The sequence below is a fragment of the Spinacia oleracea genome, chromosome 3, assembly GCF_020520425.1.
Source record: "Spinacia oleracea cultivar Varoflay chromosome 3, BTI_SOV_V1, whole genome shotgun sequence".
Classification (NCBI taxonomy): Eukaryota; Viridiplantae; Streptophyta; class Magnoliopsida; order Caryophyllales; family Amaranthaceae; genus Spinacia; species Spinacia oleracea.
In genome coordinates this window covers 28,125,229-28,197,317 of record NC_079489.1, presented here as the reverse complement: position 1 = coordinate 28,197,317, position 72,089 = coordinate 28,125,229, and the positions used below count along the sequence as shown (strand labels likewise).

General features: G+C 38.6%; 2 protein-coding genes across 2 annotated transcripts; one reads left to right on the top strand and one right to left on the bottom strand.

Annotated features, from left to right (window-relative positions):
* The first annotated feature begins 33,682 nt into the window (after window positions 1-33,682).
* On the top strand, window positions 33,683-35,965 carry LOC130469592 (uncharacterized). Its single transcript, XM_056838969.1, has one exon. The coding sequence runs from the start codon at window positions 33,683-33,685 to the stop codon at window positions 35,963-35,965; it is 2,283 nt and encodes a 760-aa protein (XP_056694947.1).
* A 7,638-nt stretch (window positions 35,966-43,603) lies between these two features.
* Window positions 43,604-48,451, bottom strand: LOC110798344 (protein tesmin/TSO1-like CXC 2). The gene is made up of 10 exons (XM_022003523.2): window positions 48,190-48,451; window positions 47,309-47,469; window positions 46,481-47,213; window positions 45,623-46,041; window positions 45,461-45,535; window positions 45,031-45,211; window positions 44,845-44,940; window positions 44,687-44,753; window positions 44,423-44,576; window positions 43,604-44,339 (listed from the first exon to the last, which is right to left on the bottom strand). The coding sequence occupies exons 1-10, from the start codon at window positions 48,238-48,240 to the stop codon at window positions 43,985-43,987; spliced, it is 2,292 nt and encodes a 763-aa protein (XP_021859215.1). The 5' UTR covers window positions 48,241-48,451; the 3' UTR covers window positions 43,604-43,984.
* Between the last annotated feature and the right edge of the window lie 23,638 nt (window positions 48,452-72,089).

The window sequence follows — 72,089 nt, the reverse complement described above, 5'->3', positions numbered from 1 at the left end:
CTGCATTAGCTGTAGGAACTTACTATTTGTCGTTGCCCTCCGGGCTAGTTTTGGAACTGGAAGAATGTTTCCATGTTCCAAGTCTTACTAAAAACATCATTTTAGTTTCTTGCTTAGATGCTAAGGGATTTTCCTTTATAATAAAAGACAATAGTTGTTCGTTTTATTTTAAAGAGATGTTTTATGGATCTGCTAGATTAGTCAATGGACTTTATTTATTAGATCACGACAAACAAGTATATAACATAAATACCAAAAAGGCCAAAAAGGATGATTCAGATCTCACCTATCTGTGGCATTGTCGATTAGGCCATATAAACTTGAAACGCTTAGAAAGACTTCAAAGGGAAGGAATTCTAGAACCATTTGACTTAGAGGATTATGGTAAATGCGAATCATGTTTACTTGGCAAAATGACAAAGCAACCTTTCTCTAAAGTCGGAGAAAGAGCAAATGAACTATTGGGTTTAATCCATACAGATGTATGTGGACCAATGAGTACAAATGCTAGAGGTGGTTTCAGCTACTTTATCACTTTCACTGATGACTTCAGTAGGTATGGTTATGTCTACCTAATGAAGCATAAGTCTGAATCCTTTGACAAATTCAAGGAATTTCAGAGTGAAGTAGAGAATCAATTAGGCAAGAAGATTAAGGCACTGCGGTCTGATAGAGGCGGTGAATATCTGAGCTATGAATTTGATGACCATCTGAAAGAATGTGGAATTCTATCAGAATTGACTCCTCCTGGAACACCACAATGGAACGGTGTGTCAGAACGGAGGAACAGAACCTTGCTAGACATGGTCAGGTCAATGATGGGTCAGGCCGAACTTCCATTAGAATTTTGGGGACATGCACTAAATACAGCTGCACTCACTATAAATAGAGCTCCGTCTAAAGCTGTCGAAAAGACTCCATACGAATTATGGTTTGGAAAGCCTCCAAATGTGTCTTTTCTTAAGATTTGGGGATGTGAAGTATACGTCAAACGATTAATTTCAGACAAACTTCATCCAAAATCTGACAAATGTATCCTTGTGGGCTATCCAAAGGAAACAAAGGGGTATTACTTCTACAATACATCTGAGAACAAAGTGTTTGTTGCTCGAGATGGTGTCTTTTTGGAGAAGGATCACATTTCCAAAATGACAAGTGGGAGAAAAGTAGACCTCGAAGAAATTCGAGTCGAACAACAAACTCTAGAGAATGCTCAAGATGACATTCAGGATGAAACTCAGAGATCTTTAGAAGAATCTGGTGAGAATCATGGTCAATCTAGAAATGTTACCCCGCGTAGATCGCAAAGATATAGATCTCAACCGGAAAGGTACTTAGGTATTTTGACGAACGAGAGCTATGACGTTCTATTACTTGAAAGTGATGAACCTGCGACTTACAAGCAAGCTATGACGAGCCCTAGCTCCAAGCAGTGGCAAGAAGCCATGCAATCTGAATTAGACTCCATGTCTGAAAACCAAGTATGGGATTTGGTCGATTTGCCAGATGGCTACCAAGCCATTGGAAGCAAATGGGTTTTCAAACTGAAAAAGGACAAGGATGGGAAACTTGAAGTTTTCAAAGCTAGATTGGTTGCAAAAGGTTACAGGCAAGTCCACGGTGTGGATTACGATGAAACCTTTTCACCAGTTGCAATGCTAAAGTCTATTCGAATAATGTTAGCAATCGCTGCATATTACGATTACGAAATATGGCAGATGGATGTCAAAACTGCTTTCTTAAACGGCGTTTTAACAGAAACTGTGTTTATGACACAGCCTGAAGGTTTTGAGGATCCAAAGAATGCTAAAAAGGTATGCAAGCTAAAGAAGTCAATCTACGGATTGAAGCAGGCATCCAGGAGCTGGAATATACGTTTTGATGAAGCAGTCAGTGACTTTGGTTTCATCAAGAACGCGGACGAATCTTGTGTATACAAGAAGGTCAGTGGGAGCAAAATTGCTTTCCTAGTATTATATGTCGACGACATATTGCTTATCGGAAATGACATTCCTATGTTGAACTCTGTCAAGATTTGGCTTGGGAAATGTTTTTCGATGAAGGATCTAGGAGAAGCACAGTACATATTGGGCATCAAGATTTACAGAGATAGATCTAAAAAGATGATTGGACTTAGTCAAAGCACTTATATCAATAAGGTGCTTGATAGGTTCAAGATGGCGGACTCCAAGCGAGGCTACCTACCCATGTCTCATGGAATGACTCTAAGCAAGACTCAGTGCCCAAAAACACTTGATGAGCGTAGACGAATGAATGGGATTCCATATGCATCATTGATTGGTTCAATAATGTATGCTATGATATGTACACGCCCGGATATTGCGTACGCACTCAGTGCTACGAGCAGATACCAGTCAGACCCAGGAGAGGCGCATTGGACTGCTGCCAAGAACATTCTGAAGTACCTGAAAAGGCACAAAGATGACTTCCTGGTCTATGGTGGAGATGATGAATTAATTGTTAAAGGCTATACGGACGCAAGTTTCCAAACCGACAAAGATGATTTCAGATCACAGTCTGGGTTTGTCTTCTGCCTCAACGGAGGAGCAGTAAGCTGGAAAAGTGCTAAGCAAAGCACCATTGCGGATTCTACAACTGAAGCGGAGTACATTGCTGCACATGAAGCAGCAAAGGAAGCTATATGGCTAAGGAAGTTCATAGGAGAACTTGGTGTAGTCCCCTCCATTAAAGGACCAATAGCCCTGTATTGTGATAATAACGGAGCTATTGCACAGGCAAAAGAGCCTAGACACCACCAGAGAGTCAAGCATGTACTTCGTAGATTTCACCTTCTACGAGAGTTCGTTGAAAGAAAAGAAGTCGAGATAAGCAAAATTGGAACTGATGACAACATATCAGATCCATTAACTAAACCTCTGCCGCAAGCGAAGCACAACTCGCACACTGCAGCTATGGGAATCAAGCATATTGGAGAGTGGCTTTGATGTCTCTGTTTAATGTTTTAAAGTTTTAGAGTTTAAATATTTGTAAAACATTATTGGTTAATCATTCACAATAAATGAAAGAAATTCATTTTTCCATTTAATTTGTGGTTTATTAAATGATGAGTCCCTTCAATTTGACGATATATTCAAGATAGACTGTCAGGACCAGTCCTGTGACTAAGAAATGTCTATCAAGTGAACTTGAATGTCAAAGGTTGAAAATGGTCCCTAATCGGAGTTTTCTATAAAATTGGACGCATAGAAAACGTTAGACGATTAGAATGCAAGATGACTAGTAGTTCTGTTTCTTGAACTATGTGGACATGGCAATGTCATAATCATTTGCATAGATACTTACTTTGGGAAGACTAGTATCGGACAAGACCTATGAAACTTTACTGTAAGAGATGAAAGTCTGTCATAAGTAAATTTCATTAAATTATTAGACACTAAATCCTCAATACCTGAGTGATTTGAGATTACTTGTTTGAGAACTGGTTGCTTTGACGTTGACCAACCGTCGCACCGTAAAAGGAGGCTATAAAGGCAACGCTCAGGTAATCACCTATCAAACGAAGTCTAATCTCAAGATCGCAAGATTGGGATTGTCCTCCCATAAATCGGGATGAGATGCTTAAAAGTTATACAAGGCCACTCGGAGAGCTAGAAACTGTGAAATGCATGGCCGTGCTCGGATGAATCATAGGCTATGATTATCTGTTTATTTGATCAGTTGAACTCTGAAACCGAGGAACACCTCTGGACATAATAAGGATGACAACTCTTACCTTATGTTCAAGAGCAAGCATCGAGCGACAAAGGAATTAGGAAATGCACACTTGTCCCTAAGGACAAGTGGGAGACTGAAGGAAATAATGCCCTTGGTCCAAGTATGCATTCTATGTTAAGTCTAATAAATGCGGTTCAGTATTAATTAACAAGTTAATAATTCAGTGAGATCAAGTGAGCTGAATGCCTAGCTAGAGGCCGCTTCAGTTCAAGTGGAATTAATGATATTAATCCACAGCTTACTCTTGACTGAACCCGTAGGGTCACACAAATAGTACGTAAACGGATCAAGTATTTAATGGCATTAAATACTCCATCTATGAATATTCGGAACCGACGGATCTTGGTTTCAGTGGGAGCTAAGATCGTCACAGGCAAGAAATGAATACTCCGGAAACGATGATATTGCCGGAAACGGAAATATGGATCGTATCGGAAATATGAATATTATCCAAGTCGTAGATGTTGCCGGAAACGGAAACATGGTACGTATCGGAAAATATTATTGGAAATGGAAATATTACCAGAATCGGAAATATTACCGGAAACGGAAATATTGTCAGAATCGGAAATATTGCCGGAATCGGAAAATAATTCCGGAAACGGAAATATTAAATATTTGTTCGAAACGGAAATTAATTCCGGAATCGGAAATGTTAAATATTGTTCGTATCGGAAATAGATTCCGGAAATGGAAATTTAATCGGAAGCGTATCGTACGAATTAGCATCGGACGAGGCTTGCCGGACGAAGGCCCAGCACGAAGCCGGGGCCATCGCCCAGCAAGCATGCGCGCCACAAGCCCAGCCAAGGCAGCGGCCAGGCCTACCGCAAGGCAGGCCCAGCGCGCGCCAAGGGCCACGGCTGCGTGGGCCGTGCTGCGCGGGCTGCTGCTCGCACGCGCATGGGCAGCCCTTGTGGCTGCCGTGTGTGTGTGAGTTTGTGCTCATGCGTGATTCCTGAATCTACAAGAGTCAGTGTATGATTAAATTTCTATTCCTAATTGGATAAATTAATTAAATAGAATTCATGTAGGATTCTAATTCCAATTAATTCGCATCCTACTAGGATTACGATTCCTTTTCCATAACTCTATAAATAAAGGCCTAGGGGTCATAATTTATACACAAGTTTCAAAGTATTCAAAAGTGAGTTTTTTGAGAGAAAATTAAAACACACATCTTGCTCATAAAGTGCCGAAATTTTCTAGTACCTTAAGGGCGATTCTAGTTGGTCAATCTTAAGGCGGATCCGGACGTGCTGTGGACTATCTACGGAGGGACGACACTTGGAGTCCTAAAAGACTTGTTCTTGTTCGGTTCGGGCGCAGCTAGGGAGGGCACGCAACAAAGAGTATGCATCTAAATTATGCTATATGATTATGTGTAAATAATATGTTGTCCTGGGTTAATGGTTGTTTCCGCATGATCTATGTAGTGTCATATGTATCATAACCTAACAGTCGTGGGGTGCGTTCAGCTATATATAGGGGCTAGATACGTGACAGGCTAAATCGTACTCCTATCAAAGATAAACCTAACGTTCACCAACTAAAAATATAGCAAGGGGAGCAGGGATCGTATCCACAGGGAAACAGGCGTTCTTTCTACTATTAAATTATTAATCTAGACTACTGGTAACAAGAGTTTGGATTGGGTTGTGTATTAAACTAAAGCAAATAATCAAATCGAAAAATAACAATATTAAAGGAATCTAGGGCAGCAGTTCACCATAAATGCAGACCGGGATTGGACAACGAACAATGACAATCAAATAACAATCATAACTAGGAAAACATGCATCTCTCGAATCTTATGAATTCCTTAGGATAGAACAACTAGCGGGCTCTCGCTACGTACTAGAAATAATTCCTATCTAATAGCCACAGACCAAAAACATCAGATTTATACCTCTCGGCGCATAATCCAAGGTTAATCAAACTCAAATCAAAATAGTCCGGCCGAACAGAATTGACGAGCAATAATAATAAGCTATAGAAATTATAATCAATCAATAAATAATCAAGCCCACATATAATCCCAATCATGCATTCATGGATCCCCTAAACCCTAGAAATTAAACTACTCACTCATGATAATAAATAACAAAGCAATTAGCATAATGGAAAACATGATTAAAGCAACAAAATAAATTAAGGTAGGAAATAATACCGAATTGAAGAACAAATAAAATAATAAAGTTTGGATCTTTACTTGAAATTAAAAACTAAGTATTTGAATAATTGGAGAGAAAACTAGAAATAAACTAAGTATTGAAAACTAGAATAAAAGATGTCACTAAAAATATAAGGGGCTAGTATTTATAGTTTGCCCAAAATAGAGCCCAAAATCGGAAATAAAAACTCGTGAAATACGCTGGAGGTTGGCGTCGCCCGATCGGGCGACGCTTCGCCCGATCGGGCGATGTGCTCGATAGTCGGCCCGATCGGGCGAAATTCCGCCCGATCGGGCGGTTGCAAAATGCCCAGAACAGCGCCCAGAATGACTGCCCGATCCGGATCGGGCGAAGCCCGCCCGATCGGGCGCGTGTTGAAACTGCACGATCCTCTATCTTCAAAATGGCATATCTCCTTCGTTATTCGTCGGAATTAGGCGAGTGACCATTTTTGGAAAGCTATTGAAGTCTAGAATCCAACCCAATTGGAATTACATCTTTTGAAGTTGTAGAACTTGAGTTATGCTTAAAATAGTGGACTATAGTCATTTTTATACTTCCTTCGTTATTCGCTTTGCTTCAAAACTCTTCAAACTTAATGTTCGTGCTCTCGAAAGTACATAATCTCTTGTATTGATTCAAATGAGTAGGAAATGCACAAAAATATGCTAATTCCTACAATGATGAACCTGAAACTACAAACACAGTACAAGGAGCACATTAGTACTAAAAATCGCTCCGAAGAGCTCACTTGAGATCAAAAAGTACTAAAGGACGGGGGTAAAAACTCTATATAAAACACACATATCAATACGTCCTTATTTTCCACCACTCTCAAACTCTTTCTCTCTTCTTACTGTGCTCTAATTATTTACTGCTTTTGCCATGTCGATCCCTACTTTCTCACTCCAACGGACTGTTAGGCGTTGGCTACGGGCCCTCACTCCCACAGAAAAGGCTTTGTTAAAAGAATACCACTTAGAGGCACTTTTAGGCTTACAACAAATTAATATTGTTTATAATTTTCTGCATGCTGCCCTAAGCTTTTGGGACTCCGATCATCATGTTTTTTCCTTTCGGGGCAATGAAATATGTCATTTGCCTGATGAATTTGCTGCGATCCTTGGTTATCCTACTAATGCTACTCCTGTTACCCCTGGCACTATTGAAGAGGGTAAAACAACCATAAGGGCTTTCCTAGGGCTAGATGATAACATGTTTGCTGAAATTGTTGTAGACGATAAGGTTAACTTGGCAATACTTGTAAAACATCACTTTAGGCCTAGTAAAAATATGACCGAACAAAAATTGAACATTCGAGCCCTTGTATTTTGCTTGTTGAATCATTATTTGCTGTCGAATAATAATGGTGAGTTCGGTGACATAAGGTTGATCCCCTTGATTAGCCAGATGGAAAGTTGCTATTCTATTATGCCGTTGGTTGTTGCTGAGACTTTGCTGAGTGCGGATGAACTGAAGAAGGATGCCAAATCCGAACATTTTAAGGGAAGCCCCCTATTACTGCAGGTAAGCGATCTTTTCCTTGCGCGCATGTATGTTTTTTTTTTTACATATATTCCTTTTTGCCTAGGGCTGAGTTTCAGCGCCCAAGGCTGGGCGCTGGAATATTCGGCGCCTGGTCCTGGGCGTTGAAACTGCGCCTCAGGAACCCTTTTTTCTTTCTTTTCATTCTTTTGATTCGATCGTACCTGTTTTTGCAGATTTGGCTTGCGGAACGGCTTAGACTTTTGGAAGCTCCTGCCGATCCTAAACATTATCGCGCTATAGCTTTGGGTAACCGAAAATACTTGCACCAAGGCCAGGACGAGGCCGAATGGACCTCCTTTTTTACTTATGGCATTTGTTCTATTAAGTGGGTGGTACCATGGTGGGGTTTGACTACTATGACAGGGGGTTCTGATGTATCGGTTTATGTTTCTTTGTTGGGGCTATCTCGTCCCATTTATATTTTCCCTTACCGAGTCATGCGTCAATATGGTTTAAGGCAGACTACCCCCTTCTCTGATACGGTACCATCTAAGGTAGCGGCCTTTTCACAAACACGGGTCTTAGCGTGGGCTAGGTATTATGATGGTCTCCCGCGTTGGGCCGTAGCTACAAATGGCTTTGTGGGTCTTTCTGAAAACTATAAGTTGTGGATGAGTTCCGATGACAAAGATGTGAGGACCGAGGCTCGAAATGGGGAGCCGGCTGAGCTTTTGATACCTCGTATTCGTGTTAAGTATGAGGGTCCTGATTCTGCCAGACCTCGTACTTATAGTTTTAAGACTGTGAAAGCTCGTCCTGATCGAAAGCGAAAGGAAGTTCCTCCTCGTTCCAGTGTCAGGCCTAAAAAGATGCCTAACATGAAGGGGCCTGCTGTTGTTAAAAGAAATGCAAGCTCTCGCGGAGATCGTCGCCGGAACAATGTATGGGTTAGGAAGGCTCAGCCGCCTGTAGAAACAGTGGCTAGTCCAGTTGATGATAGTAATCCTTCTCCCACCATTGCCTGTGCCTTCGAGGCTGAGCGGGCTATAATCGAGAATATTTCTGAAGCCTTGACATCTTTGGAAGTTAGTGTCCAGGAGCCGGTTCTTATGGAGATTGATATTGGGGCAGCGCAGAAGACTGTGGGGGTGGATCCTGCGAACATTGCTCTCTACAAGACTTTATTTGATGATCCGGAAGAACTAGAGTAGTTTAGTTCTTGCTAGGGTGTAGGTGCCCTTTTATTTATTTCAGTTGTGTTTGTTTTTATTCCTAGCACTTTGTTTTCCTTCTTATTATATTTTAATAAAGGCGTATTTTTAGTTTCCATTCAATTTTGTTTCTCCTCTTTTATATGTCTAACACTTTTTTACACAAAGAATATAATTTTTTATTATTATTTGGACTGAATCCTTGGTAAGGATTGCCTACGTATCTTGTCAGAATCAGGTCGCGCGTAGTTCTAGCTTTAGAATAATTTCTAGTATGCCGGATTTCGGTAAATATGTCCAGAAGTGGAAACATATTACTTAATCGGTCAAATGAGTGAAGTATTTATCATTATTTTCATCTGCCGATTTTTTGCCATAGGTTGCGTAAAATTCGACTAATTTGTTGGTAAACCTATTTGGATACGTACTGTACCCCCCAAGTGTTCGTTGTTTTTCCGTTGTGTGCGGATAAAATGACGAGCACTTCCGAAAAAGAAAACTTTTGGCGGGCAGAGAGTTTCAACGCCCAGGCTGGGGCGTCAGAAATTTCGGCGCCCAGCCCTGGGCGCTGAAAAATGACTATGTTCTTGCGTTTATTTCTATTTCTCTTTTTTTTTTTTGTGCCTTGATATTTTGCTTCGTATTTAAAGTTAATTTTGAGGCTATTTTGGAGGCTTTTTTTACTGTTAGCGTGAAACGCATTTTTCTCCAGATTAATTTTTTCTATTGGTGACTCAAGACAGTTTTGAAAATGGGGTTAGGGTGCGGAATTTATGAAGATCTTTGTGTAGGCTTTGGAGGTGGGTTTCTAGTGAAGGGTATGATGGAATCTATGTTTTATGAATCTGTTTTTTTGGTAACATTTGCATTGTTTTAAATTTTTGATTTCCTTTGATTTTGGGTTGCATGGATTGGCTCTTATGATGACACTGGTTGGCTTTTTAGGTTTTGGGGATATGAATGGGATAGTGTGGTTTATTTTGTGGGTTTCGGGAATTGGTTTCCATGGCACTATTTCAAAACCGAGTGGGCTTTGTTTGTTGGGCCTAGAGTGGGCCGCCTCTTTATTTTTGTATTTTGCAAGTACATTTGGTGTTTATTTAGTGTTAGAACGAAATTTTTAGGAGAAATATTACGCCTTTATTGATTCGGAAAGTAAGGAAAACACACTGAAACAAAACTGACCCATATTCTAAAGGGCTTTAGGACCATCTAAAGTCTCTATTATTTTTTCTATCAATCTAAAGAACTACTAGGCGCTTTTTACTAATGGTGCTCTATGTGGCTCAAGCCTGGGGTTTAGTCTCATAAAACTTTGGTCCTTTACCGGTACTCATCTTGAATTCCATTCCTTTTGCGTTGTCCCACTGATATGTCTTCACCCATCCGTTCTCGACCTCTTCTAGTGTTGATGCAGGAGAGATTAACCGGGTTGGATCGAAACCTTCATCTTGTAAAGCTAGGGTAGTCATCACAGTCTCGTTCTCCATAGGCCTCGATTCGTTAAACAATGTCCATAGAGCCTGGTTGTCCAATATTTCAGCTGTTTTAGCCTTGGCGAGGTGGGGTGCCTCATCCAAGGTGTGGCAGTCATGGAAAATTTCAAATCCGGGTTTTAGCAAGCCATCCTGAACGAAGGGTTCAGGGAAATCATAGCATGGGTGTTCTTCTCCTTCCCGAACGAACATCCCGTTAAGGGTCCTTTGATATGGGGGGAGGAGGGTGGTTTGTTTGGTTTTGTTAAGGGACCACCGCGAGTGGTGCACCTTGAGGTGTAATATAGACCGTGGGGTCGAAATTCTCTGGTTGGTCGAGAGAGATGTGACAAGAGCCGAGTGGGCTCTTGTTGTTGTTGGGTTCGCCAACGTTAGGGAGAGGTATTACTTCATCCTCTATCATGTCCTGGATCGTATGTTTTAGAGTCCAGCAGTTTTCAGTGTCATGCCCATTTCCTTGATGGAATTTGCAGTAAGTACCTTCGACCCAATATTTGTTTTTGACAGGAGGGTCACAGGTGGGGCCTATAGGTCTCAACTTTCCTTGATTGGTTAGTCTTTCAAACGCTTGTACCAAAGTTGACCCGAGTGGGGCAAACTTTCGGTCTCGGACCCATCTTACAGGGTTTCTTCGGGCGGGAGCCTCTTCTACAGCATGGACTTCTTGGGCTTGGGATGTGTTACCCCGATTATAGGTGTTGGTCTTATATGTGGGTTTGCTCTGTATGGTTTTGGCGAGGTCGTCCTCGATCTTTATTCCCACATTATAAACTCTTTTGAAAGTGTCGAGTCCCAGGTACCTAAGGTGTTGTCTGTAAGCCGGGTCCAGGTTGTCAATGAATTTTTGGACTAATTCTGTTTCGGGAGGCCTATTGATTAGCTGGGCTGCCTGGTCCCTCCATCTAGCAAAGTAGGTTGTGAAACCCTCATTTTTCTTTTGGAAGAGAACTTCCAGCTCGCGCATGGTGACTTGGAAATCCATGTTCGACGAGTATTGCTTGATGAAGACATTGACAAAGTCTTCCCAAGTGGGGAAGAGCTTATGGTCCTGGTGATAGTACCATTTGAGCGGCACAGGTTCCAAGGACAAAGGAAAGGCAGGTAAGTACATGGACTTGTCCACGCCTTTCAAGTTCATGGTATTCACAAAGCTCAGTATATGATCACGGGGGTTGTCCGTGGCCTTGAACTTTGGTAAGTCAGATGAACTGAACTTTTCTGGTAATTTGCCAGGAAAAGGTTCAGGCTCGAGGGAGAAGTATTTGCTCCCCATGGTTTGCTGTAGGACCATTTTTTCAATCCTCTTCTCGTTTTCGAGGTCATTTTTGGCTTGCGCAGCCGCTAAAGCTTCATTTTCCATTTTCAGTTGGCCCATAAGTTGGGTCATTTGGACCATTTGGTCTCGCAAATCTTCGATGGACATGTTTGAAGGTGCGAATCGAGGTTGGGGAAGCGGAGATCCTTGAAATGAGGGACGACGGACGGAGCTTGGAGTTACTAAACCTGGTGTTGGTGATGTATCTTCGAGACGCACTAACCGTTGATTCCTTGATCGGCACCAAGTGGCAGGACCAGTCCTAGGCATAAGATAAGCTAAAGTTTATGTTCCCAAAGTTTCAAGCATTACTTAGTCTAGACTTCGACTCTCTAAATTGGTTTTTCACTCTTTCTTTTGTCGGTACACTTTTTGGTTTTTTTTTTATTTTGGTCATTCTTTGGATTTTCGAAACACTTGCCCGTGTGACATTCATAGTTGTTAGCATGTTCGGTTTTGGTGCCGAGCATTGCCGTCGTAGGAGGCCCAACAACGACACAAAGAGTTATTAATTTTTCACGAGTCGCTTTTTTGAAATCGAGTGCTTTCCTTACGCCCTCGTAGCAATTCTTTTGATGAACATTTTTTTTATGCTACGTATTTTCCTTTCGTGCGGGCACCGAAGCTGCTGCGCCTGACCAGAAGGCCAAGCAGCAACTTCAGCGCCCAGCGAGGGGCGTTAGAATTTCTAGCGCCCAGCCAGGGGCGTTGAAAATGCGTCCCTGGCTGGTTCTCGTTTTCTGTCTTCTTTTTATGCGACTTCGATTTGCGTGCTTGCCTAATAACGTCCTTTACGCGTAGTAGCGTTTGTGGGATTCGTTACAGGCCATCCCGAGCGTCGCTTATTTTGTGGCGATCATTCGGGTTTGCGAAACACGTGTTCCGATATAACTCTTTGGCAAATTGGTCTATGAACGTTTGGGCAGTTTTTAAGGTCGTTGGTTTTCTAGGATAGTTTGTCACACACAATCACATATTTCGCTACACATAACTACATTACAAACATGGATTTGAAAATTAAATATGCCACGTAGTTTATGATAGGCTTCTATGGGTAGTTTATTTGCGCCTGGCTTGGTACCGCTTCTATCGTAGATCCAACACATGCCCCGGTCGAGGTAGTGTCTTCAACAGACGAATTTCGCTCAAGAGGCCAACCCGCAAGTGCAAGCCAAGGGGGCATGCAGGCGAGAGGGACCTAATGAGCGAGCGATTGGGTTCGGGATAGGTGTACTACCTGCATAAGTACCGAGTGGGAAACATGCGCGGCGTATGCACCCCCCTATTGGCGAAAAAAGGTATCCTTAGTCCCAACTCCCGAGGGAGCCGAGATTCGTTATGATGTTCTGCCCGTTCACACTAATATGCTGATTTTCAGGTCGTCCCAACTTGATGGGGAAATAAACGCGGGGTAGGATCGTTTCACCCTTCGGCTATTTTGATTACCTACAAGCACGAGTATTTCCTTCACTATCCCCAGTGGAGTCGCCACTGTGAGGGGGTCGAAAAAGCGCGAGGCTAATGCGTGACCTTGTCCCTCGTGGGTGTGACGATTCTTTTTATTCAATCAAGTGTAATTGGATTTCCTGTGAGTATACACCCAATTGACTAGTAATATAGGAGTCGCCATTCAGTTTTTAACGACAATGAGAAAAACTGACAAAACCCGGTTATCGTGACATAAAGGGAGTGCAATTATGTTTGACCATGACGGCCGTAGGTTCCCTTGTGATCCCTGGTGTGGGGATCTCTCAATATACACCCGCAAGGTAGAGATTGAGGGTTCGGGGGACTGTAACTACCGAGAGGAGTACTTCGCTCGTCGATAACTCCAGAGGCAGGATATCCTTACTAGCTCAGCATAAATAATTGAAGGGACATGCGTTAACTATTAAACTAAACTGAGTTGATTTTAGCAATATGCAACATATAATACTAATTCGATCGTGATTATCTGATTTAAATAGCATTAACGGACCTAACATGATAATCCGATTTCCCAAAAATATTATATTTGTTAGGCGTGATAGAACAATCAGATTAGGTTAGTTTTACAGTTCATAAAAAGGGCGAGGAAAGCAGTTAAATCATCGAAAATGGACACATTACGACGCACCCTTGAGAGGTGCGTCACGGTTCTCAGAAAACTAACCACTTTGACTTTGCTATTTCTCCTTTTTATTTAACGAATCTCAATTATGGGACAGGATACGTTCTGTTCGATTTATGGATCGATTGCAACAGAACGCGTGAACAGTTTTCCAGTGAGAGGCTTAGGCTAAGGGTTGGAGTCAATACTCAGAATATAATTGTGTGTTGTTCTTTCACGTCGAAATTAGGGGCCTATTTATAGGGAAGAGTTCGTGGAAAGATAGAATTGCAGAGTTCTAATCCACAAAGAATTAGGAAAAAACACGTACCCAGGTATTTTCAGCGCCCAGGCCTGGGCGCCGAAGATATCGGCGCCCAGAGCCAGGCGTTGAAAATAGGGTCTGGGCTGTTTTCTTTAGTCAGATTCGGATTCCTGAAATCCGTAGAGTTTGAGATTAATTCGAGTCTTTTAGCGCGTATCAATTTTATGACGGAATGCGTCTGGGCCCGTTACGAACTCTAGGCTCGTTAAGATTTTAATTAATACGTAACTCTTATTTCCGAATCCTATTAGGAATAGGATTCTCGCGGTTTTCTATCTCATTTAGGATTTATGTTGGAATACAACACCTAATTCTGACAGGTTTCTATCTTTTATGATTTGCCACTTTTAGAAGCTACCTTTTACGGCAGTTACTATTTTTAGCAGGTTTCCATAAATAGCAGGTTTCGGGTGAAATGAAATGGGGAATCGAGATTCTTTTATTTTATAGGAGATGCGTTGTCAAGTGGAGATTTACGCTTTCATCATCGAACCTTTCCCTTGCGGGAACGGGGACAAAAGTAGGTGTCTACACTGGGCGCTGGAATTTTCGGCGCCTGGTCCTGGGCGTTGAAACTGCGCCCCAGGAACCGTTTTCTTTTATTATTATTTTTTGATCGTACTCGTTTCTTGCAGATTTGGTTCGTGGAACGGCTTAGACTCTTGGAAGCTCCTACCGATCCTAAACATTATCGCCCTATAGCCTTGGGTAACCGAAAATACTTGCACCAAGGCCAGGACGAGGCCGAATGGGCCTCCTTTTTTACTTATGGCATTTGTTCTATTAAGTGGGTGGTACCATGGTGGGGTTTGACTACTATGACGGGGGGTTCTGATGTATCGGTTTATGTTTCTTTGTTGGGGCTATCTCGGCCCATTTATATTTTCCCTTACCGAGTCATGCGTCAATACGGTTTAAGGCAGACTATCCCCTTTTCTGATACGGTACCCCCTAAGGTAGCGGCCTTTTCACAAACACGGGTTCTAGCGTGGGCTAAGTATTATGATGGTCTCCCGCGTTGGGCCGTAGCTACAAATGGCTTTGTGGGTCTTTCTGAAAACTACAAGTTGTGGATGAGCTCCGATGATAAAGCTGTGTGGACCGAGGCTAGAAATGGGGAGCCGGCTGAGCTTTTGATACCTCGTATTCGTGTTAAATATGAGGGTCCTGATTCTGCCAAACCTCGTACCTATGGTATTAAGACTGTGAAAGCTCGTCCTGATCGAAAGCGAAAGGAAGTTCCTCCCCGTTCCAGTTTCAGGCCTAAAAAGATGCCTAACATGAAGGGGCCTGCTGTTGTTAAAAGAAATGCAAGCTCTCGCCGAGATCGTCGCCGGAACAATGTATGGGTTAGGAAGGCTCAGCCGCCTGTAGAAACAGTGGCTAGTCTAGTTGATGATAATAATCCTTCTCCCACCATTGTCTGTGCCCTTGAGGCTGAGCGGGCTATAAATGAGAATGTTTCTGAAGCCTTGGCATCTTTGGAAGTTAGTGTCCAGGAGCCGGTTCTTATCGAGATTGATATTGGGGCAGTGCAGAAGACTGTGGGGGTGGATCCTGCGAACATTGCCCTCTACAAGACTTTATTTAATGATCCGGAAGAACTAGAGTAGTGTAGTTCTTGCTAGGGTGTAGGTGCCCTTTATTTATTTCAGTTGTGTTTATTTTTTCATTCCTTAGCACTTTGTTTTCCTTCTTATTATTTTTCAATAAAGGCGTATTTTATTTTTTCATTTTCATTTTTTTTGTTTCTCCTACTTTTTATATTTTTACATGTCTAACACTTTTTGCACAATTTATGTATGTTTGTTTTTTGATTGGACCGAATCCTTGGTAAAGATTGCCTACGCATCTTGTCAGAATCAGGTCGCGCGTAGTTCTGGCTAGAATAAGTTCTAGGATGCCAGATTTTAATAGATATGCCCTGAGGTGGTAGCATATTACTTAATCGGTCAAATGAGTGAAGTATTATCATTAATTTCGTCTGCCGTTTTTTTGTTTGCCGTAAGTCGCGTAAAAAAAGAAAATTCGACTACTTTTTGTATGGCTGTGGATACGTGCTGTACCCCCCAAGTGTTCATTATTTTTCCGTTATGTGCGGATAAAATGACGAGCACTTCTAAAAAAAATTTAGGCAGGCAGAGAGTTTCAACGCCCAGGCTGGGGCGTCAAAGATTTCGGCGCCCAGCCCTGGGCGCTGAAAATGACTTGGGCGGTCGTTTTTTACGCTTTGCTTCACGTTTTCTTGCGTTTCTTTTTACTCTCTTTTTTTTGTTTTAGTGCTTTGATTTTTGCTCGTATTTAAAATCAATTTTGAGGCTATTTCGGAGGCTTCTTTGACTGCTAGCGTGAGATGTATTTTTGTCCGGATTATTTTTTTCTATCCGTGACTCGAAACGGTTTTAAAAATGGATCGAGTTAGGGTGTGGAAGATATGGAAATCTTTGTGTAGGATTTTTGGGTGGATTGAGGTGCGCGTTGTTAGTGAAGGGTATGATGGAATTATGTTTTATGAATCTGTTTTTTGGTAACATTTGCATTGTTTTGGATTTTGATTTCCTTTGATTTCTTTGGGTTGCATGGATTGACTCTTGTGATAACACTGGTTGACTTTTTAGGTTTTTGGGGATATGAACGGGATGGTGCGGTTTATTTTGTGGGTTTCGGGAACTGGTTCCCATGGCACTATTTCAAGACCGAATGGGCCTCGTTTGTTGGGCCTTAGAGTGGGCCGCCTCTTTATTTTTGTATTTTGCAAGTACATTTGGTGTTTACTTAGTGTTAGAATAAAATTTTAGGGGAAATATTACGCCTTTATTAATTTGGAAAGTAAGGAAAACACACTGAAACAAACTTGACCTATATTCTAAGGGGTCTTAGGACCATCTAAAGTCTTTATTATTTTTCTACCAATCTAAAGAACTACTAGGCGCTTTTTACTACGGTGCTCTATGTGGCTAAAGCCTTGGGTTTAGTCTCATAAAACTTTGGTCCTTCACCGATACTCATCTTGAATTCTATTTCTTTTGCATTGACCCACTGATATGTCTTCACCCATCCTTTCTCGATCTCTTCTAGTGTTGATGCAGGAGCGATTAACCGGGTTGGATCGAAACCTTCATCTTGTAAAGCTAGGGTAGTCGTCACAGTCTCGTCCTCCATAGGCCTAGATTCGTTAAACAATGTCCATAGAGCCTGGTCGTCCAATATTTCAGTTGTTTTAGTCTTGGTGAGGTGGGGTGCCTCATCCAAGGTGTGGCAGTCATGGAAGATTTCAAATCCTGGTTTTAGCAAGCCATCCTGAACGAAGGGTTCAGGGAAATCACAGCATGGGTGTCCTTCTCCTTCCCGAACGAACATCCCGTTAAGGGTTCTTTGATATGGGGGAAGGAGGGTGCTTTGTTTGGCCTTGTTAAGGCGTAGCCTAGACAGGCGGTCAGCAATATCTTCCTCCGTTGGTTCATAGCCTAAGCCAAAGGGAGTATATTTGTTTGGTAAAGGATGGAATGTGCATTCCTTCTTCCTTATGCCCAATGGGGTTCCAGGGAAATAACCTTGAGCTGATGACTCGGGATGCATGCGGGTCTAGGAATGCTGGATCATAATCTTCGATGAACTGGATTGTTTCTTCCATTTGAAACCCGTAAAGGTCGTTTGCAGTTTCAGCCGTTCCAACCATAGTACAACTGACGTCGAGAGGAGGGGCGCGGATTTCTAGTATTACCCCGTTATGGTTAAGTTTAACCATTTGGTGCAAGGTAGAAGCCACACCTCCTAAGTCATGGAGCCAAGGTCGCCCCAAGAGGAGGTTGAAGGTGGGCTTGATGTCAATTATTTGAAACTCCGTGGTGCGTGCCACAGGCCCGGTTTGTATGGTGAGGTCGATTTTTCCCAACACAGGCCTTCGGGAGTTATCATAAGCTTGTACCCCTTGCGTGGAGGTTTGGAAGTCATCATTTCCTAGCCCCAAGCAATGGGCGGTTCGCAATGGGCAAACATTAACCGCCGAACCGTTATCTACGAGCGCTAGGGGGATGTTTTGTCCTTTGCATCCAACCACTAGATAAAGGGCTTTGTTGTGAGCACCCCCCTCTTTGGGCAAGTCTTTGTCAGTGAAAACTATGGCCTTTTCTCCTGCATCTCTCGTGACATGGCTAACCAGTGAGTCAGGTGTGATATCTATAGGTACTGAGATGAGGTCGAGTGAGCGAATAAGCTTTTCGCGATGTTCCTTTGAAGTACACATGAGATCCCAGATGGTAATTTCGGCTTTGGTTCTTTTTAGTTGTTTCAAGAGAGGATTTTCAATGACTTCCGCGACGGTGGTGTGCCGTCCATTCTCAGGAGTTTGCCTAACTGGGATATCGTCCATAGGAGGTGGGTGAATATCCGGTTGGTATATCCTTCCGGATCGGGTGAGGTTGTCGACCTCGGGCTCCTGAGGGGTGGTGTCAATGAGAGCATACCCGGGCCAAGTTTCAGTAAAGAGGTCCTGGCCCGACACTTGAGATAGGTAAATATCTTCAGCATCATCATCCCACACACCGCACACTTCTCTCTCGATTCGATCCATAGGGACCACAGCGGGTGGTGCACCTTGGGGCGTAATGTACACCGTAGGGTCGAAGTTCTCATTTTCTGGTTGGTCGAGAGAGATGTGACAAGAGCCGAGTGGGCTCTTGTTGTTGTTGGGTTTGCCAACGTTAGGGAGAGGTATCACTTCATCCTCTATCATGTCCTGGATCGTATGTTTTAGATTCCAGCAGTTTTCGGTGTCATGCCCATTTCCTTGATGGAATTTGCAGTAAGTACCTTCGACCCAATATTTGTTCTTGACAGGAGGGTGACGGGTGGGGCCTATAGGTCTCAACTTTCCTTGATTGGTTAGTCTTTCAAAGGCTTGTACCAAAGTCGACCCGAGTGGGGCAAACTTTCGGTCTCGGACCCATCTTCCAGGGCTTCTTCGGGCGGGAGTCTCCTCTACGGCATGGACTTCTTGGGCTTGGGATGTGTTGCCCCTGTTGTAGGTATTGCTTTTGTATGCGGGTTTACTTTGTATTGTTTTTGCGAGATCATCCTCGATCTTTATCCCACATCATAAACTCTTTTGAAAGTGTCAAGTCCCAGGTACCTAAGGTGCTGTCTGTAGGCCGGGCCCAGGTTGTCAATGAATTTTTGGACCAATTCTGTTTCGGGAGGCCTATTGATTAGCTGGGCCGCCTGATCCCTCCATCTAGCAAAGTAGGTTGTGAAACCCTCATTTTTCTTTTGGAAGAGAACTTCCAGCTCGCGCATGGTGACTTGAAAATCCATGTTCGACGAGTATTGCTTGATGAAGACATTGACAAAGTCTTCCCAAGTGGGGAAGAGCTTAGGGTCCTGGTGATAGTACCATTTGAGCGGCACAGGTTCCAAGGACAAAGGAAAGGCAGGTAAATACATGGACTTGTCCACGCCTTTCAAGTTCATGGCATTCACAAAGCTCAATAGATGATCACGGGGATTATCCGTGGCTTTAAACTTTGGTAAGTCAGATGAACTAAACTTTTCAGGTAGTTTGCCAGGAAAAGGTTCAGGATCGAGGGAGAAGTACTTGCTCCCCATGGTTTGCTGTAGGACCATTTTTTCAATCCTCTTCTCGTTATCGAGGTCGTTTTTGGCTTGTGCAGCCGCTAAGGCTTCGTTTTCCATTTTCAGTTGGCCCATGAGTCGGGTCATTTGAGCCATCTGCTCTTGCAATTCTTCGATGGACATGTTTGAGGGTGCGAATCGAGGTTGGGGAAGCGGAGATCCTTGAAATGAGGGATGACGGACGGAGCTTGGAGTCACTAAACCTGGTGTTGGCGATGTATCTTCGAGGCGTTGATTTCCTGATCGGCACCAAGTGGCAGGACCAGTCCTATGCATAAGATAAGCTAAAGTTTAGGTCCCGAAGTTTCAAGTATTACTTAGTCTAGACTTCGACTCTCTCTATTTGTTTTTCACTCTTTCTTTTGTTGGTACACTTTTTAGTTCTTTCTTTTGGTCATTCTTTGGATTTTCGAAACACTTGCCCGTGTGACATTCATAATTATTAGCATGTTCGGTTTTTGAGCATTGTCGTCGTAGGAGACCTAACAACGACGCAAAGAGTTATTAATTTTTTACGAGTCGCTTTTCAAATCGAGTGCTTTTCTTACGCCCTCGTAGCAATTCTTTTTACGAACGTTTTTTTGTGCTACGTATTTTCCTTTTGCGTGGGCACCGAGGCTGCTGCGCCTGACCAGAAGGCCAAGCAGCAACTTCAGCGCCCAGCGTAGGGCGTGAGAAATTCTGGTGCACAGCCAGGGGCGTTGAAAATGCGTCCCTGGTTGGTTCTCGTTTTTTGTTTGCGTCTACTTTTGTTTACGCGACTTCGATTTTGTGTGCTTGCCTAATAACTTCCTTTACGCGTTGTGCAGCGTTTGTGGGATTCGTTACAGGCCATCCCGAGCGTCGCTTATTTTTGTGGCGATCGTTCGGGTTTGCGGAACACGTGTTTCGGTATAACTCTTTGGCAAATCGGTTTATGAATGTTTGGGCAATTTTTAAGGTCGTTGGTTTTCTCTAGGATAGTTTGTCACACACAATCATATATTTCGCTACACATAACTAACATTCCATCATGAGGCAATAATAACATGTCATGTAGTTTATGATAGGCTTCTATGGGTAGTTATTTGCGCCTGGCTTGGTACCGCTTCTATCGTAGATCCAACACATGCCCCGGTCGAGGTAGTGTCTTCAGAAGACGAATTTCGCTCAAGAGGCCAACCCGCAAGTGCAAGCCAAGGGGGCATGCAGGCGAGAGGGACCTAATGGGCGAGCGATTGGGTTTGGGACGGGTGTACTACTAGCGAAAGTGTCGAGTGGACAACATTAGAAGCGTATGCACCCCCCGGTTGGCGATGGGTATCCTTAGTCTCAACTCCCGAGATGAAACACCAAGGGAGCCAAGATTCGTTATGCGGTTCTGCCCGTTCACATTAATATGCTGATTTTCAGGTCGTCCCAACTTGATTGGGAAATAAACGCGGGGTAGGATCGTTTCACGCTTCGGCTATTTTGATTACCTACAAGCACGAGTATTTCCTTCACTATCCCCAGCAGAGTCTCCACTGTGAGGGGGTCGAAAAAGCACGAGGCTAATGCGTGACCTCGTCCCTCGTGGGTGTGACGCTTCTTTTTGTCAAATCAAGTGTAATTGGATTTCCTGTGAGTTTACACCCAATTGACTAGTAATATAGGAGTCGCCATTCAGTTTTTAACGACAATGAGAAAAACTGACAAAACCCGGTTATCGTGACATAAAGGGAGTGCAATTATGTTTGACCACGACGGCCGTAGGTTCCCTTGTGATCCCTGGTGGTCGGGATCGCTCAACGTACACCCGCAGGGTAGAGATTGAGGGTTCGGGGGACTGTAACTATCGAGAGGAGTACTCGCTCTTCGATAACTCCAGAGGCAGGATATCCTTACTAGCTCAGCATAAATAATTGAAGGGACATGCGTTAACTATTAAACTAATCTGAGTTGATTTTATCAATATGCAACATATAGTACTAGATCGAACGCGATTATCTGATTTAGATTGTTTTAAGGGGCCTAGCATGATAATCCAATTTCCCAAAAATATCATATTTATTAAGCGTGATCGAACAATCAGATTTTAGTTAGTTTAACAGTTCATAAAAGGGGGAGGAAAGCAATTAAACCATGGAAAAGGGACACATTACGACGCACCCTTGAGAGGTGCGTCACGATTCTCAGAAAACTAACCACTTTGACTTTGCTATTTCTCCTTTTATTTAACGAATCTCAAATTATGGGACGGGATACGTTCTGTTCGATTTATGGATCGATTGCGACAGAACGCGTGATCAGTTTTGCAGCGTGAGGGTTATGCTTAGGGGTTTAGAGTCAATACTCAGAATAATAATTGTGTGTTGTGTGTTTTTTCACGTCGAACTTAAGGCCCTATTTATAGAAAAGAGTTCGTGGAAAGATAGAATTGCAGAACCCTAATGCACGAGGAATTAGGAAAAAACACGTACCAGGTATTTTCAGCGCCCAGGCCTGGGCGCCGAAGATTTCGGCGCCCAGAGCCAGGCGTTGAAAATAGGATCTGGGCTGTTTTTCTTAGTCAGATTCGGATTCCTAAAATCCGGAGTATTTGAGATTTAATTGAGTCCTTAGTGCGTATTAACCTTGTGACGGGATGCGTCTGGGCCCGTTACGAACTCTAGGCTCGTTAGGATTTTAATTAATACGTGACTCTTACTTTCGAATCATATTAGGAATAGGATTCTCTCGCAATTTCTATCTCATTTAGGATTTATGTTGGAGTGCAACACCTAATTCTGACAGGTTTCTATCTTTTATGACTTGCCACTTTTAACAACTACCCATTACGGCAGTTACTATTTTTAGCAGGTTTCCATAAATAGTAGGTTTCCATAAATAGCAGGTTTCGGGTGAAATGAAAAGGGGAATTGAGATTCGTTATTTTATAGGAGATGCGTTGTCAAGTGGAGATTTACGTTTTCATCATCGAACCTTCCTTTTCGGGAATGGGGACAAAAGTAGGTGTCTACACCGGGCAATATTTCCGATTCCGGTAATATTTCTATTTCCTTTAATATTTTCCGAAACGAACCATATTTCCGTTTCCAGTAATATCTTCAACTTTGATAATATTTATATTTCCATCATGAACCATATTTCCGTTTCTGACAATATCTTCATTTCCGGCAAATATTCTTTCTTTGCCTTTTGATGGTTTTAGCTACCACTGGAACCAACATCCATCATTTCCTGAATATCCATAATTAGAGTATTTACTGAATATTATATTCACCTAAATACTTGATCCGTTCACGTACTATATGTGTGACTCTACGGGTTCAGTCAAAAGTAAATTGTGGTATTAATATTATTAATTACACTTGAAGTGAAGTCGTCTCTAGGTAGGCATTCAGATCACTTGATCTCACTGAATAATTAACTTGTTTAATTAATACTGAACCGCATTTATTAGACTTAGCATTAAATGCATCAAATGCAAACTTGGACCAAGGGCAGTATTTCCTTCAGTTTTTGGGCCACTTCTTGAGAGTTCCATGTTATCTTCGTCCATTCGGTTCTTAGTCGAGTTCCTGACATTGGTGGAGGAGATGGGTGAGACCTGGAACCTTCCGCCAGGATGGCGGTCACTTCCTGCAGTTTTGTCTTTGTTTTGTGCAAAGAAGTTCTGCATTATTGCCATGACTGCGACTAACTGTTCCCTTGACGGAGCTGGAGGTCGGGAGACAATTGTGTGAGTATGCGTTGTTCTACCTGGGTTTGAGAGGACATGAACTTCAGATTCAGATCCGGCGTCTGAATGGTTGAGGTTCTCTTCCGCCTCGATGAGGTTTTCCATTTTGCAAAGAAAATTAAATGGTAGATTTTTCAAGTCTTTTGTAGTATCTTCCACACAAACGGCGCCAAGTTGTTCCGAGTATGAAACAATGGGCTTCAGATTGAAGGCCCTTTCATAATGTGGAAGATTTGACTTGTTCTTAAGTATTGTTTGTCCAAGAATACTTGCACACAAGTAGAATTAACTAGACTCGTGGGTGTTCCGAGGAAAGCCCCTCGGATGCCTAAGTAAGAAACTAGGCTCGGGAGTAGAGAAAGCTCTCTAGGTTAATTATGTGTGAAGGCAATAAATGAACGTACATTGATATATGCACTAAGGCGATATATTTATAGTATTTGTGTAGTAAATACAGCTGGGATTTATTACACAATGGGTCATGGGCCACTTTAAGAGGCGTAGAGCCTTGATTGAGGGAGATGAGATATGATGTTAGCCAAGTGGGCTATGGGTGCAGGCCCAATTTAGAGTCAATTGAACACCCAAACACTATCTTATCCTAACACATATAAAGGCTTGAACATCAATTACTATTCTTGTAACAGTTAGATTACGATTATGCCCTTATTTCTTCTTTGTTATACATTATGCCCTTGCCCCAATCTGTTGCCGCGTTCCCTTGCCATCAGCTCTCCCTCAGCTCTTCTCTCACAATCGGGTGCCCTAATTCTTTGTTTTGTTCTTCAACTCTCCCTCTCCTCTGCTATGACTACCTTTCTCTTCTTCGAACTTTACTCTCTCTCACCTTTGAGCGTCAAGATCTCCCATCAGCTTTATAACCGGTCCCATTTCTCCGATCAAAATATTTCACCAGCCTTAACTTCGGCCTCTGTCTTGAATTCAGCATCAAGACCCCCATCAAGTCTCCCTCTATCCCTAACTCTTCTATCTCATAATTTCCAGCCTTAACAAGGTGGTTGAATTTCTTGCAATATGTATTGTATTGTGTAACAAAAGGCTTTCAACTAGCGTTTAAAGATTTATATTAGACTGTTGAATTGTCCTATTTGTAAAAACTATGCAAATCTTATCTGAACTTTGTATGAAATTTAAGATGCTATTTTGGGGATCTGATGTGTATTATTGAAGTCTGTTGAATGCATTTTACAGATGATTGTGAGAGTTCAAGAAATTTGAGATATTTAAGAATTGTTAGAGTTTTAGAAAACGTTTAAATTGATGGCCATATATACTTTAATGGTTGCTGCTCATCCCATCTGTGACAGGAAATTTACCATTATCTCTATGCTTTTGATGCTTTTATCATCTTAAAGTATCTTATTGCAAGATGTCTACTCCTTTTGTAGCTTGTACAATCCTTTTTTTTCTCATGCCGTCACAAGCAGATGAAAAAGATCATCAATTATCCTACTTGCAGAAACACTTGGAAAATATCCTTGCCCTTCTGGCAGAAGGTGAAGTATCTCTGGTTAGTTGCAACACTATCCATTATATAGAGTAGAGTTGTTCATTGCTGGAAGCAATTATTCTCTCTTTTCTCTTTATTAAGTCTCTTTTGTTTGCCTATAGTATGTACCCATTTTTTGCAATTTGGTGTAAGTAACATTTGGTATTTACTTGCTTTCTATGTGCCAATTGTTTGAGAATTTGAAATCAAGGTTTGACTAAGTTAGAGTGCTACCAGAACAATTAGGCTGGAGAAGGTGACATTAGAGATTGAACCACTTCCAGAGAGAACACATATAACACAGGATTTTTGGTGAGAAAATGATAGAACCTTCATTGCAATATCCTGATGGCAGGAGAAGGGGAAAAAGTCAGTAAATAATCAGAGATAATCGCTTGTTCAAGCAGGGCTAGATATGCACATAGCATAGAAAAAGATACAAATCCACCAACATATTAAAAGCAATAAATGATAAATGATAAGAGTTCAACGTAAAACACTTGTTCTAAAAAACTTACTAGGGTAAAAAACAAGTTGTAAAATTCAGAGGTCTTAGGAACTTTGGGGTCTTATAGTCACATTTTCTTCCCAGAAATAACACTCTTTTGGTCACTTAAACTTCTATCTGAATATTGCAGTTAGTTCAAGATTTAAATCACTCCATTGCATTTGCAGTTATCCAATGAAGAATGGGTGTAAAAGTACAAGTGTAGACCAACCACTCCAGAGACCGCAAAAAAGAAAAAAGAAAACCATTGAACTACTTTATTTCTCTTGCTATTCTATGATGACTGATGATGCTTTGGTTCCTCAATGCCTACTTTCACTGTAAATGTTATCCTAAGATTGTCAGATGTCTATGTATGCTGCTGATATATTTTTTACAGAAATTCTTAGCCTAAGTGATATTGAAATTGAAGTTATCTGTAAATGCTTGTTCTGTCGGCTATCCCTGCTTTTAAAATACTTAAACTCCTCATAAATCCCCATTTTGTATCTAATTAGTGTATGCCCTGTCGGTTACCGTAATAACTGTTTCATCATCCATCTGCAGGAAATTCCTACATATGCCGAGCATGGTTATTCGAACATTATATTCGTAGATGAGCTGAGGCGGACCGCAAAGAAAAGAGAGCTGCTCAAAAATCTGCGGTGGAGGGTTTCAAGCAATTGTTAGAAGAAGCAATGGGTATGATATAATGTTGGTTTGGCTTGACTTGTGCTGCAACTACTGTCAAGAAGCGGTGTAAAGAACCCCTCCCCCTTTTTATTTACAAAGGAGGGAATCGAGGGATCCTTTGGTTGTTGATTTGATCTTCATGCATGAAGTTTTCTTACTTGGAGTTTTTTATTTTTTTATTTTTTATTTTATTTTTGTTTCTATGCAGGATATTAGAAGATATGGGTTCATGATCAGCGATTTCGAGGCCTTAGACCGCAAGGATTTAGTAGGTTTTTCTCAATGAGAGGTACGAGCTCGTAATTATGTAGATTTTATGCGATCACTTTATGCAATTCGTAATTGTATTTATGTGTTTGGAGATTAGTATATAACTGAACCGGGGGGGAGTACACCAGAAACCTAAATACCTAATAGTTGGAACTAATGGAGTTCAAGTGTATAACTGATTAAGTTACTCAAGATTTTCATATGGACATCTACAGAGTTCCTAGAAAACTTACATATATAATTGTATGTAAAAACAAATTTACGGCCAGTTTTAACCCTTAGTTTCCTCTTAGATCATTTGAATTTTTCATCATGGCAAAGGGGGTTTCTAAGAAGTGAAACAGTTTGAGATGAGATGAAGAAATTAATAAAACTTTTTACGTATTATTGGTTTACAAAATCGATTGGAGGAAGCTGTTTGCTATACTAGCAATTGGTTTACAAAATCAAAATCTATTGAAGCACTTTTGTATGCTAAAAAGGACTTGAAGAGTGCTCCATTTTTTTGTCAATGTTTCTGATCTGTTTAAGAATGTCTCTATCTTCAAAACTCAAAAGGTATGCTCATGTCCGCGTATTGTAATGAAGCACTTGTGACTTTTCAGCTTTGTATCCATAGAAATGTGAAATCATTGAACGATTAGGTATTTAGGTTTGTCGTGGCATCATCGTTCATTTCGTCAAATGCATCATGAAGTTTATGTGTTCTCTGAATTTTTTCCCTAACACTAGATTGAGCTTTGTTTCTTGCTTGACTCAACTAATGTGATGTATATGATGCCCCTGAGTACTTGTTAGGAAGTTAAATATTTGCGTAGTTCTCCTAGCCGTTCCTCTTTTCTCTTGCTTGGAGGTGACGGAAACCATGATTTTAGTATTGCGCATTCTGATGGTAGAACTACATCCATCTAGCAATCTTGGATATCTTATGTCATGTTCGGGATAAAGGAATGAGAGAAGTAGATTAGTTAAGCCTATATAACATCTTGCATCCTAACTTGTCAATAAAAAGTCGTCTACTCTCTAATGTTTTCACAATCAATTTTAGCAGTTATGAACTGACAGAGCTCATACTAATTAAAGTATATGTTTATCTGGATGGAAGTTCACCAATATTTCATGAACCACATGTTAGCGGAATTTATGCGTCTGAACTCTCTGAAGGATGGTTTACGAAGCTGTTAGAAGGGAACAAGCAGTTTGTTACCAGAGATCTAGAAAAGGCTCATTTGTTCTATCTGCCATAATTATATAGTGCTTGTCAACTACAGCAAGCAATCACTTACCCAAAAAAAAAAACAGCAAGCAATTTATGTACAAGGATCACATAATCTTACCTCTCTTTCTCCTTTCATTAAAAAACTATGTAAACTTGCTTCCACAGAGTATCCTTTCCAGAACCACACTCATGGATCTGATTTTCTTGTTGCTGACATTTTAATAAGCTTATCAAAAGAGTCATGTTGTAGTTTTGCTTCCCTCTTTAATAGCTTGACGTATTGATGTACGCGTTTAAATTGATGCGATTACAATCCACATTCTCGAATATATTCAGTGAATGTTCAGATTTCCGCCATTAAAGGTGTGATATCAATTTCACTTTCATGATTATATGATAATTCTTGTGATTTTTGGACCGATTGAATTTAACTGTATTTTGGAGCAATTATTTGTATTTTGATTCAATTTCGTTCTTAATTTGTGTTTACAATCGAATTCTATCATGTTTTCTGAAATTCTATTGTTCAAAATTCATATTTGTGAATTCAATTGTCTGGCGCTCGATCATTTTGTTCTTTGATTCGACTCCGTATATTGAATGTTTTTGTCTTTTTCTTTTTTATTAATTTCAGATTGATCATATTATATCTATTTGAGCTATGGAATTGGAAGTTCATCATTTTGGGTATCATCATTCACCAAAGCCGACTAGTTTTTCTATTAATATGTCGGATGTTTAATGTTGAATAATTGTTCCTTGTGTTTTGAATAATTATATTTTAAATGTTTCGAACATTTGTTCTTTTTGTTCTACATAATTGCTTCTGTTGTTCTGAACAATTATTTCTGATGTTCTGAATAATCTTTTCTGTTGTTCTAGCTGAATAATGTTTCTGATGTTCTGAATAATTGTTTTTGTTGTTTTGAATAATTGTTTATGTTGTTCTGAATAATTATTTCTGATATTCTGAATAATCCTTAAATCGCACGCATGATACTAAATGGAAAGAACAAAAAGGGGCAGAGAGAGTAGGAGTTAGAGCATTACCACTCTGCCCAATTTCTCTCTCCCTAACAATATTTCTCATGGGAAAAGTTTTTTTTCCAAAATTGTATCCCACTCATGAGGAAAAGAATACTTCCCCATCCATCTCTCTTATTTATTTCAATCCATCTTTTATTTATGTATTTATTCATGAAATTACTCACTTGAGAATTAAGAAAGAAGAAATTAGAAAAATAAAGTTTGTAAAATTATTACAAAATAGATGTCTATTTATAGATCACGAATATTAAGAACATTGTTATTTTTATTTTATTTTTAAAAAGTATATTTTTCAAAAATATCTGTTGAAAATTAGAGGAAAACATAACTTAAATGGTATCATTGTAGATGCCATGTGGCATGATGTTTCTGGCTGATTTCCTTCTCCAAACGTTGCTTCATTCAGTGCACAAGTGACGTGTCTTAGAAGATGCTAGGGAAAAAACGAAGTATAAAACATACCCCGTTGTGGGACTCGCGTCACATGCATTTGTGTTGCATGAGGAGATTTTAATTCTCCTCATCTTGTGAAGAGATTTTAATTCTCCTCATCTTGTGAGGAGAATCCAGTTTCCTCACACGTTGAGGAGATTTTCCTCATGAGTGTAGCTTGTGAGGAATGTAATTTGAGAAAATAATTCCCATTGAGAAAAAGTTTTCCATGAATGGCAATGCTCTTACAATGTAGTTAGGACTTGTATTGAGTCAATGTTTGGTTGGGTTTTAGGTACTTATACCCTCAAAGGGTTCTAAGTCCACGATCTTTGACTTAATAAATGCAAAATATAAAATATTTATGAAATTTATTATACTTCACTAAATTACCCTTAGGCTAAACTACCCTAGGGCCATTACATACATATTTAAATTCTATAACAGTCTAAATAGTAAATACTCTAAAACATTCACATCCTATTACGAAGTTAAGCATTATGAAAGGGGTGAAAAGGTTTAGAAGGGTTGTGTTTATAGTGTAAGCTGGTAATGCAATTGCACGTGAAATAGAGTTAGAAATCGAGCAGAACTGTCATTCCACGAGCACTAGAAATTTCCTAGTGCACGGAAATTTGCGCGCGTACACCAAGCTTCGTTTTGCGTTACAAATATTAGAATTTTTTTGTTTCAGATGTTTCCTAGAAAAGTGTGTATCTTGTGCTGTAGCGCAAAGATCCCGTGCAAGAAAATTCTAGCGTGGGGGGATTTGTTTTTGCAGCCTCTGTTAACTTGGTTTTAATTTGGATTTCTATCTTATTTCACAATTTCACTTCATATAGAGGATGTGTTAGAATGAAATTGTGTCTTTATACAAACTCCGGTTAACCCTAAATGATATTTATATTTACAAGCTACTATGCTTAGCAGTTACTATTTTTGGCAATCACTATAATTAGCATTTTTAGCTCCGGATGACATGTTCAGTGAGTCAAGGGTCGTTTGTCTCTTAGTCGGAGTGTGTTTGTACGGGATCATATCCAGAGAGGACAGAACATCAACAACAGAGCAAACCCTGACACCCAGGGCACACCCAAGTCAAAGAAAGACTCTAAACCCCAAGCCAAGTATATACAGCCCAGACAGATCAAACCTCCCCAGATCACGTGTAAAGACACAGAGCAGAGCTAGGCAAGGCTGCATCAGTCCAAGAAGGGACCTGCAGGCTAAACGACAACGACAAGGAATAAAGTACATCGCCGTCATACACGTGGCGGCATCTAAGTAGGCCAAAGTACAGAATAGTACGCCTATAAATAGCACCCACATCATTCATGATGGGACACATTCTTACACACGGTACTTGCTCCACCTTCTCTCTATATTCCCTCTCTAAAGACTTCTTATCTATTTGCTGACTTAGGCATCGGAGGGGGTTTCCTCGGTTAAACCCCCGAGGTTAGCTCACGTTTGCTCTGCTTGACAGGGCCAAGGCACTCCGGAACGTCCTCCCAGTTCCACACTCGGAACAAGTGGCGCTAGAAGGAGGGGACTTCCCAGACCTTGCCTCTAAAAGACCTACCCTCCCACAAAATGACTGAGTCAAGCGAACCGATAATCCAGCAGATAGAACCACCCACCTCTAGAAACAACCAGAGAATCACAAACGTACCTTTGTTCGGCATGCCTCAGAGTCTTGGTCCGCCAAGAGAGACACCACAACCCAGAGCTATGGCAACCCCCAGCCAGGGCCAGGGCATCCCAGTTCCAACCAGTGCCTCACTAGCACGGTTGGGGGCACAGTTCTCACCCGACCAGATGCGCACAGCCATAGAAGTCCTGACCTTCCTTACCCAGACAACACCGCAAGCCCAGGTCATGAGGACAGCCCCAGAGGTTGAGGTTGAGCAGAGGAGGAAACGTCCCAGACCCCAAAACAGTCCGAACGTCTGGAGGAGGAATCTGCAGCAGGAGATGGAAGGGGCTGACAGCCAAGAATATGAGGCAGAAAGTATCACGCCTAGCAGAGCTCAACCCAGAGCGAGAACCGAACAAGCACCCAGCCAGAGGCACCACTCCGGGTCAGGTATGCCAAATCCCACCCGAGCAATAGTTAAACCTGATAATTCCCCTTTCTGTGATGAGATACTCTCGGAAAAAATGGAAAAGATAAAAATGCCCACCTGCAAATATTCCGGAAAGTCAGACCCAACGAATCACCTCTCTGCCTTTGGAGGACACATGATGCTATATACCAACACAGACTCTATGTGGTGTAAGGTTTTCCCTTCCACTCTGGAGGGGATAGCACAGAGCTGGTTCGGTAAAATACCCAAGGGCACCATAACCTCTTTCCGGCAGTTAGCCATCTTGTTTCGCACCCAATATGTGGCAAACATTGCCAGAGAAAGGATGACAGGGGAGCTGATGTCAGTCATCCAAGGACCTCAGGAATCTCTGAGGGAGTACATATCCAGATTCAATATGGAGGCATCGAATATACCCAAGTTACAGCAAGAGGTAGCAGTCCTGGCTATGATGACTGGTCTGCGGGATGGAGAATTCAAGAGTTATCTGGGCAGAAAGTCATTCACAACCCTGGCAGAGGTACTGGGGAAGGCAAATGAATTCATAAAAAGTGAAGAGATTGGCAGAGCAACCTCACGACGATATGTAGCAAGTGAGAACAATTACGGTAGTCAGAGCAGAAAAGAGCCGTACAAAAAAGAATACCCGGACAAAAGGGAAAATCAGCAGCCCAGAAAAGATTGGCACGGGCAGGTCAGAGGAAGGGGTAGTGAGTTCAAAACTGAAAAGCGAGGCAAATTCAACGAATACACTCCTCTGGTTGCATCCAGAACCCAGATTTTTGCTATCAGCAAGGAGGATGAGAAATGGCAGAGACCACCGAAAATGTACAACAAATACAGGGACACGAAGAAGTACTGTGATTTTCACAAGGATCATGGTCATCTCACAGAGGAATGCACTCACCTGAAAGATAACATTGAGGACCTGATCCGAAGGGGGTACCTAACACAATTTAAGGCAAAGAGCTCATACAGCAGGACCTACGAAAACAGGGATGATGAGGGTCGATTTGATAACAGGAAGACAGAGCAAAAACAGAACCACCCAGCAGAGCAGAAGAGGTCGAATGATATACTGGTCATAACAGGAGGACCAGTCTACGCTGGTACTACAGCCAGCGGTGCTAAGGCCAGTGTGAACGAATTTAAACACCAGGTTAATTACCACAACTCAGGAAAATGGCCTGCCCCTCCAAAAATCCCACAGTGCACTTTTACAGAAGATGATTGTAAGGGCATAATTTATCCCCATGATGACCCAATGGTGTTAGCTCTGGATGTGGCTAACAGAAAAATCCATCGAATCCTGATAGACGGAGGAAGCTCTGCAAACATTCTATTCTGGCCAGCTTTCCAAGAGCTGCAGATTGAAGAGAAGCACGTAAAGCCAGTTAGCTACCCAGTAATTGGTTTCACAGGAGCAACGGTGATACCAGAAGGAATAGTTAGCTTACCTGTCCAAATTGGGCAGGGGAAAGATATCAAGGATGTCATGGTTGATTTCATGATAGTCAAGGTACCCGCAGCATACAATGCCATTCTGGGCAGACCATTTATTCATGATGCAGGAGCAGTGGTGTCTACTTATCACCTCACCATGATGTACACAACGAATGATAACAGATCAGCTAAGGTCAGGGGAAACCAAGAGCAGGCTAAGAGATGCTACCACACAGCCCTGAAACAGCCACCCAGACCCCCGCCCCTGGCAGAGGCAGACATTCCCTTGTCCAGAAAGAGAAAGAGAGCAGAGCGTAAAAAAGACGCACTACTGGACATGGAGAATTTTGAGCATCGTGAAGAAGGACTGTTAAAACCAGCCCCAGCAGAAGAAACAGAAGAGATAGAGCTGGAGGAAGGAGTAGAGGACAGAACAGTCCGAATTGGCACAGATATAGACCTTTCCCTGAGGGTAAATATCATCGATCTGTTGCGAGAGCACGCGGACATATTTGCCTTCTCTGCCGACGAAATGCCAGGGATTGATCCCAACGTCATGGTCCACAGGTTGAATGTTAACAGAGAAGTCAGACCGGTGAAACAGAAGAAGAGAGCTTTTTCGACAGAGAAGAATGTAGCCATCCAGGAAGAGATCAGCAAACTATTAGCAGCCAAATTCATAGAAGAGTGTGACTACCCGGAATGGTTGGCTAATGTTGTGATGGTAAAGAAAGCAAATGGTCAATGGAGGATGTGCGTAGACTTTACAGACCTAAACAGGGCTTGTCCGAAGGATTGCTACCCGCTACCCAGAATAGATCAACTGGTGGATTCCACCAGCGGGCATGCCCTGCTGAGTTTCATGGATGCCTTTTCGGGCTATCACCAGATCAGTTTGTTAGAATCAGACCGGAAAAAAGCCGCCTTCATCACAGACGCTGGAGTTTACAACTACAGGGCTATGCCATTTGGTCTAAAGAACGCAGGGGCCACATACCAGAAACTGGTAGACAAAATATTCGCAGGACAAAAAGGCCGAAACGTGGAGGTGTATGTAGATGATTCCATAGTCAAGAGCAAAAAGGAGGGTGATCACATTAAGGATCTGAAGGAAACTTTTGCAACATTGAGGCAATTTGGTATGAAATTAAACCCAAAAAAATGCGTGTTCGGTGTTAAGTCTGGAAAATTTTTGGGATTCCTGGTCAGTGAAAGAGGAATTGATGCCAACCCAGAAAAAGTAGAGGCCATACTCAACCTACCAGAACCAAGAAACATACGAGACATCTAGAGGTTGACTGGGAAAATGGCAGCACTCACCAGGTTCATCAGCAAGTCCGCAGACAAGTCTCTCCCCTTTTTCCAGGTGCTAAAGGGAAACAAAACATTTAAGTGGGGAGAGGAGCAAGAGAAAGCATTCAAGGAGGTGAAGAACCATTTGAAAAGCCTCCCAACCATAGCCAGACCAGAAGTGGGGGACATATTACAGCTATACATCTCTGCCTCCAAGAAAACTGTAGCAGCAGCTCTGGTAGTCGAGAAGGATAAAATCCAGCAGCCAGTCTACTTTGTCAGCCACATCCTCAACCCAGCAGAACAGAGGTACCCCCTGATTGAAAAAATGGCCTTCGCCATCATGATAGCTGCCAGGAAATTGAAACCATACTTTGACGCGCATAAAGTGCAAGTGTTGACTAATCAGCCTTTAGAGAAGTCATTGCAGAGGCTAGATACCTCTGGTAGACTCCTGAAATGGGCAGTGGAACTCTCAGAATATGACATCGAGTACAAACCCAGAACCGCCATAAAAGCACAGGCACTGGCAGATTTCATTGCAGAGGCATCATACGAGGAGGAGGAAGAACCATTGGGGACTTGGCAGATCTCAGTAGACGGCTCCGCCGCAGTCACAGGGTCGGGCGCAGGTATCATAATGGTGTCACCAGAAGGCAACATTTTCGAATATGCTATAAAATTTAAATTCAAAGCTTCAAATAACGAAGCAGAGTATGAGGCGGCAATCGCAGGAATCCAGATGTGCAAAGCAGCAGATGCTAAGAAAATAGTGCTCAAAACCGATTCACAGCTGGTGGCCAGCCAATATAGAGGCGAATATGAAGCCAGAGAACCGTCTATGCAGAGGTACTTGGCCTTGATGAAAGAAGCAGTAGCCCAGCTAGAAAGCTTTGAGATTCAACTGGTTCCCAGGGCAGAGAACAGTCAAGCAGACGCCCTATCCAAGTTAGCAAGTTCGACGCTACAGGACTTGGAAAGAACAGTGATGGTAGAGGTCCAGGAAGAAAAGAGCATTGACAAAAAGCCTGTAGTCAACTTCATTGACACTGAGCCACAGTGGTATGACAGTATAGTCTCATACAAGCTGGGAAGGGGCCTTCCCACAGCAGAGCAAGAGCAGAAAAAAGTAAAACGAAACGAGCATTGGTTCGTCATTTACCAGGGTAAACTGTACAAGAAATCATTTTCGTTGCCTCTGCTGAGATGCATATCAGCAGAGGAGTCACAACGAGTCATTGAAGAAATACACGAGGGAATATGTGGAAACCACATAGGCGGCAGGACATTAGCCTTGAAAGCTCTCAGAGCAGGATATTATTGGCCAACCATGGTAAGTGATTCTCAAGCATATGTTAAAAAGTGCGACAAGTGCCAGAAATTCGCCCCAGTGATCAACCAACCCTCTAATGACTTACAGCCAATCATCAACCCCATACCATTCGCCCAGTGGGGAATGGATATTCTGGGACCATTCACAGCAGCAAGCGGGGGAAGAAAATTTCTGATCGTGGCAGTTGACTATTTTACTAAGTGGATCGAGGCAGAGCCCACTAAAAGCATAACAGCCAAACGGATGAAGGATTTCATCTGGAAGAACATTGTGACAAGGTTCGGCATCCCAGAAAGTTTGGTCTTCGATCATGGAACACAGTTCGACTGCACTCCTATAAAGGATTATTGCGCTGAACTAAGAATAAAATTCGCATACGCATCTGTGTGCCATCCCCAGAGCAATGGTCAGGCAGAGGCAGCAAATAAACAAATCCTGGGAGCACTGCGAAAGAAGGTAGAAGATTTTAAGGGTGCATGGGCCGACCTTATTCCAGAGATCTTATGGTCCAACAGGACCACTGAAAAAGAAGCAACAGGAGAAAGTCCTTACAAACTAGCTTTTGGGGCTGAGGCGGTCCTGCCTGTCGAAGTGGGTCTACCTAGCTTTAGAGTGCAGTACTATGAGGAAGGCACTAATGAGCAGCGTATGAGGGAAGCATTAGATCTCTTACCAGAAGTCAGGCTGCAAGCAGAACTCAAGTTGGCAGCAAACAAAGAAAAAATGAGCAGGGCATACAACAAGAGGGTAAAGCACAGACCTATGCAAGTGGGGGATCTGGTCCTCAGAAGAACAGCTGCCACTGGAAAGGGAAAGGCAGAAGGAAAATTCTCTGCCAATTGGGAAGGACCTTACCAGATCACAAAAGAGGTAGCCCCAGGCTCATACCATCTAATGACGATGGAAGGAAGAGAATTGAAGAATAGCTGGAATGCCAACATGCTAAAGAAATACTATGTATAGACACAAGAAGTTAATACTATAACAAGGCAATAGAAGCCAGAGTAGTTCTTCACTTTTGTAATTTTCCACGCTTACAAGCATAATGAAAATTGGCCCAGCTACCTTCGATAAGAAGAAAGTGCGTCAGGTCTCTTGGAAAAGTAAAAGGTGAACGGCTAAAACTCGTAAAAAAAAAAAGGGGGGGAAACGCTACCCACGAATAACTTGGTCTGATCAACCAAGTTATTGGGTAAGTTTTTTCTCAACGAGATTTAAGCAAAAACTTTTCTCGAGCTTTGTCCTGGCCAAAGCCAGGACAATTCAATAATACGCAGCCAAAGTAGGCTGGAATAAATATGAAGATACTTTTTGAGCTTTGTCCTGGCCAAAGCCAGGACAATTCAATAATACGCAGCCAAAGTAGGCTGGAATAAATATGAAAATACCTTTTGAGCTTTGTCCTGGCCAAAGCCAGGACAATTCAATCATACTCAGCCCAAAGTAGGCTGAAGTAAACACAAAAACACTTCTCGAGTTTTGTCCTGGCCAAAGCCAGGACAATTCAATAAGGCACAGCCAAAATAGGCTGAAGCAAATGCGAAAACACTTCTCGGTTTTTGTCCCGGCCAAAGCCAGGACAACTCAACAATACACAGTCCAAAACAGGTCGAGGCGAATATAGAAATACTTTTTGAATTTTGCCCTGGCCAAAGCCAGGACAATCAAGCATGCAAAGTGGGTCAAATGGAAATATGGGGGAAACAAAACAATAAAAAAAATAGCAAGCAAAAAGCAACAAGGTAAAAGGCAGCATAAGCACGACGAGTTAACAAACAACGGGACCGGCGGCTATACCTCAAAAACTTATGCAATGTACAGCCCTACAAAAATGGCCACTGTTGATCAAAACTAAAAACGATAAATATTATCCCCAGAAACAAATTCTTACTCTCCACGCAGGGAGGACAAAAACAACCAGAAAAAATAAACTACGCATTGGCTGAGGTAGTGCAAGATGAACATGGGGACAGCCGCCTGTGCCATTATTGCCCAACATCATCTTCAGCATCAGACAGAGGCAATTCCCCAGGGTGAACATTTTCAACACAATGATCACGCACCCCATCATCTTCTGGCACCGCACCGCCCGCAGCTAGAGACGCTTGCTCGGCCTCCCTCTTCTTTCTCAAAAGCTCAACATGGAGCCCAGCCAACCAAGCAGCTTCGATTGGAGACCAGTCAAGATCAGGATGCTTTTCTTGCACTATTAGCGAAGCAGCCTTCCACCCGCCATCATAGCTCTGAGTGCGCAGAGCATACTGCTCATCTGACCGACGGAAGTCGCGAACGGCAGCCGCAAGCTGATCTTCGATGGAGTTCTGCAGTTGGGTCATCTCATTGTCATGAGACTGCTCAACAGAGAGAAAGTCTTGCTGGAGAGCCTCAATTTTCTGATGTCCGGTGACCAGATCAATTTGGGCCTGAGAAAAGCTAGCCTGCAGCTGATCACGCTCTTCAGTAACAAGCTTCAATTGATCATTAGCCGAAGTAAGACAGGTCGAAGATAACTCCAGATCAGCAGTGAGCTCCTCAATTCTCTTCTTTTGGGCCTCTATGTGAGCAACGTTGGCAGCAAGTCGTTTCTGGTAAACTATGAAGACTTCTGTCAACTCACGAACAGCGTTGCCACACTAAGAACACAGAAAAAGAGACAAGCATTATAAGTTGGTGCATAACAAAAGAAACGAACCAATGTACCAAAGGAGAAGAGAAGTAAACCAAGTATACCTCCATGACCTTCTGGCAGGCATTCGCCCCAGGAGTATACAAACGCTCTTTGGGCAGGTCGCTGGGCAACTGCAGACCTCTTAACATCCTCAGGGCAAGCGTCCCGCCTTTCTCAGGGTAGTTCCCATATAAGCTTTCTGATTCGGACACATCCCAGCGCGGGACAAAAGTACGATCCGAAGCAGAAGGACCAGAGAAGATAGCAGCCAGCTCAGGGTCGGCCTGGGGACGAATGTCGAGAAATTCTTTCTCAACAAACTCCTTATGCCGACCCGTGATATGCAGGTCAAGATCATCAGCAGCCAGATCACTTCCTTGAAGCTCTTGCTCCAGAAACTGTCGAAGAGAGCTACCAGAAGTGTTGCTACGATGGGGATCAGCCGCAGAAGGGGAGGCTCGAAGTTGCTCAGCTCCACTATCAAACCTAGGTTGTTTCCCAGGACGCTGAACAAAAGGCGGCTCCTCAGCTTCGATATCCACAGGTTCCGACGCAGAGCCCGAACAACCTGGCTGGTCACATACCTCACCAGCCACTTCCCCAAAATCATGGCCTGCATCCTCTGTCGGAGCTTCGAGCCCAGCCTCGAAATCGGCTCGGTCACGACGAGAGCCTGACAGAGCACCACGATGGGAAGCTCCGCGAGAGGTCTGCCCTCGACGAATAGGAGTGCTCGCAGAACCAGTGTTTGTAGAGGAGACCACTCGAGACACTCTGGGAACGATCCCAGAACCGCCACCCCGACCAGAACGGCGTGTAGAACTTCTCCTGCTGCCCTCTATTTGGTCAGCCAAAATTTGATACCCATTCGCAGCAGGATCGGGGGGAGCAGCGCAGATGAAAGAACCATCAGCCCGAACACCCAATTCCTCAAGATTCAAGAATCGACGACCTAAAAAAAAAAAAAAAACAAAAAAAAAAAAAAAAAAAAAAAAGTAAAAAAAAAAAAAACAAAAAAAAAAAAAAAAAAAAACAACTCGCACAAAGAGAAAAGAAAACGTGAAGTGAGAAAGTAACACAGAACTAACCTTGAGGGTGAGTAGAACAAAGAAACATAGCGGACAGCACGTCATTCCGCAGAACATAACTTGAATGCGGAAGCCAAACACGAGGCAACCGCCCAACCTCTTTACCAGCAGCATTAAACTTGGGCTCAGATGAAAAATGCTCAAAAGCCCTCTCCTCCAAGACAGCACCATCCAAAATCTCGACTCCCTCTAGCCGAGTCCGAGGTCTAACAAAGCCCCGAGCAACAGGAAAGTCAGCAGGGACAGCGAGCCAGTAAAACCTATCCTTCCACTCCTTTTGGCCGGTAGGCATCCCATGGCAGGTCAATCTTCCACGATTGCAATAGATGGAAAACCAGCCAATCTTGTTCCCAGTACCGCTGTTGCGCAGATGATGGACTCGCTTACAGAGAGAAAGGGTCTCAGGAAACTCCAAAAACCGACAGACCCAAATATAGCTGATCAAAGTACGAACAGCGAAGGGATGGAGCTGAGCTAAGCAAACGTTGAAGGCACGAAGAATCTTCACCAGGGTAGGATCCAGAGGAAAGCGCAGACCAAAATCCAGACTATAGGCATAAACGCCTATGCACCCCTCTGGTGGATGAGTAATCCGAGCATCATCGTCTGGCACGATGAGTCGATAACCATCAGGCAGACCATAAAACTCCTTACCAACAACAGCGTGATTCTCTTTTCGCGCATCATCAGTCCACTTAGTGTTCAGCTTCGCGTGTAAGGGACCAAAAGCAGAGGCCTCAGAAAGGAAGGGCGTCGAATCCCCAGGAACGACATTCTCTTCCACGTAGTTCGGAAAAGGCCTCATCTCATTCACCTGGGCCAAAATATCCTCCCCACCAGCTTGCCCACCCACGGAAATAGTGACATGGTTGGCCATCATAGAACGAAAAATAGATTCCCGGCGTCTGTAAACACGCAAAGACAGTTCAGACTCATTAGCTCCAGCAAGCTGCTCAAAATCATCTAACCAGGCCTGTTCAGACAGAGGCTGAACATCAAGCCCTGGGGGGACATTGGACGGCGGATTTATCCTAACTATCCGCGACAGATAATCATGGCGCATCTCCCTAAGAGTTTGACGTAAAGATGGGGACAGGTCGGCCGTAGAGTCAGGACACCCAGAATCACCCGCATCTGGGGGGGGCGGCTCCTCCCCAGAGGATTCATCGTCAGAGGACAAAGGAATCACAGCAGGCACAGAGCGAGACAAAACATCATGCATTGATTTGGTTCTGTGCTCAGCAGAAGCCCGAGTCTCCTCATCAGAAGATAAAGAGACAGAGGAGGGAGAAGAGGTAACATAGGAAGCAGAGGAAACGCTTTTAGCGCCCGAGCTACTAAGGTTTTGGCTATCAGATGCATCAGACATTATGAACTGAAAGTCACAGGACAAGGGAAAAGGGCACAAAAGTAAATAACAAAAAAAAAAAAAAAAAAAAAAAAAAAAAAAGGGGAAAAGCTACTCAACAATGGCGGAAGTTCAAAAACGACTTAACAATGGCGAAAAATACCAGAAATTGAAACCCCAAAGACACTAAAATCAAGCGAACAACAAACAAAAGTCGTGCAAAAGAATCGAAAAAACAGCAAAAAATAGAAACTTACCGGAAAAAGAAGATAGAGTTAGAATCAAAAGGAACACAGCAACGAAAACCTCCCTTCGCGAAATGGCAAACGAAAACACGAGGGACAAATGACCACCACAAGCAACAAGAACACTAGCAATCGACCGGAAAAGCGACGGCAAACACAAAAATGTGCAAAAGATCGAATTTTGAGAAGACTTTTGCAAACAACAAGCAACGAAAAATGAGAGCACTCGAGTGTTTTTTCTCAGAAACACCAAGGAGAGAGAAGGTGAGAAATGAAGATGAAGAAGGAAGGAAGTTACCTTTTCCTTTTAAAAGCCAAAGAAGAACGGCTAAGATGCGAGCAACGATACAGTTGCACAAGCAGGATGAAGGACACGTGTAGACCTCAATACAACCAAACTTAATCATGATGAAAGACGGTCCAGATTGAGCGACGATTCCGATTGACTCTTCAGATGGGCAACGCGTGGCACGAGGAAAAGCCGGTTAAAATCCCCAAAGATTTCTTACCATTCACCTCAAGGAAAGCCCGCCCAAAAAAAAAAAAAAAAAAAAAAAAAAAAAAAAAAAAAAAAAAAGATCTACTCTGGAGGGACTGGTAGCAAGAAAGTACACAGCCAGAACAAAAGCAAAAAACCAACAAAACAAGCATTGCAGCCCCAAAGAGTCCAGATCAAGGACAGAAGAGCAGACCTGACTTAAAAGGTCAGCTCTACTCTTGAGGGACTAGTTGTACGGGGTCACATCCAAATCAAGGACAGAAGAGCAGACCTGACTTAAAAGGTCAGCTCTACTCTTGAGGGACTAGTTGTACGGGATCATATCCAGAGAGGACAGAACATCAACAACAGAGCAAACCCTGACACCCAGGGCACACCCAAGTCAAAGAAAGACTCTAAACCCCAAGCCAAGTATATACAGCCCAGACAGATCAAACCTCCCCAGATCACGTGTAAAGACACAGAGCAGAGCTAGGCAAGGCTGCATCAGTCCAAGAAGGGACCTGCAGGCTAAACGACAACGACAAGGAATAAAGTACATCGCCGTCATACACGTGGCGGCATCTAAGTAGGCCAAAGTACAGAATAGTACGCCTATAAATAGCACCCACATCATTCATGATGGGACACATTCTTACACACGGTACTTGCTCCACCTTCTCTCTATATTCCCTCTCTAAAGACTTCTTATCTATTTGCTGACTTAGGCATCGGAGGGGGTTTCCTCGGTTAAACCCCCGAGGTTAGCTCACGTTTGCTCTGCTTGACAGGGCCAAGGCACTCCGGAACGTCCTCCCAGTTCCACACTCGGAACAGTGTTATTGACAAGTGGGTAATAATTCATCATCGAACTTTTCGAAACAGGACGAGGATCGAATGTAGGTTCCTACAAGATGATCTCAACGTCGAGCTCCAACTGGAGGGACTGGTCGGGTCGTCATGAGGTTTTCCGATTGGAAGAGAACCGGATCACGACGAGATTTTTTCGTCCTCAAGCTCCGGCTCAGCTCCCACGGATGATTAAGTAACTCACTCTTTAGTCACGGGCGGTGGCTATTCTGGTTCGCCTGAGGAGATAAACCAACATAGTGCAGCACATTAGCTGGAAATATATATATTTTTGGATTACTCTGCGACCTCTTCAATATGGGGGAGAGGTTTCCATAAGTTTTACGAAGAAGATCTCTCGGAAGTAGGAAAGCCCTTGGGTTTGCGGGGTGCATTCCGAGAGCGAGTTGTCGAGTTCGTCAGACGAATTAAGGAGAGAGAAAAGCTACCATGGAGGTTCCCCTATATTTTTGAAGGCGGTAACACGAGCTGCTCAAATGTCTGGCACGTTGAGACAATAATCGGGTCAACCATGAGTGACCTGAAAATTGGGCAGATGAACTCGGTCGGAGGTTTCGCATTTCACATGTTGAGTTTGCTTCTTGTTAAATTTCATCTGTAGATTGAGATTTGCATTTCACTTGTTGAGTTTTCTTCTTGTTGAATTTGATCAGTAGATTGAGATTTTCCAACGATGTTTCCGACCACCTATTTTTGTAAAATGATTTAGAGAAACTTATTTATTTATTTCGGGATTTGTTGGGTTAATTGAAGTATTTACAACGGAAGTTATGAATTTGCGCAAAAAAATGTTGTGTTGTTATGCTTCAAGATTTATTCGAAGAATATTGACTTTAATTAAGCATGCATCCAAAGCTTCCAGTAATGCATCTCCGCCAATCGAATTGCGTATGAGCTTGGTAATCCAATTAGGCCATAGAAGATGGAGGAATGGATTATGATTTGGTGGTAAGGAATTGAGTTTAGCAGGAAAGATGAATATGATGGAGAAACGAAGAAGATAAAGAACAAAAGATCTAACAGAGTTAACGGCAGGGTCATGTCACGTTAATTTTTCAAACCTCAAGGGTATATGATGAATTACAGAAAACACGAGGGTATATGGTGAATTAAGTTAAACAGCGTAGGTATTTGGTAAAAAAACGTTTATAATGTTGTCACCTTGAAGAACGTGCTATAAAATCGTTAAACCGCTTTGCAAAAGGTACTAGAAGTTCATCTTGAAAGACGTGTTAAATAGTCGTCATGAAAGCGTGTCAAAATTATCTCGAAAAGCGTTTCAAAAAATCTCTCTGGTTAACGTGCCAAGATAGCTTGTAGGTAAAAAAACAAAAACAAAAAAAAAAAAAAAAAGATGCCACGTCATCACCTCAAACACCCCCCATTATCAGTCCCAAAAAAGTGGCTTACTTAAAATTGATGGGTGTAAAGGTTGACTTGCCCAGATATAATCAAAATGTTGACTTGCTTTTTGCATTTTGATTATTCCCATAATTTTTTTCTATTTTCATTAATAACAATATTTTATAAATTTTAGTAATTATTCTGTAATAATTAAAAGATCTTGATGGTCAAAGTTGTGTATTGACATAACACATATGTCAGTCAAACTATTGCACGTATTCAGGAACAAGGGGAACTGGGAGGATACCAAGTATTTTTTTTTTTTTAGAGCTTTAAATAGGTACACATATTAACTTTGGTGATGTGGAAGAGTGGGGAAGTGATAGAGAGGGAGGGGGTGATGAATTAATTTCATCACGAGATTGCATGCTTAGAAAAATAGGAGTTGTATTTAGCCAATATTTGGTTGGGTTTTAGGTACTCAAACGGTCAAACCCTCGGAAAGTTCTTTTTTCTTTCGAGTTCTATTATCTTTGACTTAATATGCAAAATATAAAGAATTCATGAAATGTATTATACTTCACTAGAATACCCTTGGGCTAAACTACCGTAGGGCTATTACATACAAATTTAATTCTATAACAATCGAAATAGTAAATACTCTAAAACATTCACATCCTATTACGAACTTAAACATTATGAAGGGGGGTGAAAGGGATTTCACCAAACAAACAAAAAATGAAAGAACTGAGGTACCAAAATACAGCAATATTATACAAGTAGTGAATAAAGAGATGATAGGTGTGTGATTATCACACTTATAACTCCAGATAGAGATGATAGGTGTGTGTTATAAGGATTATAACACTGATTATCACACTTATAACTCCAGATAGATATTATAGGTGTGTTATTGGACATTTCCATGGCAACCTGCACATTCAGCGTCTTGGACTGAGGGAAGGAAACGATGGGATCGATTGCAGGATCAATTTACGGCTGCTCCTTAATCCGAGGGGCTGTCCGTTGTTATGGTGAGGAGGAGAGATCCTCTTGCTTTTTGGAGACAAAGTCTTCTTTAAACTAATGCTTGGGGGACTACTGTTTTGAAGAACAGCAGGAATTTCGTCCACTGACACACTTTGAAAATGCTTGTCAATCCTAGATTGTGTTCGCAGAAATGTTGATCTTCCTGGTCCGTCAACTGAGTGCAAACCTGAGGAGGATGAGCCAATTGTTCCTAGGGAAGATCTTGGCGGTTTTCCCTTTGAGGAAGTTGCCAATGGAACTGATGTCCTATAATATACAAAATCGCCATATAAAGTTAGATAGTTCATTGTCAGAGTGCCGGGGTTAAATGAGGATCAAGAATATGATACCTGTAAAGCCTTGATGGTGTCATTGGAATGGCGAATTCAGAATTTTGGTCATCGTCATCCTGGAATCCATGTATATCTAAGCTTCTATCCAATATAGATTTCTCCGAGGCCTGTAACTTGTCCATTTCAACTTCTGTTCCTATCATGCTGGATCCTGAAATTTGGGTTTAAGCATGCAACATGCACAATCAATTAGTATCACTTGGAAATGGTGAGATGTAATATATACTGTAAAAGGTTTACACATGGAATGCTTCAACTAACCGTCCTTTCTACCAAATGCATTTTTGCACCCCTCACATCTGCAATTGATGGAGCAGCCAACACCACCCTATAAAACAAACATACAAATCAATATCTCCATGAGATGACTTGATTATCGGGTATTAAATTGAACTAGATGAAGTGGGGTTTGATTATACCTGATAACATTCACAATACTTTTTCAGACAGTTTGATTTCTTGCAGTTGCATCCTCGCTTGTGACGAGCTGATGCTGGAGTTCGGGTTGTATCTTCCTGTTTGGATTGTCATAGTCAAGCTTTAAAAACAGAGGCTAGGTAACAGCAGTAAAAAAATTAAGCTAGTTTTTCATCTTCTTCACTTACCCCGATCTCTTGGGCTGAATCTGAAGTTCTGATCACTTTGGGAGCGAATGCAAGTGGGTTACGAGATTCAATCTGCTTACGAGTTGCAAGAACAGTATCTTCATGAATGGGCTTGTTAAAACAGTCTAGACAGGAACATGGCTCAACACAGTAAACACCAGCAGCGAAGCATTCACAATAACTGCACCCAGAAAGAAGAGTCAAACATAACATCATGCGAGTAGCTTACCCGAGCCAAAAGATTTTAAGTGTTATTGGTGTTGTTTCCAACTTTGACTTTAAATTTTTCACAATGAAAGCATTGACTATAATATGTACAAGGAATGCTAAATCTATAAGAATACAAAAGCGAAACTTATAAATTATTGTGGTTACGTTCATGTTCAATTTTAATCAAAACAAATAAAAACGAGCATGAGGAACAACTTACAGCTTCAAGCACTTTGATTTTTTACAATTGCAGCGTTTACATGACTCGCCTTCTCCAGTAGTTTCAAATTTGCGCCTGTAGCATCATCTTACAACATTAATCAGAAAGCTCATGCATCAAATGAAAAGAATGGGTAGCAATCAAAAGTTGAACAATACTTGCCTCTTTTTCTTCGGACTATTTGAATTTAAGTCCTCAGTAGCTGCAAACACTGATGTTTGAGAAGGATCTTCTGCATTTTCAATTACATTTTCAGCAGGACCTTCATCATTTCTTAAACAGGCCAGTGAGTTTATAAGATGTTCCTGGGAAGCTGGAGAAAGCATCTCCGTGTTGGAGATTCCACTATCCTTTGAAGCTGCTGCCAGTGCATTCAAATGCAAACCAATACCTGGAAAAATGCACCTTGAAGACTCAACCCTGGGCGTGATGGGCTGCCTATTGGAGGACGGAGGATTATCCTCATTTTGTAAAGAAGATAAAGAGCTGGAGAATAGAACGCCATCTATACTCCTCTTCATTCTAGGCATCTCAAAGGTAAGGCATCGCCTTCGCAATCCCCGGTGTAAATTACTGAAAGGCTGCAGATACAGAACAGGAACCTGCTTAAGAATACTTCTCCATGTACTTCATTTAGAAGAAAAAAGTTCTGAAAACGTGATAATTCAAATATGTATGCAGGAGTAAATGTCTCAGTACTACTGATAAACGTAGTATTACAGCAGGAGAAAAGCTACAATTAAAGTTAGGAGGACGATGAATATAGTCAATACGGACTTCAGCCCTGTTAACTATATTGAAAAAGTCATTTGTAATCCAAGAATCCAAAACACAAGAACTAATGAGAGTAAATGGCATAGCATAACAGTTTTTGGTTAAGGGTACTTAGAACAAAGACAAGTTTTGGGTCCAAATTGATTGTGCACCCATGTTACTAGTGCATGCAGAGAAAGTTTCACAGCTAACAAAGTCTAGAAAACAGACAGTATATACGTGATCCAATAGGTAAAGCTTTCTCACCTGCTTTCCTGGTTTTTCACCAGAATCAGTAGGAAAAAATTCATTGACAGAGGTAATTTCCAAATTCTCCGATGGCTGGTCTGTTTGTTGCAACTCTGTTTCCTCTGTGGGTTGAGTTGAATGTTGAGCAGTTTCAAGTGCTTCATTACAACCAGTGGAACCAAGTTGAAGTGAATTTTGCAGATGATAAGCCTGCTCAGTTGGAAATCGTGCTAATAGAGATGCGAAAACATTTGTTTCTTCTTGTTGTTGTGATTTTTGCAATGACCCTTTTGAAGTTTCTGTAACATTAGGTGAATCAAAAATGAAAAGATCGCTACTACCAGATATCAAGCTCTGCCAATCACATGCTTCCTCTTCATTACCGTCTTTCACCTCTTGCGAATTCAATTCTGTCTGAAAGGAACCTTGAATTGAAGACTCCTGAACAAATTGAATAAGGGCTGTTGATGTGTTTGTCTCACATCTTGTATCACTACTAGAGGAAGTCACTGCCTTACAGCGAGGACTTCCACTGTCATATTTTAGTTCCCTTGGCAGCTCGGTTGCACAGTCTGAAGTATCTTCAAGTGGCTTGGCAGAACCTTCACTGCCAGAACCCTCTTCACCTCTAACTTGTACATCCGGAAGACCATCAGACTGATGCTCTGCACTGGTGTCCTCTTCGGCAATAGGATCTTTGTTTCCTCCATCTGACTGGAGCTGAGCTTTCAGGAGATCTGACACTAGATGCCTTTCAAAAATTAAACAACATTTGTCAAGAAAAGAAGAACAACAAGCATTATGCTCCTGCTGCAAGAAAGACCTTAAAAGTCACTGTACCCATACCTTCTTAAGAACTTGTTGTCCTTCTGGAGGCTCACATGGGGTGAAGTGAAAACCGATGGAGGTGAAGTAAAACTAAGCGAGCCAAACGTCTGTGATACGTGTATCGTCTTCGTAGGGTTGATCGGTGACAAACTGTTGATGAAGTTGGAAAAAGGTGACTCCTGTATTATAAAAAAGAAGTGAGTACATTTTATTTCAAAATTGAAGTACAACCCAAAGAGAGCATGAAATCTGCAAAATATGAAGAGAACAAAAAAATCTCCAATTTAGTAAGCAATTCAAAGATCAGACACCATTATATCATCATTAAGTACACATTAGGAAGATCACTTTCTTTTAAAGCTCCTGAAACCCTCAAATTGGAGATTATAACAAATGTAGGCAACACAAGATGATTTTTTTTAGTTGGTATATTGAGAGCCACCGATCCGCAATGATTTATCTTATACTAGTCAGCATCCACTTCAAAAATTGAATGTATATTTAAACAACAATGTTCAACAAATAGAACCATGAAATCAAACCCACTAGAAAAGTGTTCCATTAAGCAACAAAATTACAGTAGTATCAAATTATAGTAGCACAAAAATTCGGCACAAATATAAAAATTAGTGGAAAACCCATTGAAAAATCGGGGTATCAGAACATACCCACAATATAAACTACACAAAATATCGATCAAAACAAAGACAAACCCCTTAAAATCAAAAAAATTGGTAAAAAAAAATTCAAACCCTTGAGAAAATAATTAATCAGAGACATGCAAAACATCAAGTCAACGACATTGTGAAACAAAAGAAATACCTGAAATTTTAACTATAGTAAGAACAAATTAGGTCAAAATACAGCAAACTTGTGGCGAAAAAATCGAAAAAAAAAACCTCAAATTTAGAAACTGGTGTTCCGATCTGACTCCGCTCAGGTGTGTCCATTATCGCAACTCATACATAAAAAATCAAAACCCTAAAATTAGCTTCTCTGTCTATTTCATTTCTGAATAAAAAAATCTGAGGATTGATTGTGAGTTTGAGTGAATTGTGCACAAATTCTTGTGAAAATAGTAAAGTGAAGTGAAGAGGAGGAGAGAGAAGATGGGTGAGATTTGAAGGGGGGAAGGAGCGGGAAATACAGTAGGAGGAGATTTTCTCGTGCTGATAACCCGACCCTACCACTACCCACCGTAGAATACTACGACCAAACATTTTCTAAAAATGAAAATTTATTAAAGAGCAAAAGATTTTCTTCGTTCTATCCCGGACCGGATTAACTCGAGAGCGGTTCTTTTATTTTACCTACCTAAAAATCACTACCGAGTACGACTAGCGGACTAGGTTTTCTAAAACGGAAAGTTACTGAAGAGCAATATTCTTTATTTATTTTTTATTTTTTATTTTGGGTGTAAAAGACATTGTAAGTAACGTACAATTGGTTAAAATAAACGTATATTCACTGTTAATGTGGATTGTGGGGGTATTTATTTTGCTATTGTTTTGCTGAGCTACATTTTGTGCTTTGACCCAGTTTTTCAGCATTATTATTATTAACGCCTTTCTTTCCTTTTTCTTTTATTTTTATTTATCTTGCGGTCTAGCCTAGTTTGCCTTTCTTTAAAAAATTGCACCAAAGAATATTACTTTTCTTTTTCTCAATATTTGTATCCTTTTTTCGCCTTGAGAAAAAAAAAAAGCATGTATTTTTTTTCTTAAATATATACTTCTATATATACTCCATATATGTATAGAAACTTAGAAAGTAGTTTAATGGTTATTATCAAAAACAAAATAGTAGTTTAATGTTTAATTATAAAAATAAATAAATAAAGTTTTATGTTAAATCTAATAACTTGTTTTTTTTTTCTCTTAGGTTAGCAATAAAGTAGATTATAGATGATTGTTATTAAGTTGGGCTCGCATATGTCTCGCAATTAATCTTATCTAATCTAATATACAGGGGTGCAAACCAGTCGAGCCGAGTCGAGTCGAGTACTGCTCTGTTCATGTTCATTTAATTTAGGCGAGCTCGAGCCCGAGCACGAGCTTTCAACCGAGCTCAAAAATTTGTTCAAACTCGGTTCGTTTAAGATGTTTTTTGTATTCGTGAACGGTTCATGAACGTCTCGTTCAGTAACCGAGCCGAGTTCATAAACGAGTTTTATTTTCTTAAACGATCCCTGCACTTTAAAGTTTAACCATTTGAAATACTTCGTATTATTTTGGATGTGCACTAAATTAGCCATTTACATTTAAAATATTTTTATTTTATGATATATTTTTTTTGCTTGCTAAAATTAAAGTCAAAATACGATTTTTATCTTGTGATCGTATAATTATGTATGGAAAAATTGATTAACACAAATAGACGAGCTTGTTCATGAACATAAATAAACGAGTTGTTCATGAACATAAATGAACGAGCATTATGTTCATGTTCAAGCTCATTTAATAAAGTTGTTCAATCTCGGTTCATTTATTGAATAAACGGACATGAACGAGCTTTAACCGAACCCCAACCCGAGTAGTTTATTGAGAGTCTCGGCTCATTTGCACCCCTACTAATCTAATATATATAAATAAAGGAGGCACATTTGCTGAATATTTAGAGCACGTGGGAAATCTAATAGTATCGACCAATGAAAAATACGATTTCTAAATTATTTTTGAATTAAAAAAGTCAAGTTTCGCGTTAATAAATAATTAGGTGTCACGTATATATTTTAATTAACTAATTATTAATATATACAACTGCATCCAAAATCAAACACTCTAATAATTAAAAAATAAATCTAAAATGAAATTCAATTCAAAATCGACAACTAATCTAATCTAATATATAAAGTATAGCAGTTATAAAAGGATTTTTATTTTAATTTAACAATTTAATATAATTTGTGCATCGTACGGGCTAAAATTTAGTATATATAAATTAAAGCATACATATTTGTTTAGTTATTAGGGCGCCATGTAGGAAATCATTATATTTCGGCCAATGAGAAATAAGATTCTTATTTTATTTTAGAATTAAAAAATGTGTGTGCCACCGCCACGTAGATAAATAATTAGTTGCCAAATATATATTTAATTTAAGTAATTACTAATACAACTCTAATAATAATAAAACTCTCACACAAAAGTTTTGCATCCAAAATCAAAAACTCTAATAATTAAAGATTTTATCTAAAATAAAAGTCAGTTATGTAAAACATCTACTCGGTATAGCCTTTGCACTATTAATTATGTACTACTACAACTATAAACTCAACCCATAATCTAATTATTTTTGACATAATAACATAGCTTTTTAATAATAAAATAAATATGTATGAAGTATACTTATTGAATAAAATAGGATAAAATGATAAGATAATATTGAATAAAATAGAAAATTTAATTTTAAATTTGGGCAATTTGCTCAGTTATTTGAGGCCATGTAAGAAATTATTAGATTACGGCCATGCAGATAAATAATTAGTGTCACGTAAATATTTTAATTAATTAATTACTAATACAACTCTAATAATAATAAAACTCTACGCACAAGAGTCTTCCATCCAAAACCTAATATTCTAAATTTAAAGAATAAATCTAAAATAAAAGTCAATTATTGTCAATAATAGTAGTATATCCTTTGCATTATTGATTACGTACTAAAGTACTACTCAAGTACAACGGGCTACAACTAATAAAATCAACCCATAATTTAATTATGTTTGACATGATAACATAGCTTTTTAATAATAAAATTAGTGTTATTGGCTCGTACGATGCCCTGGGTATTTATATGATTTAGAAATTATTTATATAAAAAAATTAATTGATATGTACTGTAAATTTTATTATACGGAGCATTACGTATGTAGTATATTGTTTACGAACTAAAACTGGTTAACAAACTTTTTGAGTAATTTACTTGATTTGTATAAAACTCGATTTTTTGTTCTTCACGTACTTATACGTAGTACCTTATAAGAATTTTCTTAAATTACAAATTGTACATTGGGTTACAACCTTACAAACCTTTTAGCGGGGAACTATAGGCCAGCTAAACATTAGGTACAATGTTTATTTTTCCAATTTTTTTAACAATTCCATGTAAGAATTGAATAATTTTCAAAAATAAATAAAAATATATCCATACTTCATTCTTCCATAAATATCGCACCATGGTTGACTTTTACTCCTCTAACACATTACATTGACTCTTAATATTTCAAATCGTGTGTAAATAAAAATTGCTTGTTGGTTCAGTGGTGATTGGGGCTGAACTTGGTAGGGAGAACCCGTGTTCGATCCCCCGCAACAACAATTGGGAGGGACTGAAACCTAACCACCCAGAACTCGCCCCGAATTCGGATTAGCCATAAGGGTGAACCAGGTGCTAACACCAAAAAAGAAAAGAAAATATATATCAATACCAATCTAACATAATCCAACATGACTACAATTTTCTTACGTATGAATCACAAAAAATCGCTAAAGTCGTAGTGTGAATAGTGTAAAAAACAAAATAGTGCGATATTTCCGAAACGGGTGAAGTATATGATTTGAAGTATATAAAGAAAAATCAAACAACTTTTTGTTATCATAAATGGTTACTCAAGATTGGGCATTAAATTATTAACATTGATAGAACATATTCTTTTTCATTGATTTAAAGTCATAACATGATGAATTGGAGTGGTGGTTAAAACTTTACATTAATAAAAGCAAGATCATGAGTTCGAGCATCGATACGGAATACAATATAAAATTTTATTTAATCAAACATTGGAGCTTAAAATAAGCTTAACTTCCAATCACAAAGTATTTTAAATAAACGTGATTTCTTCTTAGGTTTAATCATACTCGTCTTTCCCAATGAAGAGAAATCTAATAGGAGTTCAATGTGATTTCTTCTTAGGTTTAATTATACTTTTTTTTTTTATCATAAATGATAAATTTAGTTGTAATTTTTGTAGTTGATCTCATTAAGTTGCACACCGTAGTGTGATTTTTCAGTTATACATACCAACTTTTAGTGAATTTGGTTGTAAATATTTAGTTGATGTCATCAAATGGTAGCGGATGTGCCTTTTTTTTTTTGTTATAAGGAGCATTAAGTTTGTGTTCTTTAGTTAAAAAAAAAAAGAAAAAGAAAAAAAAAAAAAAAAGTCAAGTTGAAAGGCTGTTTCAAAATCATAAGCATTTCACAGTAAATTAGTAATAATTTGAATTTAGATGATGACTTTTTCTAATAATCCTGTAGAGGACTATAGTACTAAATCAAAGTATATCATATGTTTTTTCCTTCTTATACCTTCAATATTGTGCCTTAACATTAGAAAACATACAAGAGATATTTCTATGTACTATAAAATTTAGGAAATTTTTGATAAAAATAATTCAACCTTTCCCCGCTTTTCAATTAACAGTACGACAAATCGATTAATCCTAAATAATCCAACGTTTAAGACGAGTCTTCTAATAACATGTCAAGTGACTGGTAACCTGCTGAGACAGGTCAATGAGTCTCTGTTGACTCTTTTCCCCTCCTAAACTATTTCTTTTACAAGTTAAGCATGACATGTGTCGTTTTCAAATTGGTCTATCTTATTTAATTATTTTAATTATATAAAAAAATCATCTCCTCCCCTCCACCAGAGTTTTCTCTCTCCCCGGCCTCGACCACCGACCACTCCACCAGAATTTTCCCTCTTCTCGTCTCAGCCTCTACACCACTGACCCCCACCAGATTTTTCTTGATATCCCTTTAATCCTCCAAACTCCACGAATGTATACAACGATATGAGAATCATCGTGATGAGTGCTTCAACCTCCCTTAATCCTCCAAACAGTATGCTATATCAAGCACTCCCCTTAATCCTCCAAACTCCACGAATGATTAATGCATTAACTTGAAAATCAATCAAGTTTCAATAAAAGATTCTTGAGCTCCGAAATCTGACAATTGAACCAAAATTGACAACAAAAATATAGTACAAAATTTTCATGAACAACCCAATTAGAAAAATCCCCACCAACAATGAGATCAAATGTCATTCCAATTAGAACAATGTTCGATCAAATTACAATCAAAATTTATGCTTAAATAAATTAAGCATATGAAAAATCTAACAATTTGATGTCCTATTCGAATCACAAATCAACACCAAGAAAAAGTACCTAAATAAATTAGAACTCATAACTCCATACTCAGCATCAGGAAGACCATTTTAGAAGAAGTTGATTTTAGCAAGACATTGTTTTCAAGCGAACGAGGATTCTTTAATTAATTTGTTTTAGTGTGTCAATGGTCCTCATTTACGGCAGTTGGTGGAAGATCGTGTTGAGCACATCGAGGAAGGGGGAGAAAGAAAGAGACATTGGTGGTGGGTTTTCAAAGGGGGGAGATAAATCGCATGGGAGGGGGTTAAATAAACCGCACGGGATAGGAAGGGTTTAATAGCAGGGAAGGGGTTGGTTAACTCTATAAACCGCCATGTCACCAAGTTAACCTGATTCAGCAGGTAAAAAAAATCTCACTTGACCTGTTATTAGAAAACTCGTCTTAAACGTTGGATTATTTAAGATTAACATACTGTTAATAGAAGAACAGGAAAAGATTGGATTATTTTTATCAAATTTTCCTACAATTTATTGGCTTTGTTACAATTTTTTTTCAATTTAATTATCATATTCCCTCATCTATATTTACCAATTTAATTGAGAAGTTTCTATATAAATTGAGGAAAAAAATATCCACAATATTTGAAAAGTGAATTATCTCAACAAAAAACCATCGTATAAAGTATTAGTCGGGTAATACTCAAATTCATCGAATAAAGTTCCTAACAATGATAAAATTTAAATAAAATAATAATTGTAGTAATAGAAGAAAACAACTACTAGGATATATTTGTTTGTTAAAATAAACTTATATTATAAATGGTTTTTAGCATAAGGATATTGCAATTAACATAAGATTGGAAGCACATTTCATAGTTTATAATATATTCATACCGAGTATTAGTTTTATTCAATATATTAGTACAAAACGGTGCATTGAACGAGTTTAAAACTAGCCTCTATTATGTAAAGCAATGCCTGAAACAACGTCAAAGATGTGAACTACCCTTTATATCCTCCCCTTAGTTTAATTTTTTTTAATTAAAAAGTAAATTTTTATTTTGCTAACCATAATTTGTTTTTTTGGGTGTAAATGAGCCACATGGAAATATAAATTACAAAATGAGGATGGGATTCGAACCTGAGACATATCGTACGCATGCCTCAATCATAATCACTAGGCTAAGACCTCATCGGGAACCATAAAGTGATAATGAATAACTTATATATATGAAGTTATTTTGCTAATTTTAATTTCAAAAAAGAATAAAGTTATTTTTCTAACCATATACAATTTTCATATAAATATCTATGGATTTATAAAATATGTACTTTGTGTATGATTTTAAAAAAGAAGAAGTCGTGATTAGCTAAATAATTTATGAAATCTTGAAAGGGATATTTAACCATTGGTTATGGTGGTACATTCAAAGGGGAAAAGGGGGTCATTCTACGATAACAAACATTGATTTATTAATGTTGGCTTACATGCATTCTAAAAATCACGAACATTGTCGTTTGCATAAAAGGTTAGTCATCTATATTTGTAGTTTATTGGCAAATTTCTCGCAGTAATGCTAAAAGATGTCCTAGTTCCCAAAAAACACCCCTTTAACAAAACATTCCCATCAACTGTCCACATTAACGAGTTGGAAAATAAATTTATTCTTTACCATAAAACCGCTATTTGCTTGTGGGTTTACTATAAACGAACCGCTAGTTTAATTGGTACTCCGTAGTTTATTAGTGTGGAAAAAAAATATAGTAGAAACTCTTTTTGTACTTGAGACAACCATCAATTGATTTTCTTTTGAAAATTTTGTCAAATAGAACCCCATAAACTTCCGTCTTTACGGGTTACAACCTCAAACTTTCATTTTGATTAATTACAATCCAAACATAATCCCACAGTTAAAATTACAACCCATATCAGATGCCGACTAACTTAATCGAAAATGATATCATAATTATAATTCCTCCCAATTAAATGTTTTTGTGAAAAGAAAACCTATTTTTTAATTAATTTTTTTTTAAAAAAAATTATGCAAGTGATCCCCATTTTTTATTCCCTTTAATTTCGCCCAAAGTGTTTTTTCAAGATCATTTTTATTGGGAGTAAATTATTGCATGTTTCAATTTATTAGGTTTTTGACACTATTCACATTTGAAGAGAATTTCCTAATTTTTTTCCCAATATATAAGGAAAAACATATTCATGTGAGAGTAGGGGTGATAATGGTTCAGCTAATCGAACTAATAACCTTATCAAATCGGGTAACGGATAACCAATAATGCTAAAATTGATATCCATGATCGAGCCAAACCGATAAGTTCATGTACCCAAAATTCCGGATCGGATAACCGCTACCCGATATGATATCCAACTGGAAAAAATAGAGTTTATAAATAGATTATTGTAATATTATTCAACACTAAATACCAAATTAGCACATGATTTTGACTCACTAATAATAAAATTACAATTTACTCAAATTATAAATTGATTATTAGCATTTAGGATTTTAAGCTCCTGGGACAAAAAATATTTATAGGGTAAACCTTAAAAAATAAATTCTTATTAAATCGTTATCGAGTACCTGTTGTTTATAAAATGATTTACGTAACATATATCCATATTTCGGATCGGGTATCCAAATTTATAACCATATTGGTTCGAGTACTCTGTAATCCCCCGTAAATTTATAAATTTTATTAATATATTTTAACGTATATTATTTATATTTAAATAGAATTTATGAATTTTAAGTAATAAATATATAATTAACGTATATTTATTTTATTTTAAGTACGTTCTAAATATTTAACGATTTTAGAACTTTATTATATATTTAATGTATATTTAATTTTATTTACATATATTCTAAATATTTTAACGGTTTGTGCAATCAAGAATAATTTTAGAATTTTAAGTTAAAAAGAATTTGAATTTAGAAAATCGATTGAATTTAGAAAACGATCTTATTTCGGTTTTGGATTCGAATCCTAAAATTAAACTCCTAATTCTAGCCCAATTGGCAAAGCCCAAATAATAAGACCCAAAACACTTTACTCCTTTCCTTCTCTTTCAATTCACGTAAAAAGCAAAAAAAAAAAAAAGAAACAAGAAACACCCAAAACCCTTTTCGTTCTCATCATTCACGTGAAGTTGCAAGCCCTCAACCTCTCAGCCGTTTTCTCTCCTCCTTCACGTCGTTGCTCAGCCACCAGCCACTGTCACTTCAGGCCAGACCACCATCGTCCTCGCCGCCGGTAAATCTCTTATCTCGTTCGTCCTCCTTCTTCTCTCTTTGTTTCGTTTCTTGCTCTCCCCTTAACTTCTGTTTGTGTGTTCGACCAGCCTCCACTGACGCTGCTGTTGCGCTGCCTTGCTGCGCCGCTGCCTCCGTCGCCCACACCATCAGCCACCGCGTCTCAGTCAGGCCGGTGCTCCCCTTTTCCTCCCTCTCGTTTTTCTATTCTCTTTCGACCTCCTCCTTGCTTGCTGCACAAGTCCTCCTCGCCAACCACCAGCAACCACCGTGCGCAGCACCTGACCCGACCAGTGCCGCCGCCCAGTACCACCGCTGTCCCCGCCGTGCCCTAGTCACCGCCGGCCATCACTCCTCCTCTCCTTTGGTTATTTCCAAACCCTTAAAACTAATTAATGTTTTAATTACGTTTTAATAATTTAATTTATGTTCTTGAATTAAATTTATAATCTTTATGGTTTGAATATGATTTTCAGATTTGGTGTTGATATTATAAACTAATTATTTTCAGTTTTGGTTGATTAAAATATAAGTTAGGGTTTAATCATGTTTTATTAATTCGAATTATGTTTTCTTGAATTAAAGTTATAGTTTTATGATTTAAATTAGGAAAATTTGGTAATATTAATCCAACCTTTGGCCGATTTTCTTTTATTAATCCCACCTACGACATATTTTTTAATAATCCCACCTTTACTACCCGACGACTTTTATTGGGCTTAAGTGGCCGGTAATCGGTGAAAAAGTCAACGAGATGGTGATGAATTGATGATGATGACTGAATATATCGAGAGAGAGTACTGCCATGTAGAGAAATAATGCCGCTTACAACAGTTTTATGACATGTTGGGCCCAATAAAAGTTGTTGGGTAATAAATGTGGGATTATTAAAAAATATGTCGTAGGTGGGCTTAATAAAAGAAAATCGGTCAAAGGTTGGATTAATATTACCAAATTTTCCTTTAAATTATATATTTCAGATTATACGAATTATATAATAAATTAAGTTACTAATTTTCAGATTATATTATATTGGTTAAATTAGTGCCTTTAAGTAGTAAAGTGTGACTTTTGAGGTTTTAATGGCTTTAAATCATAATAGAACGATTATATATTATTAAAGCTATTATTTTTATGATTCTAAGAATGTTAATTATGTTTTGGAGTAGTTTGAAATTAGTTATATTGCTGAAAATTTAAAGTACGATGTTTGCAAAGAGTTTTCAATGAATTTCAATCACTAATTCAATAATTATGATGCTAGGAAATCAAAGGTTTAAGTTTTGATATTGGGGAATGTTCTAAATATGTTTAGGATGCATTTAGAATGCTTTGTTATGGTTGCCAATGATTAGGAATTGATTTGGGTACGTTTCTTGATTATTTTAGGCGGAGAATTCTTTGTGGGTGACTTTTGAATTCGTTAAAGTGGCCTATCAGTTTGTTTACACAAGGTACGTACATACCGTGTGCTTGGATGTGTGTTGTATTGAGAATATGATGAATATATTTATGAACTTGTTTATGTTGGAATTTCATGTTCAACGTCGTTGAATTAATGCGTTGAGCATAGAACTTTATTTATAAGAATTGAATCATGTTAGCATGGAATATTGATGCAAGCATGTTGGTTTTGTGGAACTTTATATTATTTAATATTGGTTTAGATCTTTATTGATCGTTGTTCCTCTTTAGATTTTCACTACTTTATAAGGGCCGAGGACCTTGTTTGGTGGTTGAACCTTATACCTAATAAAGGTTTTTAAATATAGATAAAGGAAGGATTAAAATAGTTGGAATTGGCTCTTGGTTGAATGTTGTGATCACTGGTTTAATTCAAAGATAAAAGAAGTTATGTTTACTTGTTGAATATAATATTTATGTTTAATGAGTCATAACCAAGTATTAAAAGTTAAGTCATGTAAAGTGAAAATGAGTAGCAATAGCTTTAGACTGTGCACGTCTAAAGTGACGGACAATCAGGAGTTGGGGTCATGGGTAGCCTATGGCTTTTTCTGGGGCCGGATCGATCACCGGTTCTATTTTTATTTAAAAAGTCCCTCTATATCGCAGGTCATTGGGGTTTACGGAGTCGCGCCCGTACCTCGTCTTCCTTAGTGAAGAAGAAGAAGTTTCTAGTAGACAACTCAGTCCATTGACTATTTCAATTAAAATAATGTTAATGATACAAAGGTCTAGTTCAGTCAAGTATAGTCTTCAAGTCAATATATCTTGATTATCCTGCTTATGTTTTATTTAGTACCATGTTAGGATTGTTCGTTTAATAGAATCATGTTAGGATTATTATTGATTTAGTATGTAGTACTCAGCTTTGCTGATTACGTGCTTTTGCTTGTGCATGTTGATCATGGCTATGCCTTATTGATCCTGTGATGACCCAATCTTTGGTGAGCAGTCTCTAAGGATCAATAAGCATTGTCCATCTGCAGGTTTGAAGATGTTGCATCATTGGGATCGGGAATAGAGAGCTTGTATTTAGTTTTGATTTGCTAAGTTAACTTGGGTTTGTTAATTGGGACTTTAAACTTGTCGTACTATTTATATTTCCTTATTTTCGTTGGATGATTTTTGGGATTAAATCTGTAATAGATTGTTTATAAACCTAAAGTTAGTTTTATGTTTTCCGCTGCAAAATTCTGAGTAAGCCGTTACGTTTTCACACGGACGATAATGCCTTGATAATTCTCTACGTTTTATATTAAAAGATTATTTTAGAAAAGAGAGAATTGTCGGGGTGTTACATACTCACTTTTTCGGTTTTCAGATAGTTTTGCGCAATCCTAATGTGGGATCACGTTTGATTCGTCCTCAGTGAGTATTATAAGAATTTCAAAATTTTATAATTTTAATCGTGTAATTGAAGATAAAAATGATATAAATTGTGTGTAGGCAAACGGTAAAAAATACCATAACATCATTATAAAACAAAGGGAGTATATATAATTAATGTTATTATACAAAAACCTGATTAAATAAAGTAAAACTAAATGTAGAGACCTAATTTGTGTCTCCCCTTAGAGCCGATGACGATACCACCAACCTATATAACTTCAAGTTGGAGCAACTCTGAGCGGAAGCACCAATTGCATAATACAATGAACTTATTCCAATCCTAATGTCAACTTCTAAAATTCCCAAATTCAATTCAATCTTCCAAAAATTCAATTCCCGGTCACGTTCCAATCCCCGACATCAGTTCAAAATCCAAGTACAATCCAGCGAAGCGGATGCTACAATGCATCCCTAAGGCATGTTTTCACTCAAAACCATATAAATGATTGCAAATCCTAGAGCCGACCCACAAAACCCAAGCAACACGGAAAAACCCGAGTAGCCGTTTCCGAAATGAATATTTCCCTAAAAACGTCACTATCAAGACGTGATCTTTTTCTCTAACATTGTTCACCAAGAAAGCATAAGTACAATGCATTTAATGTGAATTCTCCTAATCACCCAACAAAGCCTAAGCCACGCTTTTGTTGTCGAAATCTGTGCAGGGACAACAACCAGCGCAATTGGAGCCCCAAACGCAGCTCTTGCTCCAAGCGTTGCTGTTATGCAGTGTGCTTCGTCCAATTTTCCTATAAATGCCCCTTAGTTTTCAACAAAACTAGGAGGAGTTTTAGAGAGCAAAACAATAGCAAAACTCTGCCAAAAATATAATCTGTCACACTCGTACAAATCTTCAAACTCATCACTCATACAAAAGTATTGCTAAAACCCTAATACGAAAACCATGGAGCTGACACAAATTGAAAGAAGTTGGTTAAAAACTTAAAATTTATTGAAGTGACAAATTAATAATACAATGTCATCATTTTCCGATCAATTCTTTTATGACAAATGATATGTATGGGCCTTAGAGGTTTTGGTTTGCCACATATTCTTTTTCCCAAATTCTTATATGAGACTGTCCTCACCATCACCAGTTCACACTTGCGAATTTAGTTATGTTACTTCTATAGTTTAGACATGTAACTTTTTTTTTAATAATTTTAGAGGATGTATTTTTTTTAGTTTAGGTATGTTACTTCTATAGTTTAGACATGTTACTTTTTATTTATAATTTTAGATGAGGTACTTTTTTAGTTTAGGTATGTTACTTCTATAGTTTAGACATGTTACTTTTTTTTATACGGAATAGTTTTAGGGGAGGTACATTTTTAGTTTAGGTATGTTACTTTTATAGTTTAGACATGTTACCTTTTTTTTATATATAATTTTAGAGGAGGTACTTTTTTAGTTTAGGTATGTTAATTCTATAGTTTAGATCTGTTACTTTTTTTTATATAGTTTTAGGGGAGGTACGCTATTGGTTTCGCGCTCGTCACACCATCAAGTTGATGGTGTGACTGGTCTCACAAGAGACGCGCTCATTTTTTTTTTTTGTCATGCTTGAAATGATACGTAAGATACGAGAAATTAAACTCTATCGCGGATGCTTTTGCAAATTAGGATATTAATTATATTTTCTCACCTAAAACTTTGTCTTTGTGATTGTATTTTCTATTGGGATTTCCCTTTAGTGAAATGGAGTTAAAGACAGACCAATTTAGGATTGACTGTCGTGTGTACGATTAGAATCTCCAAAACATTGACTTTGTCATTAAAACCCACATATATGTAGACAAAACACCGTTTGCCTTACGGCGTCAAATGTTTACTAATTTTTTCAATTAATAAGTATATTGATCTGACGTCGTTTTGTGTACCTAAACTGATGGATGTTTATTATATTTTCAATTACCTATATGTTAGATTAAGCTACTGGAACATATAGGTAATTGTAAATATAATAAACATGCATCAGTTTAGGATACAATATAAGGATTCATGTATTATTTATATATTTCTCTAAAACCGATATTTGTCTTACATCAACTAAGCTGCTTGTTGTCCTTTTAAGTTATGTTACCAAATTCTATTCTTTAATCCGACAAACAACATCATAAAATAGAAACATTGAACAAATTAAATTATTTGGGTATCACACCAACCAATCGCCATTGAACAAAGAGCATTACTGACTACGGAGTATTTTTTTAAGTCAGGGAGAAGTGACCGGCTTATGGGACCAAAATCTTATACAAGTTCGTTTGGGTTAACCTATCGATCATGTCGGCCGGGTAAATCCTATCCCTGATAATGTACATGACCGGGGTTTGATTCCAAAACTTCTAAATGAAAGTTTCTATTATAATACAACGTACAAACAAGAGAAGCACAAATTGTCAAATTATGTTTAGGCACATAACTCCTTTTTTCAAAAGCAAGAAAAAAAAAAAAAAAAGAATATTCAGTGGTTTTTAAGCAAAGAGCAAATGAGATTGATGTTTATCACTATATAAAATATATTGATCCTTCAAAACATACAAGCATAACTACAGAAGTCACTACAAGAAATTGTACCATTAACAATGGAAAATCCCGTCGCTAAAGGCCAATAATCGTTGATTAATGACGGGATCTCCTGTCGTGAACTCGTCATAAAGGGGCCGTCGTTAATGGAAAATCCCGTCGTTAACCCGTCGTAAAAGACATTTATGACGGTTGTTCCCGCCTTTTAGGACGAGATTTTTGACCCGTCGTAATTAGACTGTCATTAAATATACAAATTCTTGTAGTGAGTGTATGACAATGTTAAATGTTGATACTCCGTATATAATTATGATACATAATTAGAGTATAGTTTAGGGTGAGTCCTTGATTTAACCTTGTGTATTTCAAAACGGTGTATATGTCATCCCTTAATGATCACTGATGTTCAGGTAAACCCTCTATCTCTTAATATTTGTTACTGGGTTAAACATTCTATATATGTTTGACTATAAATGACGCAGTCGGAAAATATCAAGAAAAACAAGCGCTAATCTTTAAAACGAACGAACATATTTACAAGCGGTAAATCTGTAAAAACTCCGGGATCCACCAGAAGAGAGATAAGCTCTCAGGGTTTTATTATCAAAAGAATAGTTGATTTCTAATGACGACTCAATCGTGTTTAAATAGTTAACTCAAAACTCTAATACGAAACGGAATTAAAAACAAAACTCGAAATAATTAAACTGCAATTTTCTAGCCCTAAACGAAATCGGGCTTGTTTACGAAAACATATTCTATTAAGCATTCGGACACAGGAAGCCCGACTAGTAGAAATCATTTCAGCAGTTTTCGACGATTTGCTTCTTCATGGAATCGTGCAACCATCCTTCCTACATCAATAAATCTATTTAGAACACTATAATGATTTCTAATAAAAGTACTTGATAATATTACAATGTTTTTCTTATGTTGTAAATGTGTAATATAAGCAGTACAAATACAAATGGGGAGAGGGAGAATCAAGTTCGTAATTTATCGTACACAGTCTTTCAATTTAGACCAGTATACCAATTTATCATATTATCAAACATATCATACCTGCATCAATATTATTTATGAACCACATCCTACAAGGGGAAAAAAAGTTAAAATATTGGTAACCACACTTTGTGTTTATAATATGATTATAAAATTAATAAAGAGTAGAGTAGTACATAAATGAGTAATTAATCATATTCCTCAATGTGTAGTTATAGAGAATTGCGATTGTATTTTATTATTATTAAAAATGATTAATAATATTAGCCCAAATTATGAAATTATCATTTCTATTTGTGTTGATTACCTAATTAATGCTAATGACGAACGTACTCATGCAACAACTATGCAACTCGAATCCTTGTATTGTATCCTACTACGCTTAATTAATTAAGTTAGTTTCTACTTTCAAGTAAATTAAAATTTTAAATTCCTATTGAAGCGGGAACACAGAGGTGTTGACATGTTGTCTACATGATTGCTGATACTGTTTGATTTTGAAGGGTTTGATTTATATGATTTACCCATTATGTCTATCTATTCTATTTCTAAACTCTAATTAATTATGTCTTTCTTTATATTGAGAACTCTATTTATGACACCGCGAATATATTAAATACGGAAATGATAAAGGTCGCAACATGCGACTTTTAAGCCGTGTAACAATAATGACATGGCATGCTTATGTGTACTGGTTTAAATTGGAAAATAAAATATTTAACTTATATAACTTATTATACATGTTTCATAAAAAGGTAAGAAAATCTTAATATTCTAATTTGTTTCATCGATTTCCTTATTTACATATTTTCATAATTAAAATATTACATTGATAGTACAAAAATAGTTTAACGACGCATAGCCTACGTGTCTCATTTGCACCAATTAAACTCTGACACGTAAGATTGCGACAACTAAATGTTGTCGCAACTTGCGACCTTTATCATCACTCTATTAAATATGCTACGTACATACAATTGTATCATGGTCAATTGGTCATCACCAGTTAATTAGTACACAATGTTGTGTTCAATTTGTGGACTATGGACCGTGGTGCACATAGAGCTACGTGCACCAAAAGAACATGTGTGTTTAAGTAAAAGAACACGACACTACGGCAAAAGAACATGCGATATAATATTTCACTTTTTTATTATAAAAATAATTTATTATTTTACTATTTATTAAAACCTAAATAAAAAAAATACTCATGTTCTTTTCTCGTAACCAGATGTTCTTTCAATTATATACTGTGTTCTTTTGGTGCACGTAGGTCTATGTGCACCATGATCCACCTTCTAAATTGCGATGTTGTGTTTGATGAATCATCCATGAGTTGACTACAATGAGAAAGTATTACACCAAGAGAGTGATGGATAGCTCAGTTGGTTAGAGCTTTCATCCCGGTTCCAGGTGATCGTGTGATCGATTCTCATCCCCGCCCTTGTGGCTCATTTGCACCAAAAAAAAGAAAGTATTACACCAAAAATAAAACATAAAATGGTTAAATAAGAGTTACATAATTTCTTGCAGTGTAACAAGTCTATCCCTTGCTTAACAATACAATGTTAACAACTAGCAAGACGTTGCTCGACACGTTAGCCTAATGTAAAAAGCAAGCCATATATCCTCAACAAATACAAAAATTCAATCAAATTTGTTATCTCTATTTTATATATGTGTATCAAATAGTACTGCATAGGTATATTATCCGTGAGTTAACGACAATGAGAAAGTAAATGTACATGAGCGGCATTGCGTAAGTATATATATTGTATTGGCTGATATTGTTACTGGTCTCACATAAATTTTTACATAGGCAAGATCTCGCAAGTCGCACCGATCAAAGAAGACAAAAATTAGAATCCAAAAGGATTAAAAAAAAGAAAGAAAAGAAAAAAAGAAAAGCCGAAGGGATTCGATACAGGTACCATGCTTCAAATATACTCCACTCTTGATCTCTTTTCTACTTTAGTGCTATTTCGAGTAATACTCTAATTTTAACTTTACTCTCTTAATGTTTCTTTCTATGTAAAGGCCAAAACACATGCCATGATTTGATCAAAGAATACATGGAAGATTATATAATAATTAAGTAATGGTTTGGATTGTGGAGGTGTCAATTAATTTGGCATTACATTAAGAATTAAGATGATAATAATATTATTAATAGTTAGTGGTCCTTTTTGAAACATAAAAGCATTCAAGCAAAATCACGTGACGCCTTCTACTTTAAATATCCAAAATCTTGTGCACGTAATAATTTATGCCGGAATATACCGTATTACAGAGGGCAAGGAGAATGTGAAATCATAATGTCTTCTTCATGCGTACAACAATGTGTTCGACTTCGTTTCTTTAAAGCTAGACCTGACAAAACCTCAGCAAACAACAAACTTCATATTGTGTGTTGTACAGTTCGTGTGTAAGAGTATTAATACATGCATTATACAATATTAGTCAAAACGAGGCTCGGCTCACCGCGTCAGTTATTCTATGTTTTAAATCTACAAATTACCAAAGCTTAATCGTGTTTGGGAATTCGATTATATATAATACAAAACTATTTGGAAAAACAATAAAACTATGGAAATTAATATTTTTAACTTGTTTGATTATTGGATAAATTTTTTTTTTACCACATAAAAAATCAAAAAATTATTTTTTACTACCTAAAAAACTAAAACTTGTATTTTACCACCTAAAATAAATAAATTAAAACTTGTTTTTTACCAACTGAAAAATGGAAAAATATATGAAAATATTATATAGAGGGCCACAATAACGGCAATAATTCTTATATGTTTTATTTTTCCATGATTTCATGTATTTAATTCTCTTATCTTCCCCAACTTCCTTATGTTTCATGAATTTATATAATTTATCACCACCATTAATTCACAAAATTGACAAAATTTAATGGAAGTAAAAAGAGAAGGGTGAAAGAGTTAAAGAAAATCACACAGGGAGTGTAAAAAATTAGAGGAAAATTGAATTAGGAAGCCATACGTAAAAGTTTCTCTATTTTTTCGCTTTCAGGTGGTAAAAAACAAGTTTTAATTTTTTTAGCTTTTAATTTTTTAAGGTGGTAAAAAGCAATATTTCAATTTTTATAGGTGGTAAAAAACAAGTTGTCCTTGATTATTTAATGAACAAAAAACTATTGGAAAGTAAAATATTTTACCTAGTAGTTTTTCATTGTTTAGTTAATTTAACAAGCAAATTTTTTAAAATTAATAAGAAAATTTTAGATTTACAATAGGTTTTCACAAATTTTCCATTGATGTTGAAAGAAAAACTATGAAAATCTACACGACTCAATATAACTACGGAGTATAAAGATCTCTACATATTTTTACATATTTACTAAAACAAACATTATGAAATTGAGAAATTCATATAAATCTACACTTTTACTTAGTTTTCCTCATTAAAACGTAACTACAAACATAATACTCCTCTGACTTTAGAAAAAGGGACAACCAAAATAGAGTGAAAACTGATACTCCCGCCCTGAAATGAAAGCCTACAGACTTATCTCAATTTGTGATAATTTCCTCTAATCGTTTACACATACGGAGTAAGATGCATGTAATTTGTAGGCATATTGTCCCCTAATAAACTCTGTTCACATAAGTTAGTTATAATTTGTATGCAGGTATATTGGCAGTAGTATCTTAAAAGTAGCATAAAGGGGAATGTGGAAACTATTGCATTTGGTCTGACTCCAACTATGGAGTGAGTAACGACGTGAACTTCGAGAATTTTCGTAGTTTTGTGAGTATTTTAATAGAGTGGTTGATTGACTTTGTAATTGTATGTTTAGCATATTCAAGCTTGCTATCCAGACTTTTTCGTGTTTGCCACTTTGGCAGTGAAATGTACTGCAAAGTCTTCAAAATGAGGGAATTGAACTACTTTGTTCCAGCTGTTAACATTGGCAAATACAAATAGGGGGTCCATTTCAAAAGCATAAATCTATTTATATTCCCCAAGGAAGATTATAAATTGTAAACATAATCACATTAATAGAATGATAGCTCATTAATTTGATATTTTGATTTGGATATATTTCCACTCTGTTGGGCCGACTGGTATGTATCTAGAGGGGTTAGAAGCTAACTCGACTTGAAAAAATCACCTGTTTCGAACTCTAATCGAATTGGTTTGACCCAGAAAATTCAGGACCCAAACCCGATCTTTAACCGGTTTGAGTCTATCCAACACCCGTTTCATCCGATCTGAACTCCACCCGTAACCAGTTTGATTCGACCCGAACTCCACCTGTCGCCGGTTAGATTGCACACAAACTCCACCTGACACCGGTTTGACCCGACCTGAATTCACCGGACACCGATTTGGTTTGACCCGAACTGTTATCTAACCGACATCGATTTAACCCGACCTAAACTCCATTCGACACCGATTTCACCCGGCAAATATCTGAATTTTACCCGGTTTGACCCGAATCATTTTCTAATCAGCCTTTTTGTATTGAATCGACTTGGTTTTTACCTTCAACTCTCTTTGTTACTCAAATTCATGTTTTGCGAATCTCGACTCGAAATCGAAAACTCAAAGTCAAGCTCGACCAAACTCGAAAAATCACAAAAATATCAAACTCGACTCAAGCTCGAAATAAAACTCGAGCTCGAACTCAACTCGGAATAAAACTCGAGCTTGAACTTGACTCGAAATCGGCTCGAAACTCAAACTCGAGCACAAGCTCAACTCAAAATCGGCTTGGAAACTCAAGCTAGAATTCGACTCGAATTCTAATCTCATAAAAAGTTTTTACCTCAAGTCATTATATCCATAAGACCAAATAGAAGCCCAAATGGAAGTGATTTGATACATTCCCAAACTCAAAGATTTATATTTATAACCTTTTTCTTCTCTTTTCCCTTACTTCTTGACGAATGTGGAACAAAATGTTTTCGTTCATTTTGTCTGTCTTCCTTTCTTCTTGCCTCATGAAATTGAATTAAGATGATTTTTTTAGGTATCATGATTTGGCTTTTACGCGCTAGAGATATATTACATGTATTACCCTAAGAACCATTTGTATTTTTTAACATCATTTGGGTGGAAGCAAATGGAATTTGATGCAAACAACACCAGTAGCTTAGAATGTTTGTCTTCGTCAACTAGCTTGATTTATTGCAAGAAAAAGGCTATACAACCGACTAAAACAAATACAATCTCATAGATTAGTTGTTTCATACCTTAATGTATGTCCCGACATGTGTTCTCAATGTAACGTTATCAGTTCCAATTAGCTATTTACGGTTAAGTACTTGTACACTAGTAATAATCGATAATGCTTTATGATATAATCCAGTTTCTGATAGTTATTTTCGGCTAGTTGTTAAACTTTCAATTCTTACACTACAAAGTACGTTATTGTCTTGTGGATTTGTGTTATTATATACCATTATGATCGAACACTTGACATATTGGTCGTGTTTGGTTTCGTGTCGATTGAAAGAGATAAAATCTCATAGATTTATTGTTTCATACTTTAATGTCTATGTTGTCTCGATATAACGTTGTCAGTTCCAATTAGCTATTTCTTGTTAATTAAGTACTTGTATAGGTGTAATAATCATTAAATGTCTAATGATATGATCCAATTCATGATATACAAATGAATATTATGTTATTTAAACTTGTTAGGACTACTAGTAAATTGAAGAATTATTTTGATAAGTTATACGGAGTAGTTGTTTAGCTGTACTTGGAGTATGTTTATGATGTATGTTCTTATACACTATAATCGTTAGTTGTTTAGTAAGTTTGATTTCGTGTCAACTCAAAGAGTTATATTCTTATATATTTACATATATATTGTGTAGTCTAGTATTTACATATAGTTCTCGTTATATAACTATTAATCATCTTATAACTTACAACAAGCTCTTATTGATATAACAATGTTGTAATTCAGTAAATTAAAAATACTCGTAAAGACGTAGAATAATAGATTATTAATTAAAAATAGAATGAAAACATTAATCGATAATGACTTGAAAAGATATAGACTGAAATCGAACTAGCCTGAGACCTAACTGAAATGATCCGAACCGAAATCGAAGTGAAATGAATTGGTACTGAATTAATCCCAACTGAAATGACTCGAGTCAAAGTATACCCGATCCAAAGTTACCCGACCCAAATTTGACCCGACCAAACCAGTTTAGATACTGACACGGGATCACCTGGTCCGTTTTTTACCCGAACCGAACTTGACCCGACTCGAAATTTACTCGGATCCGACAACAGTTGACACGAAATTGACCCGAACTGAATAGACCCGACACAAACCTGATTTGATGCCGAAAACTTTTAACCCAAACTTGACCATAACTGAATAGACCCGAACTGTCATAGGTCAACCCACAATCCATCTGGTGACCCGATTTGACACTTATAAGTGCCAGACATTTTTTTATAAGTTGGCCGGAAACTCTTATAAGTTCCAGACATTTTTTTTTTCCATTTCAATTCAGCGGACTACAATTCAACTCATTATTATTATTATTATTATTATTATTATTATTATTGTTATTATTATAAATCAAATGCTAACAAAGTTAAATATTTTACAAATAATTAGTAGGAAGCCGATATAGAATCTGGGTCCCCACTCCTCTGGCTATATCAAAGCCTATTCTGGTGAAAATATGAGTAGCAGCACGAGCCCCAATATCCCGTGTCCTAGAAAACTTATGAATCCGCATCAGCAACGCAACAACATCCTTATCCAGCTCCCCAAAGAAGAGAAAGAGAACGGCAGAAAGCCATAACCAATGGCCCTGCAACGTGCTTCGTACTTGACCCGCTTTCGAATGTCGCATCAGTCACAACCCGACCTGGGACAAAGCCATACAACCCAGATTGTGTCAAAGGAGATGATCCCGTCAAGCCAACACACACATCATAGCCCCGATCCCAAGAGTAAAGCAACACGTCTGTTGGTCGGAGAGCTCCATCGTTCCCTCCAGATAGACCAATATCAACCTCTTTCCGCGCCGAAATCCCAAACTGATAACAAACATCAACAAGGGTATCACGAACCACATTATGCCGATGTTTAATACCCATGATGCCAGCACGTGACACCGCATGATCACCAAAGATGTCTCCCGCAAAGACCCTGGAAAAAGCAGAACATGGCGCTGTAACAGAGAACAAAGGAACCCCCAACCGGTAACACAACACACATCGGTAAGGCTTAGCATTCATCGTCTGTCCTTATTATTATTATTATTATTATTATTATTATTATTATTATTATTATTATTATTATTATTATAATAATAATAATAATAATAATAATTATTATTATTATAATAATAATAATAATAATTATTATTATTATTATTGTTACTCTTACTAAATATTAATTTGTTATTAACTATTTAACATTATTATTTACTACACGTACTATCTCCATTCCTGAAAGTTCTTTATGCCTTGGAATATGCGTCCAATGTATGAAAAATTTGACCGTAAATTCCCACTATTGTAAGCATCAAAATGTTATCATGTAAGATCTTTTTAGATTTGTTTCGGTATGTATTTTCAAAATATCAAATTTTCATAATTTTTTCACATACGGAATTGAATACTTCCTCCGTTTCAAAAAAATTGCAACACTTTGGTTAACACGTTTGCCAAGGTACAACTTTGACCGTAAATATCTCTAATTATCCTTATTTTTAAAATCTTAAAATTTAGTATTATGAAAATATACAATGATAATCAGCCCACATTTTACTTACCATACTAGATTAGGTCACGTGCACGCACGGATATTTAAAAATTATTATTTGACCATCTTTTTTATAAAAAATTTAATTGAATTACTTATCCCTTAAATCTATTGCATAATTAATAATCTCGAATGTACTCATTTATCATATTTTAACTGATTACGTATTATATATTTTATATGTTTATTATGATGTTCAAACTAAAATATTTGATATATTTAATATGCTAATTTGACCAAAATATCGAGTAAGAATATTTTCTATTATTGATATGACAGTTTGACTAAAATTTTACCAAAATTTTAATAATTGAATATTCCATAATCCTATATTTTTTTCCATATATAAACATTTATACAAAAGGATAGAAAATAAAAAAAGAATAAAATAAATATTTTTTTTTAGGAAAGAGTTTTAGGCGGGAATTTTTTCACCAGGAAGTGACATGTGTCATTCCTGGTGTCTCTTTTAGTGTATAGTAATAGATTCTATTTTAGTAAATTAGTAAAAATTTACGGTCAAAGTTAATATATGAATTGTGGCAAAAGTAAAAGTGTTGCAATTTGTATTGAAATGGAGGAAGTATATTAGTGGTTAAATATTGTATTGGAGTCCGTGCAAATAGTAAGCATAAATAACTTTAAGTAATATATATAGGTAGCATTTATTATTTATTTCAATTCTGTAATATTTATTCTCGATCATTTGAGGTCCTAATACAACTGTCTTAGTAATGTCACTCCAACATAGTGGACTTCTACATTTCCTTCCATATAAGGCCTCAAATGGTGTCATTCCTATACTTCCATAAAGCTATTTTGTACAAAAACTCAATCAAATCTAAGCTATCTTCCCAAACTCCTTGGAAATCAATGACCCAAGCACGAAGCTGACAGGCTTAAGTCGTATCACCTAATCAAAAATAACCTAAGGTCCACTAGCTAGGTAGCAAGGGAAGTCAGGATCGAATCCACAGGGAAACAGGCGTTCTTTCTACTATTAATTAATTAATATAGACTATTGGGAACAAGAATTGGTTGGTGATTTGTATACTAAGACTACGAACGATAATTAAACGAGTATGAATTAATATATTAAGGAATCTAGGGCATAGGTTCACCAACAAATAACAATCCAGGACAATGAACAATTACGATAGTCAACAAAGTAATTAATTAGACTAGCACGCTCTCTCGAAGCGATACTAATCATAGACTTAGAATTAACGGGCTCTCGCTACGTATTAACTCTAATT

Excerpts from the sequence above, each read along its gene's own strand:
- LOC110798344 (XM_022003523.2), bottom strand. The coding sequence starts at position 48,240 with ATGGACACACCTGAGCGGAGTCAGATCGGAACACCAGTTTCTAAATTT. Across the intron at positions 47,470-48,189 it reads CACCAGTTTCTAAATTTGAG|GAGTCACCTTTTTCCAACTT; the intron begins GTTTTTTTTTTC and ends TTTATAATACAG. Across the intron at positions 44,340-44,422 it reads ACACCATCAAGGCTTTACAG|GACATCAGTTCCATTGGCAA; the intron begins GTATCATATTCT and ends TGTATATTATAG.
- LOC130469592 (XM_056838969.1), top strand. The coding sequence starts at position 33,683 with ATGGCAGCACTCACCAGGTTCATCAGCAAGTCCGCAGACAAGTCTCTC.